The sequence below is a fragment of the Strongylocentrotus purpuratus genome, unplaced genomic scaffold (assembly GCF_000002235.5).
Source record: "Strongylocentrotus purpuratus isolate Spur 01 unplaced genomic scaffold, Spur_5.0 spur5_scaffold_3, whole genome shotgun sequence".
In the NCBI taxonomy this organism is placed as follows: domain Eukaryota; kingdom Metazoa; phylum Echinodermata; class Echinoidea; order Camarodonta; family Strongylocentrotidae; genus Strongylocentrotus; species Strongylocentrotus purpuratus.
Genome location: NW_022145609.1, coordinates 36,918,198 through 36,979,145, shown reverse-complemented (window position 1 = coordinate 36,979,145; position 60,948 = coordinate 36,918,198). Strand labels below are relative to the sequence as shown.

At 37.4% G+C, this 60,948-nt stretch overlaps 4 protein-coding genes and 1 long non-coding RNA gene across 5 annotated transcripts in view; 4 read left to right on the top strand and 1 right to left on the bottom strand.

Annotated features, from left to right (window-relative positions):
• Positions 1-18,206: 18,206 nt before the first annotated feature.
• Positions 18,207-19,854, top strand: LOC115928577 (E-selectin-like). Its single transcript, XM_030995923.1, has 4 exons — positions 18,207-18,486; positions 18,727-18,921; positions 19,162-19,356; positions 19,604-19,854. Exons 1-4 carry the CDS (start codon positions 18,261-18,263, stop codon positions 19,852-19,854), a joined length of 867 nt encoding a protein of 288 aa, XP_030851783.1. The 5' UTR covers positions 18,207-18,260.
• Positions 19,855-21,893: 2,039 nt separating this feature from the next.
• Positions 21,894-23,141, bottom strand: LOC115928576. Its single transcript, XM_030995922.1, has one exon. The coding sequence runs from the start codon at positions 23,139-23,141 to the stop codon at positions 21,894-21,896; it is 1,248 nt and encodes a 415-aa protein (XP_030851782.1).
• A 1,055-nt stretch (positions 23,142-24,196) lies between these two features.
• Positions 24,197-25,254, top strand: LOC115928847. Its single transcript, XR_004066250.1, has 3 exons — positions 24,197-24,386; positions 24,628-24,822; positions 25,066-25,254. It is a non-coding gene; the product is annotated as an uncharacterized LOC115928847 (long non-coding RNA).
• Positions 25,255-25,537: 283 nt separating this feature from the next.
• Positions 25,538-42,722, top strand: LOC105443150 (P-selectin-like). The gene is made up of 16 exons (XM_030995921.1): positions 25,538-25,727; positions 26,511-26,705; positions 26,928-27,122; positions 31,945-32,139; positions 32,716-32,910; positions 33,272-33,454; positions 33,941-34,123; positions 34,747-34,848; positions 35,190-35,309; positions 36,269-36,396; positions 37,081-37,318; positions 37,880-38,038; positions 40,069-40,092; positions 41,106-41,284; positions 41,825-42,252; positions 42,612-42,722. The coding sequence occupies exons 1-16, from the start codon at positions 25,538-25,540 to the stop codon at positions 42,628-42,630; spliced, it is 2,733 nt and encodes a 910-aa protein (XP_030851781.1). The 3' UTR covers positions 42,631-42,722.
• An 18,219-nt stretch (positions 42,723-60,941) lies between these two features.
• Positions 60,942-60,948, top strand: part of LOC115928575 (protein fem-1 homolog A-like) — a 1,626-nt gene continuing 1,619 nt past the window's right edge. Inside the window, exon 1 of the mRNA XM_030995920.1 lies at positions 60,942-60,948. This exon is cut by the window's right edge and continues 111 nt beyond it. Within this exon, the coding sequence (XP_030851780.1) occupies positions 60,942-60,948 (7 nt within the window).

Sequence of the window (60,948 nt, the reverse complement as noted above, 5' to 3'; positions counted from 1 at the left end):
AACGGCTTTAACATGGCTGCATTTATGGTGCTCTACCTGGTTATGGTGCTCCTCTGAGTCGAGTTTGGCAAACGTAGATTAATGTCTTGCCAAAGGACGTTGGTCCAGTGGCAGGGATCTGTACCCAGTAGCGCGGCGACATATCCACTGCACCGCAACGCCTCTACAAATTGAATTGCATTTGAATTGCATCTTCCAGGTGTGTGGATTTATGAGGGACGCCATATATTTTTTCTGTACATCAGATATTGTCTGCCAATTTTTATTACCAAACTCTGATTTCAGTTACATTCTAGAACACAAAACATTCTATACAAATCAAACAAATATTGATGGCTTCTCAATGACAGTTACGTAAATCTTTACATCTGCATGATATATTTTTTAAATCTACGGTAAATCACAGTTAGAAACAGACTTCCTGACGTTCTATGAAACAACAACCTGTTTGATAGCAGTTATTGAATTACCATAAAGCTGGTTGATAAGGCAAGGACATCATCCGTTGGTTGGTGAGAATTAAAACTCCCAAAAATTTACAATTTTTACAATGTCTACACAAAATTTGAAGTTATGATATATTTACTGATGACAATGATATATTTATCTGATCGCGCATGGTTGAATTAATTTGTTTTTACAACGATTTTCCCCCTTTTTGGCAGTAGGAAGTGCTTTCATTAAATTCACATGTACCATATGATAGATTAACTTGGTTAATATAAAGGACTCAAAGTTTAAGAAGTCTTTATTTATTTCAATTTTATTTATGCATTTATGTATATTCACATTTTCACAATTCATTGGAGTTAACATCATATGAAAAACAAACTATAATATAACAAATAATTTTCAATCTTACAATCTATTTGTATTGACTCACATGAAAAAGAGTATAGCAGTTTTGTTATTAAAGACAAGATGCAACTAGTATACCGTTTGAAAAATGAACACACACGGTTGATAAAACATAAGCATAGAGCTTTCAACACCTTTCAAATATATAATATATGACAAATAAACTATTAGCACCATTTACAAAGAAGAAGAAAAAAAAGAAACTCATACATTTTATGATATTTATAGATTATTAGAGAATTAAATCTATGTTTAATATAATGAGAACTGATGTATAGATTTATATATATTTAAATAATATTTTACATCTGTGAAATGATAATACATTTGAGTGCTCTTTTAAAGGAGTTTGGTAATTTTATATTGCGAATATTGTAAGGTAGAGAATTCCATACATCTGAACCCCTATGTCTGATTGATTTCTGGGCTAATGTAGTGTGAGGATTGACCACATGTAAATTTGAAGACTGCCTTGTTGAATATGAGTGAATCATGTTATTAGGAAGATAATGAAGTAGGTAACAATTTGATGTTGAAACGGAACAAAAATATGGCAATTTGGAAGAAGTTAATATCAACCTTTAAGCACTTTGGTTTAACAAATAGTGGGGTAGCATGGTCACGATAACCAGCTCGGGTACATACACGTACAGCTTTCTTTTGCAGCAGAAGAATATTATTTGCCACACACTTGGATGTTGCCCACAAAATATAACAATAGGAGATATGTGTTAAAATTAGACTATATATATAGCATAAGTAATATTCTATCAGAAACAAAAAGATTTTATTTAAAACACTACGCCAATATTTCTGTTGATTGACATACACAGTGTATACAAAATTATATCTAACTTTAGTGGCTTACAATTATTTAGTCATAATTAGCGTTACCTTGAAACCTATTTCATTGTAAAAAGTAACGTGTTTCCTATATAACGATACCCTCTTCATTTCTTTTCTGCTATGGATGTCTGAGCACTAAATCTTTAAAAGAATACCGTCAAAATCTCCTTGTGCCAAATTTAGGCTGATGCACAGAATGAGGGTCATGCCACATTATGCATTATGCATGCGTTATTTTGGTCTTAAATCCTTTTACAAGTTAAATTCTGCTTCGTGCTTCACCGTTTAAAGGAATGCAATGTATGGAAGCTTCCCCAGGTGTTTTTTCAATCCACAGAATAACCTTGAGTAAGTTTAATCACCCTTCTAACCTTTTGTTTCATGTTATTTAAAATCTCACTTCTTAAGCTATGGTCACAAATCTGAGCAGCGACCGACCGATCAGTAGCCTGCTCGGTCGCTGCTGGAATTTAGGCATCGCCCAGCAATTAGGTCGGTGCCCGGGCGGCGACCGCCCAGGCACCGAGCGTATTTTGGGCGGCGAGTGAAAAGTGAGCAGGCGCCGCCCAAATTTTAACTCCGCGCTAAAACTTCGGCGGCGACCGAGCGATCCCCTAAAAACGAGCGATGCCTGGACGGCCGCCGCTCGGTGGCCGGGCAGCCGCCGGGCAGAATTGGTTAAAAACTCGCCGCTCGGCCGCCGAGCAGGCTACTTTTGGGTAATGTGACCATAGCATTACTTCGATATCTAGCTGCCTCTCGTATCAAAGCGTTAAAACTGCTCTTTTGCGAGTATAACGAATTAAGTCCTTTTATCTCTTGATGCTATGGTCACATTACCCAAAAGTTGCCTGCTCGGCGGCCGAGCGGCGAGTTTTTAACCAATTCTGCCCGGCGGCTGCTCGGCCACCGAGCGGCGGCCGCCCAGGCATCGCTCGGTCGCCGCTGAAGTTTTAGCGCGGAGTTAAAATTTGGGCGGCGCCTGCTCACTTTTCACTCGCCGCCCAAAATACGCTCGGTGCCTGGGCGGTCGCCGGCCGGCACCGACCTAATTGCTGGGCGATGCCTAAATTCCAGCAGCGACCGAGCAGGATACTGATCGGTCGGTCGCTGCTCAGATTTGTGACCATAGCATAAGGAGAGAAATTATGACAACTTGTTGCACCGCTTGAGACTGCGTTTTGTAATTGGCAGTCAAGCAATTGGGTGGATAGATTCTTACTTATCCCGACACACTCACACTGTAGTGATTGGAAACGAGCAGTCATCCAGACATACCTTTACTCAAGGAGTTTCCTCATGGGTCCGTACTTGGCCCAATCTTTTGTTTACTCTCTATATATCTCCTTTAAATAGTATATTGCATCGTTTCGCATGCTTAAGGTGTGTACGGTGAATAAGGTATTTGTCCCAAACAGCAGATGCAAACTTGGTGGTTTACTAACCCCTAAGATTAAGTAAATGCAAACAAATCATATTGATAACTACCAAAGATATTGATAGAAGACTTCCAATGACCGGGGTCATAGTATATTTCTAAAGCGCTTAGAGACATTTGTAATAAGCGCTATATACAAATTAAATACTATTATTATTATTAATACAAGTAAACTTTGCCCATTTTGAAAGACTCAACGACAAAGCTCACATTAAACAAGGAATACAAAAGAAGCCAAGATTGTGCAATCACAACAAAGGGAATATCAAAATTTGCTTGCAAATTAGCTTTTTCTTCAGTCTGAATTGCAAATATTTATCTTTACGATTTTAACCTACGATATTTAATGCAGTTATGTCAGCAACTGTTTTCGGACTGACTGAAATAACAATACGTAAGGGCTTTTAACCTGGATTCATTGCTTCAGCCAAAACTTAGTACAAGAGGATTTTCACACTAGTTTTGTTGTTGTAAAGGCTACTGCCCAGTCATCTATGGCAGCTATGAATAATGGAATGAGTTATGAATAAGGCATCAAGAGACAGAATATCCGCTACTCTTGAAAAATGAAATATAGTTCAAGGTCACACAGGTTACTATTTAAAATAGGCATCTGGCAAAGTTGGGTGTACTTTTTCATACGTACTTTACAACGTATAGAAATAGCATACAAATATACACTGCCTTGAGAGGTTCTGGTTAAAACTATGCGCAAGAGGTGACCGAGGCCCATAGTTTAACCAGTACCTCGAATGGAAGGCATGGTATTGTTACGAATTTAGATATGTTTGTATCATGTGCATAGTTAGAACAATTTAGAACAAAAAAAATGTCAATTTTTATCTAAAAAGATTTAAAATATTTTGTTTTAATAAAATTAATATTTGAAGAAAAAAATTGATTCAATTAAAAAAAAAATTCACAATTTTTTTTCAACTCCCAAATAGTAAACCAAAATAGTACTCTCATATAGTACTTTCTAAAACTAGGTCAAATATTTCTGGTCATGTGACGAGCTCTCAACCAATCAAAAGCCAACAAATTTTTGATGCAGGATATAATAAGGTATAACTTAGAGTAGATATTTTTCGTTTTAGTGCTGCTTGCTCAGGTATCACCAGTAAAGCCTTGAAAATAATTACTTAAAGATAACGATGTCCGTATTGGTAAAGAATATTTGCAATTTCAATCATTCTTTTGATATCCTTGTAAACAAAGACAAATAAGTTATACTTGCGTATAGATAAACCAACAATTGTACAGGAATTGAATTTAGTGAAATGACGACATTTTTAATTAAATAACGGAAATGTATGATCCTTATAGTTGTAATGAGGTTGGTTTGGTTTAGTTACAACTTTAAGGATTTTGCATTTCCGTAATTTAATTGACAATACATTTCATCCCTTCTATCACCCCACTCCGCAGATCGTTCTGGTTTACGTTCATCACATAATGTTAGGCTTAAAGAAATACGTCCCAAAAGAAATTGGGGGGGGGGGGGTAGAGCATTTGCATCAACAGCTCCTTCTCTGTGGAATAAGTTACCTTTCTCTATTTAGACGGCCACCACTCTTTCTACTTTTAAAATTGGGCTTAAACTCACCTGATGCTTAATGTATAGTGTTAAATTTCAATGTTCTCTTTAAACAACGCATACCATAATAATCACCCTGTGCCCTATCGTATGTACCATGGCAGCTTGAAGCTGTATCATCTATAACATTTTATTAAGATGCCATGATGAATTTACATGTAAGTTAACATTTTATATTTCTATAATCTTAAGTATGTTGAATTCCTGAAATAAATTTAAATTATTTGTATGCACCTTAAGCACCTCTAGAGATAGATATGTTGCGCTTTATAAATATTGTTATTATTATTATCCGTATAAAAAGATAATACATATGAACATTAGCACACACTAACACACACACACACACACACACACACACACACACATATATATATATATATATATATATATATATATATATAAGATTTAATTTAAAAAAGAGGATATGGGCGGGTTGCTCTGAATTCACAACCATTAATACGATGAGTGTTATGAATCTCTTTCGGTGTCAGACAAAATGACAACTTTTCATAACAAAACTTGAATATTTCTTTACAAATTGACGTCATAATAAGGAAAATGAACTCATCTTTAAAACTGAATAAAAGGAAATTCATGGTCTAATTGTTTCGATGGTAATGTTGTAATCCGAAATTCCTTTCGGTCGCACTATTCACTCATCACAATGAGTTAAGTCATTCAATTTGAGGCAAACAACAAATATATTTGAAGTAATGAGCTTCATCGGGAGACATTTTGATTGTATGATTGTATGATAATTTCCCCCTGCATTTTCATCATAATAGAAAGTAATAAACAACTAGGTACATATATATCACAAACAAAAGTTAAAATACATATATAATCATGTCTTGATATCAATCAATTAAATAATTATACCTTTAATGAAAAAAAAAATGACCAACATAGAAGACAAATCATTTTCAAAAATGCAAAATGCAGGAGACCGCAATCTCAAGTTAGAGCTTGAACGAATTTGATCCTGCAGAGTGCAGACGATATTCTTACAATTGATATTCGTAATTAGGTTCAAGAGGTCGAAAGGAAAGAGATAATAAAATCCAAACGACGTATTCCACCTAATCTACTCCAGACAATGAAGTAAGTAAGAATTATAATACTTTGTGGTATTACGTTCACAATAGCCACATACTGTTATAACTACGTCATATCATACATTGTGATCACGGTTATAATTATATAAATAATTCGTAAAGTAATAAACATTTCATCAACCTTTCCATGGAAGGATAAAGCAATATTATATATATATATATATATATATATATATATATATATATATAACAATCAATAGCGTGAAAACATCCGTTTATGGGGTAGGATAAAGAGTTCATCAGCTCAACAATAATTAAAGTGAAAAGTAAAACTAACAAAACTATAAAAAAAAAGTGGTAGTACACGAGTCTATTTTCTATGGTAGCTTGCCTTTTCGATTTGCAATATACATTGTAAGGCAATCTTTAGTTGACGGATTTGAATACATTCGTAGAGAAAAATGGAATAGTTTACATCCCCTTTGATGAGTTCATATGCAATATGATGATTCTGTAAAATACTAAGTGACCGCACAGTGATTTATTTTGTGGCGTCCCTTTTCATAGACCAGCCACGGCCCATGTGCATCCGGTGTTGTCTGGTTAGCCAAGTTCGTAGGCACGTTTCATGATGAATAAATGCCTTGGAGTGGAGTTGTTCGGATACAGATAAATTCCGGTCATGCAATCGCATTCTGATATAAACTGTCGGGAGGTAATTGGAAAAGCTCGACAATGAAGCACATAAGCATAGGTGCATACTGCATGTTTTGGAATCATTACAATTATAAGAAATTGACGCAGTCCTGCTGAAAGTCACATGCACTTTTAAAAGATATTTCACCTTTAAAAGAAATTTGTTACATTTTGTATGAATGTCTGGTCCAAACCGGAATTTTTTTTAATGTCATACTTCGAATAGTAAAGCACAATCCTTTTTAAGATACATTTTCTCTTACGATTTCATCCACATTATTATTTTATAAAGAAAAGGTTAACAAATTATTTACATTTTCCCCATGACTCTACCTTCTCTTTAATCGATTTAAATCATATCATTTGTGTAGCTCCCGGCCCCCACTCAGTGTTATTTAGGGTACGCATATGCTCGTTCCCTCTTTTTTTAAAGCACCCCCTATCTGAGGACTGCCAACATTTCCGAACCCCCCTTTCGCGGGCTTTTTGCGGGCTTTTCCTGCCCTTGAGACCCCCCTAAATCATAAAAAATGCTCAATGTACCCTCCTAAATTCGGAATAATTACTCAGGAGTCCAAAGAGATGAGAGGAAAAAAAAGAAAAAACACCCCCTTTTTAAAGAAATCTCCGGGTGAAAAGTAAATACACCCCTTTTTTTTACCATTCTCGGGCCGGACTTTGTCGCACGAAAAGTACCCCTTTACCGGACATTTTGGTAACACGCATGGGGTCATTCCGACCCCGGAGTGGGGGGGGGGGGGGGGGGGCGGGGGAGGCCGGGTGTAGCTGAAATTCTTTCTTAGGATCATAAGATTTATCAGTAAATTCAATTTCAATCTAATTCTTCCTACGTCCGATGAAAATTAAAAAGAATCAACATGAATTACATTTAAAATATACAGACAGTCAACATCAAGAAGAGGTACAGTACCTATTTGCATTTGCTTACTATACAATAAAACAAACTTATCAATATGTGGGGGACAAACAAAAGCAAAAGGCCTACGGGTCGAATGGTTTACATATTTGAAAGGAGACAAAGAGTTCAAAAGTAACGGTGGGATTGCGTGGGAGTGGAGGAGGGGGCGGTGAGATGGTTTAAGTCACACAGGAATTAAAAAAAGAAAAGAAAGATTACTCATGACAATAACCATTTGGATCTAGGATGTGAAATTTGTAAGTGGGAATATTTTTCGAATTACACAAAATGGACTGTATAGCATAAGACTTCCATATTCCCTTCTTTTAATGCAGCAATTACTGTCAAAATGTTATGAGTGTGTGTGTGTGTGCGAATGCGCGTGCCTGCCTGTGTTTATTAAAGCACAGCAGCATGGGTGTCGATCCCGGGTGGGGGGGGGGATGGGGGGGATATATCCCCCCAATATTTCAGGTGGGGGGGGGGATGGCCCGTACAATCATCACTCCAATAATTCACCATCAACAAAAAATGAAGAGAAAAATAATGATGAGAGCCCGATGAGAGTAGTTAATGGTTATTACTCGCAAGATGACCATCAATGTACACATTTTGCTATCTTATTTTCATAATACATACATACATATATATATATATATATACGAAGTAAATGAGACAACCGTATATGAGACAAGAATAAATTGAATTCTCGCTCAAACGGCTTCATCAGGACTTGATGAATTTATTCAATTTGTTCAATCAACAGCATCATAGAAATGCAGTGCGCCTAATGCAAAGCCGCAGGGTTAAAAAGCACCGAGCTAAATGGTAAGCGCGAAGCGCAAAAGTAGCAATCTGCAATGCACATCAAACAATCCTGGACAGTGTAAACATAGATAAACTCTGTGACGAATTCGTGAAGAAATCGGTGACAAGGAGAATATTTTTGGACATTAGTATGACTTATAAGATAGTTCAATAGTTGCTATGCTGTTTCCGTTCACCCTTTTAAAATTCACGTCATTGTATCTTTATTTTTATTTTTTTCACTCATTTTATTTCCTGAAACATTTTTCATTTTTGGAGAAAGATTATTATGTCACATCTTATTTTTGTTTTATTGAAAAGCTGATGTAGGCCTATGTCACTGGCGTACTGATGGGGGGGGGGGGGGGGGGGGGGCTTGGGGGCGCTAGCCCTCCCCCCAATAAAATCCAACCATGACTTATTTTCAATTTCATACAAGTGATTTATATATGTTCGTGATATCACATGATTTTCAACAAAATTCGTGTTTCTCCATTTTTGTTGCAAACTGACACATTCCCAAATAGCCGAGAAGAGCATATATTTTGTATAGACACTAATGGGCTTATTAGTGGCCGATAACACTAACAGTAGTATAAAATTTCTTTCCAGAAGCTATTGCGACAAGCACTGCCGGGAGATAACATGATACCCACCACTCGGGCTGTGCATGCAAAGATTTGCGAACGAACGTTCCATACGTACATCATGTGGGGAAACTGAATTCAGACAAGGATTAATATAGAGAACGGTACAACAAATCGTCTTCTTTCTCTAATAATTTAAGGAAACGTGAAAGCTACTCGCGGGATGGGCGAAAATGATTTCAGACGTGGATTAAGAGTAATAATTAGATGAAACGTCAAAGCTTCCGCGCTTCGCGCGGTAGGGGGGGGGGGGGGGGGAGGGGAACTGAATTCAGACGAGGATTAAGAGTCGAGAATGGTACATCGAATCGTCTTCTTTCTCTAATAATTTAATGAAACGTCAAAGCTTCCGCGCTTCGCGGGGGAGGGTGGAACTCTCTGCACCCAACCTCCTATGGAGCGCGCTCCGTAAGTGATTCGCACGCTTCGCGTGCTCACTACCGCCCCCCTAAAATGAAATCCTGGCTATGCGCTTGGGGAGGGGTTGCAACCATCCACACGCTTCTACCTCTTGGTTGCTTTGATCCATTGTCGAAAATATTTTGGCACCTATCATCCCCCAACCACGGATACAAATCGATACCCTTGCACAGCAGTGTAAGCAAATAAAATTTGATGTCAAAAGAAGGGAGAAAAAGAGACACAGACATGAAATAGACAGAAACGTACAGACGGACAAAATAGGATAATTAAATAAAACAAACCCAGAGAGGGACAGAAGCTCTGACAATAATGAGAAAAGTCGAGTCGTGGTAAGAAAAAATTGAGTTCCAACTTCAATATTGCAAAAATTCAGTGGATTTCATAGCTGTTGTCATGTTCTTGTTTTTCTTTTAAAATAAAAACTTTTACAATGGTCGCCGTAACCCTAACATGATGGTCGAACAAATGTAACGTTTTATATGAACCTGCTTAATAGACGGTTACAATCGTAGGAGTTCGAAAAAAAAGTATGATAAGCTGGACAACTCATATGTTTAATAAGCTACAGATGAGTTTCAGAGAACCAATTTGTATTATTACACACTCTTTTACTCCCCAAGATTCAACGATGACTTCGGGAAGTGCAAAGCTCTTGGGCGTGGTTATTCTCATCATCGTGTTTATCGATTTAACATGGACATCGTCTGAGCTGCAGTCGGTCTGTGAAGTCAATATCACGTGAGCATGTAGAATATTGATATGATTTCATTTGACAGGCCGGCAATATTTACCTTATAAATACCTTAGTCACACATACGAGACCGAAAACAGACAGAAAAATACATTAAACCGATAAGCAAAGAATTGGTAGATTTGGAGTCGGTGTGGAGTTTGTATGGCGCTGTGGCTGAGTTATTAAATATGAAACATTTGAAGAGGAAAATTAAGATAATTTGATGAATGTAAAAATGTTTGCAGGACCCTTTGACCAGATGTAGAAGTAATTTTTTTCTTTCGGGACACTTATTGCATTCTGTTTTAGGAATTAATTTAATAATTTCGAATATAATGTAAGTCAATAGTACAATAATATTAACACTAAAAATAATGATAATGATAATAATAATAGTAATAATAATAATAATAATAATCATACAGTAAAACGTTTTTTATACCGCATAACACATAGGTATACTTATATGCGCTTTACAGAATAAAATACAGAAGGAGTAGAAATGGTACTCTTGGTTCATAATTGTTAAACTTTACAAATTTTTAAATAAATATGTTTTCAAATTACTTCAGAAATTTTCATACGTTTCTATATTTGTAAAATATTTCGGCAAATTATTCCATGAAACAGTTGCTGCATACGAAAATGACCTAACCCCATGAAATTTTGTCATAGTTTGTGGGCCTTAATATATATATATATTTTTTTTTTTACTGGAACACAGTGTTCTTTCTAGTTTATACTGTATTAACAATTCAATGAGATTACGATTGAGAAAACTGATGGAAACATTGATAAGTTAATAAAAGTAGTTTAAACTGGATTAGTAGCTAATTTGCATTTCATAAGATTGTGGATATTGATTCATATTGGTGTTTTTTTTTATATATCCTTTCCTATACCGTATTTTCATATTATTTATATATATATAAATGCGTTTGTCATTCATTTGGCAGAGCGGTGGTGAATGTGTCTATGACGAGAAGAGTATCATCTATTGAGATAGTTGTTGGAGGCACGAGGTAAGCAATAACAATACTCGGATTAGATCTGTATAATTTTTTAAAGTAAAAAAAATGGATTTACGAGATTGTGGTGTTGCCATGACTACTAATTTATTTTCTAAACATACTAAATTGTTTTTGTTTTCAATGAAAATGCATGTACCTGAATCTTTGTTCAGTTAATATTGTAGGCAAAGTTATTGGTCTGTATTGCGTTATTGCACGCTCTCATTCTAGGCTATTAGTTTGGTGAGCCTTAAAAAAGTTATCGTCACATTAAGCCCAAGGATTTGACACACATTGGAGTGTTGACACACTATATAGAATAAAATACACAATAGGCCCATAGATGAAATATGGAACTTTCATGTTTTTGGGGGTAAATATTACCCAATATTGGTTGAAAGCTCAGCCATCAGTGGACTCATTCATTATGTTAAAATGACACTTTTAAAAATCCTAAGGTTACCTCTTACACAGAATTTTTTCGACTTTTAGATGCAGTAAAGAAAGAAATGTTTCTAAAACTTCAAGTAACAAATTTTCCACTGATCATATATCGAAGTTTTCTTGATTTCTTGTGTTTTTACGAGGACGTTAAAGGTAATACAAAGTTTTGGTATGGGGTCATGAATCTGGTTCAAATGAACGCATTTGAAGCATATGCAGTCTTACAATATTTAATGATCGTTCTCGCTGTTGAAATCGAGTCTAAAGTGATGAAATTGTAAATATTAAACTCTTTATGTTGCATAGCGGCCTTTCAAGACTGATATTACTTTAGCTTCAAAACAATGTTTCTTGACTACAATCGACCGATTTGCTATTACTGTTTGAAAACTATATATCACAACCGCATATTCTGAGATTTGTATGGTCGCAGCTACCATGGAATGGCCTTAGGCGCTATTTGAAATATTTGAAGAAATTTTTTTTTTTACCTGGAGCACCGGTTAATTTTTGATTATTCAATTTCTCGAAAGTAGAAGTGTTTTAGGGGCTAACATTTGTAGTGCGTATAATACATCCACAGAGGCATCCAAATATATCAACATTTTAAAGAATTACTATCCATCCAATTTACAAAATTTACCCAAACCTTGCATTACCTTTAAACAAATTGCTTGTTCTCTTGATCGGCCACTCACATTATTCTGAATTCCTTTTTATCAATGATACAAATACAAATACATAACATGGTAATTGCATTATGACGTAATGTCCATATGGGCTTCCGAAAAAAAATGTATCACATCCCTCTGGCTCTAGTTCCCGTTATTAGCGCACAAGAATGTTTTTGCCAAGTTTCTATTTATCTCTGTTGGGGTGGATGTGGGAAATGTAGATCAATATCCTCTGGTCCTTAGAATATAGATTCCCTTGATACACTTCTGAAGTATTTAAAATCTTTATCTTCTTTTTTTTTGCCAATAGGATAAAGAGGGAAACTGTGACTTTCTACGTGTTGCGTAATACCACCGTACTCCAAGAAGTATGCTGCCTTGGTTTTACACAAGTTGGAACCGAATGTCTGAGTATGTTTGAACCCCAAATTTACGTGATTTTATTTCGTCATAGTCATAGTACTGCAACCTTACATATATATGGTTATAAGTATTCCGATTACTTTATTTTACTGGTATTATAATGCACAATCTCCACTCCATTTGTAAGCATTCCGATCAGTCAGTCGCCTTGTGCAGGCGAGAAATGCTTTTCAAACACGCACGAACACACACACACACACACACACACACACACTTTTTTCTTCTTTTTTTCTCTCCAGTTTTGTTTAATTGATTCTAAAACAATACAGATCATTCTTCGAAATACAATTGTGTTAATTTTGTTGTAATTAGTTGAGTTGTAACGTAGAACAAATAACCACACCCAACCAAACACACCACTACCCCCGCAACCCGCCCCCCCACACACAAACACCCCCACCGCTCGATCACACTTCCGCGTACATACCAGAATAATAACAATACACAAATGAATACAAAATTAAAACGGGGCTATAATAATCTAGTGTTAAAAGTTCATGAAAACTTCACTTGTTCCCACTTTTGTAAATGTAAGTCTAATTTACAACCCCCTAACTTCCAACAGTTCTTTTTAGAAAATCACCCAAAGACAATATTCTGGCATTTATATATCCCACATTTCATTGCAAAAATAATGATATTAAATGTCTTTACTCGTGGGAATCGACAGACCTTTATTCCCTAAGCTCAAATTTAGCTATAACATTCTACCATAACCTTTGAACATGTACACACTCCCAGAACAAGTGTAACTATGTTTCAATCTTTTGCTTAAAAAATGAGCACAAGTTATCTTTAAATAAAAGCCGAATCTCAATAAATGTTCTCTAGTATATATTACTCCATGAAGCAGTTTATATTGTTTGTTAACAAGAGTAACTTTCCTATGCCTACTAAATATCTCCCTATATACCTCATTTGAAAAATCAGAAAATCCCCGTCCATCGTGAATCTTCAAAACAAATACATTTTGTAACTTCTCTATAATCAAATTCATTAACCTTCCTCGATAATAAATATATAAACGGCTTCACAGAACTATTAAACTGTATTAAAATAGCATACTCTTTTATATCCACTAATTTCCAGTTTTCCTTTTTCCCGCTTCTTAAAATAGCTCCCCCAATATTCCATACATCAACAATTTTGTTTCCTTGTTTTTACCCCGTCATGTTGAAAATGAAATATTGAACGCACGCCATTTGTAGCAAGATATCTTGAACTGAAATTATATTGCGTGTAAACAAATCCTCATCAAAAATCATTTTCGTGTTTAATAAGAATCTTTTATTGACATGAGTATTTGGCTTTTCCTTTTCTTCAACAATCCTACAACCTCTATAAACTCGTCCCATGCTTTTATCATTTCAAAATAAAACTTAGATACTTTGAAACTTAATAACTTGGAATCAAAGTAACACAAGAAAATAAATCTGCCTCCTACCATCTTGAAGAAGAAATCAAAGTATAGCCTCCATCTCATTGATTTTTCTCCATACAATAATCTTTCAACCCATATTACACGTTGGGCTTTTACAACCATGTCAACATTAGCCATCCGTAATCTCCCTTCATTATAAACTTCTTCGTTATAACCTTGATACAATACAGTGCGTCCCCCAAAAAAACTATACACTTTTGAAATGGCTGCCAAATAAAAAATATATGGTTCTGGGGGAAAAGTGTTATATGTATGAAAAGCTCATAAACTCAACTTTCATATGACACCAAAAAGTCCAAATACAATTCATGCCTGGGCAAGCACTGCTACCTTTTGTAAAGGGTATGACAATTAGGTTGCGCAGGAATTAGCCTTCCAATTTGTGAGAGGTTAATCTTTTGGAGCTTACACAATTGAGGGTGATATGATACATTCATGATTTGCTGAGTGAATTTCTTGGTTTATTAAACCAAATTTTTATGCAAGAGTGAATAGGAATTGCATTTTTTATTGTAGCATTGTAACTTTCCCTGGTAGACTTAGTGTTGTGTTCATGGAAGTCAGGATGGGGTGATGGTACATGTTGTAATTTCCATGTTACAAACTTTTTTGTTGTGTTTGTTTACATCTGTGACTTTGAATAAAAACCACATTTCAGTTACAATTTACCTGAAGAATAAGTATAATAAACCGACATCTTGGACATTCCTTTTTTTTTTCAACAAACCGTATTTGAATATTCAATTTACATAATCCCTACCTGGGTGTTAAGTAAATCAATGAGATGTTTAACTAATCTTACAATAATTGATATGTGAGGTGAAGGTTTTTATTCAAAGACACAGCTGTAAAAAATAACAGTTTGTAACATGGAAATTACAACATGTACCATCACCCCATCCTGACTCCCATGAACACACCACTGAGTCTACCAGGGAAAGTTACAATGCTACAATAAAAAAAAACAATGCAATTCCTGTTCACTCATGCATAACAATTTGGTTTAATAAACCATGAAATCATGAATGTATCATATCACCCTCAATGTTGTAAGCTCCAAAAGATTAACCTCTCACAAATTGGAAGGCTAATTCATGTGGCGTCTTTTTCCTAAACGTGTACTGCTTGAAAATCCGGATTATTTTCGTCTATACGTCATACAACTCTAATTTCCTCACATACATTTCTAAATTATTTACAAAGGTTGGTCTAACTACTCTTGTAGCTCTCATGTAATTTTCAATTGTTTCATCAAAAATAACAATAAAATCTACCCCTAGAATAATCGAAATTTTTAATAAATTTTACTTTTCGTTTTCGACGATCTCGTTTTAAAGCTGTCACATGTTCTGTTCCACATGTCCTCCCATCTCATATCAGCTCACTTCCACTGCAGATACATGCCGGCATGGATCCTCCATAGAGTACAACACTACTTGCTGTTTTGCCTGTGACATTGGGCATATCATTGCAGCTTTTTACATTCGTATATCTATCAGATCATACAAAGATATTAAAGATTGCAATAATATTCTGCATAATGTGGAATCTACTGAGTTTGTGTTACATGTATTTCCACGTTTATTTGTTCGTGTCAACTAACTAGTCAATATCGACCGTTCATTTCCAAAATTTGTTTTCCTTTCGTGTAGTTGTGAATTGTTCCATTCCCGATGTCTTCCCATCACATGTGAGCCCAATTAACAATGAGTGTGCATCTGGATCTACTGTGGAATATAATTCGACGTGTTCCTTTGCCTGTGATACTGGATACAACACTTCAGATTCCACGTCGATATCTTGTACAGAAAGTGGAACGTTGTCGACAGACCTTCCAAAATGCACAGGTAATTACATATTTGTTACCAATTGATAATCACATTCACCAAACAAAGATTAACCATGACCAAAACACTTTCTTCTGCTATCAGATACGATTTCTCCAGAGGTCTTCTGTCATCAAATGGAGCAGTGACGTGATGTAAAACATGACGTTTCGGACATCGTGTCAATATTCAGTTCTTCTCTTGATTACGATGACTGTGCTCGCACAATAATTATGCTTTGTATTTGTCATTCTTGTTTCATAGTTGTGACGTGTTCCATTCCTGATTCCTTCCCGCCATATGTGAGCCCAATTAACAATGACTGTACATCCGGTTCTACAATAGAATATGATTCGACATGTTCCTTTGCCTGTGATATTGGATACAACACTTCAGATTCTACGTCGATATCTTGTACAGAAAGTGGATCGTTGTCGACGGACCTTCCAAATTGCACAGGTAATTACATTTTCGCTACGAGTTTCATTAATCACAAAACAAAGGATTCACCGTGACCAAAAAGCTTTCCTCTGCTTTATGATACGCTTTCTCCAGGGGTCTTCCGTTATCGTATGGGGCAGTGACGTGATGCGAAACATGACGTTTTGGACATCATGTCAATATTTAGTTCTTCTCTTGATTACGATGACTGTGCTCACACAATATTGATGCTTTAATTTGTTCACGCTTGTTCCATAGTTGTGACGTGCTCCATTCCTGATGCCTTCCCGCCACATATGAGCCCAATTAACAATGACTGTGCATCTGGATCTACAATAGACTATAATTCGACGTGTTCCTTTACCTGTGATACTGGATACAACACCTTAGACTCTACGTCGATATCTTGTACAGAAAGTGGAGCGTTGTCGACAGACCTTCCAAATTGCACAGGTAATTACATATTTGTTACGAGTTTTAACAACCACATTAACCAAACAAAAGGTTCGCCTTGACCATAAAGCTTTTTTCTGCTATATGATATGCTTTCTCCAAAAATCTAATGTCCTCAGCTTCAGCAGTGACGTGATGTCAAACATGAAGTTTCGGACATCATGTTAATATTCAGTTATCAATTTAAGTAAAATGACTGTGCTCACACAATAATTATGCTTCTTATATTTCATTCTTGTTTCATAGTTGTAACATGTTCCATTCCTGATGCCTTGCCGTCGCATCTCAGTTCACAGAATAATAACTGTACATCCGGTTCTACAATAGAATATGATTCGACGTGTTCCTTTGACTGTGAAACTGGATACAACATTTCAGATTCTACGTCGATATCTTGTACAGAAAGTGGAGCGTTGTCAACAGACCTTCCAAATTGCACAGGTAATTACATATTCTTTTCCAGTTTAGATATTCACAAAACTATAGATTCAACGTGACCAAATAGCTTCCTTCTGCCTTGTGATATGCTTTCTCCAAAGGTCTACTGTTTTCAGATTAGGCAGTGACGTGATGTAAAACATCTAGTTCCAGACACCATGTTCGAATTCGGTTCTTTTTTAAGTAAGAGGACTGTCCACTCACAATAATTATGCTTTAATTTTTTTCACGCTTGTTCCATAGTTGTGACGTGTTCCATTCCTGACGCCTTCCCGCCATATGTGAGCCCAATTAACAATGACTGTGCATCTGGATCTACAATAGACTATAATTCGACATGTTTCTTTACTTGTGATACTGGATACAACACTTCAGATTCTACGTCGATATCTTGTACAGAAAGTGGAACGTTGTCGACAGACCTTCCAAATTGCACAGGTAATCACATTTTCGCTACGAGTTTCATTAATCACAAAACAAAGGATTCACCGTGACCAAAAAGCTTTCCTCTGCTTTATGATACGCTTTCTCCAGGGGTCGTCCGTTATCGTATGGGGCAGTGACGTGATGCGAAACATGACGTTTTGGACATCATGTCAATATTCAGTTCTTCTCTTGATTACGATGACTGTGCTCACACAATATTGATGCTTTAATTTGTTCACGCTTGTTCCATAGTTGTGACGTGCTCCATTCCTGACGCCTTCCCGCTACATATGAGCCCAATTAACAATGACTGTGCACCTGGATCTACAATAGACTATAATTCGACGTGTTCCTTTACCTGTGATACTGGATACAACACCTTAGACTCTACATCGATATCTTGTACAGAAAGTGGAGCGTTGTCGACAGACCTTCCAAATTGCACAGGTAATTACATATTTGTTACGAGTTTTAACAACCACATTAACCAAACAAAAGGTTCGCCTTGACCATGAAGCTTTTTTCTGCTATATGATATGCTTTCTCCAAAAATCTACTGTCCTCAGCTTCAGCAGTGACGTGATGTCAAACATGAAGTTTCGGACATCATGTTAATATTCAGTTATCAATTTAAGTAAAATGACTGTGCTCACACAATAATTATGCTTCTAATATTTCATTCTTGTTTCATAGTTGTAACATGTTCCATTCCTGATGCCTTGCCGTCGCATCTCAGTTCACAGAATAATAACTGTACATCCGGTTCTACAATAGAATATGATTCGACGTGTTCCTTTGACTGTGAAACTGGATACAACATTTCAGATTCTACGTCGATATCTTGTACAGAAAGTGGAGCGTTGTCAACAGACCTTCCAAATTGCACAGGTAATTACATATTCTTTTCCAGTTTAGATATTCACAAAACTATAGATTCAACGTGACCAAATAGCTTCCTTCTGCCTTGTGATATGCTTTCTCCAAAGGTCTACTGTTTTCAGATTAGGCAGTGACGTGATGTAAAACATCTAGTTCCAGACACCATGTTCAAATTCGGTTCTTTTTTAAGTAAGAGGACTGTCCAATCACAATAATTATGCTTTAATTTTTTTCACGCTTGTTCCATAGTTGTGACGTGTTCCATTCCTGACGCCTTCCCGCCATATGTGAGCCCAATTAACAATGACTGTGCATCTGGATCTACAATAGACTATAATTCGACATGTTTCTTTACTTGTGATACTGGATACAACACTTCAGATTCTACGTCGATATCTTGTACAGAAAGTGGAACGTTGTCGACAGACCTTCCAAATTGCACAGGTAATCACATTTTCGCTACGAGTTTCATTAATCACAAAACAAAGGATTCACCGTGACCAAAAAGGTTTCCTCTGCTTTATGATACGCTTTCTCCAGGGGTCGTCCGTTATCGTATGGGGCAGTGACATGATGCGAAACATGACGTTTTGGACATCATGTCAATATTCAGTTCTTGTCTTGATTACGATGACTGTGCTCACACAATATTGATGCTTTAATTTGTTCACGCTTGTTCCATAGTTGTGACGTGCTCCTTTCCTGACGCCTTCCCGCTACATGTGAGCCCAATTAACAATGACTGTGCACCTGAATCTACCATGGAATATAATTCAACTTGTTCCTTTTCCTGTGATACTGGATACAACACCTTAGATTCTACATCGATATCTTGTACAGAAAGTGGAGCGTTGTCAACAGGTATTCCAAATTGCACAGGTAATTACATCTTTGTTACGAGTTTTGATAATCACATTCATCAAACAAAAGAATCGCCGTGACCATGAAGTTTTTTTTCTGCTATATGATATGCTTTCTTCAAAAATCTACTGTCCTCAGCTTCAGCAGTGACGTGATGTTAAACATGAAGTTTCGGACATCATGTTAATATTCAGTTTTCAATTTAAGTAAAATGACTGTGCTCACACAATAATTATGCTTCTAATATTTCATTCTTGTTTCATAGTTGTAACATGTTCCATTCCTGATGCCTTGCCGTCGCATCTCAGTTCACAGAACAAAAACTGTACATCCGGTTCTACAATAGAATATAATTCGACATGTTCCTTTGCCTGTGAAACTGGATACAACATTTCAAATTCTACGTCGATATCTTGTACAGAAAGTGGAGCGTTGTCAACAGACCTTCCAAATTGCACAGGTAATTACATATTCTTTTCCAGTTTAGATATTCACAAAACTATAGATTCAACGTGACCAAATAGCTTCCCTCTGCCTTGTGATATGCTTTCTCCAAAGGTCTACTGTTTTCAGATTAGGCAGTGACGTGATGTAAAACATCTAGTTCCAGACACCATGTTCAAATTCGTTCTTTTTTCAAGTAAGAGGAATGTCCTCTCACAATAATTATGCTTCAATTTTTTCACGCTTGTTCCGTAGTTGTGACGTGTTCCGTTCCTGACGCCTTCCCGCCATATGTGAGCCCAATTAACAATGACTGTGCATCTGGATCTACAATAGACTATAATTCGACATGTTTCTTTAATAATAATAATAATAATAAAGACATTTTTATAGCGCGACATATCCACCCAGAGGGTGCTCAAGGCGCTTACAATGATCGAGCTACATAATATACTTAAATACAATTTTACTTACAATACATTACACATTACACATAAAAAAGGAAGAAGATGATATTAGTTAAAGTTGGCCATTAGATAAGTTTTCAGGCTGGCCTTGAAACTATCTACTGATTTACAGTCCTTAAGTGTGTTAGGGAGACTGTTCCACAATCGGGGAGCTGCTGAGGCAAATGCTCGATCTCCCCATGATCGTCTGGTCTTAGGGATGATCAGAGTTGATGTATTGGCAGAACGCAGACCAGAACGACCAGGCTTGCGAAAGTTAAGTAGAGAAGAGATGTACTGTGGCGAGGAGAACTTCAAGGCACGGTATGTGATCAGAATGATTTTGTAGGTGAGACGATGTTCAACAGGAAGCCAATGCAGGGATTTAAGGACTGGAGTGATGTGGGCGAACTTGCGTGTATATGTCACGAGACGGGCAGCAGCATTCTGAACAACCTGGAGCCGCTTAACTTGAGACATAGGGATGCCATAGAGTAAAGAGTTACAACAATCGATGCGGGATGTAACAAATGCATGCACAAGCTGCTCAGCCGCCTTTGTGGTGAGATACTTGCGAATAGCACGAAGATTGCGGAGACTGTGGATCGCAAGTTTAACACTTGATGATACTTGTGACTCCATGGTCATATTGGAGTCAAAAATAACTCCAAGATTTCGAACTTTCTTCACTGGAGTAATTGATGACGAACCAATATTCAGATAGGGGGTCACCGACTTGGCGAGTTGCTGCTTGGAACCCAGCATAACAAACTGAGATTTGTCGTCATTGAGCTTCAAGTAATTCTCCTTCATCCCATTCCTAATGTCACTTATGCAGGCTTCAACACGAGCAATCCAGGCATCAACTTCCCCTTGTGTGGGAGAACACGAAAAGTATATCTGCGTGTCATCAGCATACATATGGTGCTTGAGATTATGCCTCTTGATGATATCATGAAGGGGAAGAGTGTAAATGTTGAAGAGTTGTGGCCCAAGTACCGATCCCTGGGGCACAGAGAAGCCAAGATGAACTGTCTTAGAGACAGCACTGCGTACACAAACCCTCTGCGATCTGTTTGAGAGATAAGATGTTAACCACTGGTGAGCCTGTCCACCAATGCCCATAGACTGAATTCTCTCTAGGAGTATAACATGGTCGACCGTGTCAAATGCACTACTCAGATCGAGCAGAATTAGCCCAGTTACTTTTCCACTATCCATTTCGGTGAGGATATCATTTTGCACTCGTAAGAGGGCAGTTTCAACACTGTGTTTTTCTCTGTAGGCTGATTGGAAGTTGTCTTGAAGGTTATTGTCATTCAAGAAGGACTGAAGACGAGCGGATACTATACGTTCGATAACCTTCGATAGGAAGCTTAGATTGCCACAGGTCGATAACTTGCAAAGTCTTGTCTGTCAAGATTCGGTTTTTTCAAGAGAGGCTTCACGAGAGCCTGTTGCATTGAGGCTGGAAAGCTTGCACATCGAAGAGACTTATTAACAAAGTCTGTAATATATGGTGCAAAGTCGTCAATGCATTCTTTTAGAAGAGCAGTAGGAATTGGATCTAACTCACATGATGATGTTGGAGAATTCATGACAACCCTCTTGATCTCACTAATAGAAGTTTTAGCGAAATCTGTCAAAACTGGAACAGATGATAACTCACAATGCTGTACACTGTCCTGACGAAAGCTCGGCATCAATGTCATCACGGATCTTAGTGACCTTGTTGAAGAAATAATGACAAAAGTTATCAGCCAGTATTTGGTCAGAAGAAGCATCCGGAAGAACAGTTTCCTTCTTTCGGTGCAGCAGAGCGTCTACAACAGTGAAGAGACGTCTTTGGTTTCCTTCGCATTCTGCAACACACTCTGAATAGTATTCAGTTTTTGCCTTTTCAATTTCTTGGGAAACAACCTGACGCTGTGTCACATATGATTTGCGGTCTTCTTCACTTCTAGTACGCCTCCACTTGCGCTCAAGGCGTCTTCTAAGGCACTTAGCAGCATGGATTTTCTCAGTCATCCATGGACTCGAAGGTTTGATGATAACACTTCTAGTCTTTTTAGGTGCTAGCTTATCAAGAAGACTAGTGAGAGAGAGATCATATCTTTCGACAGACGAAGAGATGCTGCTATCCTCAATGTCAATTTCTGACAAAGATTCATGGACTCCAGATCGGAATTGTTCTCTGTTCATTGATCGTAGAGGGCGAGTTGTGACAGTCCTGCGAGAAGTAGACGGCTTTCTTAAATCAAGGTTACACTGGACAGCGTGGTGATCAGATACTCCAAGGATAACAGATACATCAGAAACAAGAGTGGCTGAATCCCGAGTAATAAGCAAATCAAGTGTATGGCCATGTAGATGAGTCCCTTCTCGTACAAGCTGCTTCATTCCGTAGGATGAAAGTATGTTCATAAACTGCCTTGCCCGTACGTCATTGAAATCGTCGACCCATACATTGAAGTCCCCTGTCAGGACAACTTCGGAGGGATCAAGAACAAATGAGTCAAGTAGGGTAGCAAACTCTTCAAGGAACAGACTATAAGGTATTCGCTGGCCTTGCTCTTCCACTATATCTGGGCGATAAATGACAAGGAGAATAAGTGAACGGGATTGGCATGAAACTCGGGCTTGATAAGCTTCAAATGACATGAAATGTTGTACAGCTTCTGACTTGACCGACAGTGAAGATTTGAACAACAGTCCGACACCACCTCCTCCTTTTCCTTGTCGATCCTTATGATTAAAGGTATATCCCTCAGGTATACAGTTTCCCAAATAAACATCATCGTCATCCTTCAACCATGTCTCGGTCAACGCGAGGATGTCAAAATCATTATCAAGTACAAATTCAACGATATCGGTAGTCTTATTCCTTACTGATCTAGCGTTCAATGTACACATCTTTGCCGAGAGTTTAGTAGGTACTACTGATATTAAGTTTCTAAAGTCAGAAACACGACATGAAGAATGATGTACACGATGTCCACGATGAGTTGGTTGCACTGAACATATGCCATAGTCCTGTAGTATGTGATAGGTATTCAGTGGTATCCTGAGATCAGCACACTTGGGTTGAAAAGACAAAAGGTCTTCTCTGGTGTAGGTGATTGTAGGCATTATCACAATAGAAGCTAATAGGATCAGGAGACTCACAACAATAGTCACCATGTTTTTCTTTACCTGTGATACTGGATACAACACTTCAGATTCTACGTCGATATCTTGTACAGAAAGTGGAACGTTGTCGACAGACCTTCCAAATTGCACAGGTAATCACATTTTCGCTACGAGTTTCATTAATCACAAAACAAAGGATTCACCGTGACCAAAAAGCTTTCCTCTGCTTTATGATACGCTTTCTCCAGGGGTCGTCCGTTATCGTATGGGGCAGTGACGTGATGCGAAACATGACGTTTTGGACATCATGTCAATATTCAGTTCTTGTCTTGATTACGATGACTGTGCTCACACAATATTGATGCTTTAATTTGTTCACGCTTGTTCCATAGTTGTGACGTGCTCCTTTCCTGACGCCTTCCCGCTACATGTGAGCCCGATTAACAATGACTGTGCAGCTGAATCTACCATGGAATATAATTCAACTTGTTCCTTTTCCTGTGATACTGGATACAACACCTTAGATTCTACATCGATATCTTGTACAGAAAGTGGAGCGTTGTCAACAGGTCTTCCAAATTGCACAGGTAATTACATCTTTGTTACGAGTTTTGATAATCACATTCATCAAACAAAAGAATCGCCGTGACCATGAAGTTTTTTTTCTGCTATATGATATGCTTTCTTCAAAAATCTACTGTCCTCAGCTTCAGCAGTGACGTGATGTTAAACATGAAGTTTCGGACATCATGTTAATATTCAGTTCTCAATTTAAGTAAAATGACTATGCTCACACAATAATTATGCTTTTAATATTTCATTCTTGTTTCATAGTTGTAACATGTTCCATTCCTGATGCCTTGCCGTCGCATCTCAGTTCACAGAACAAAAACTGTACATCCGGTTCTACAATAGAATATAATTCGACATGTTCCTTTGCCTGTGAAACTGGATACAACATTTCAGATTCTACGTCGATATCTTGTACAGAAAGTGGAGCGTTGTCAACAGACCTTCCAAATTGCACAGGTGATTACATATTCTTTTCCAGTTTAGATATTCACAAAACTATAGATTCAACGTGACCAAATAGCTTCCCTCTGCCTTGTGATATGCTTTCTCCAAAGGTCTACTGTTTTCAGATTAAGCAGTGACGTGATGTAAAACATCTAGTTCCAGACACCATGATCAAATTCGGTTTTTTTTTACAAGTAAGAGGACTGTCCTCTCACATTAATTATGCTTTAATTTTTTCACGCTTGTTCCGTAGTTGTGACGTGTTCCATTCCTGACGACTTCCCGCCACATGTGATCCCGATGAACAATGAATGTTCGTCTGGATCTATCGTGGAATATAATACAATATGTTCCTTTGCCTGTGATACTGGATACAGAAGTTCAGATTCTACGTCGATATCTTGTACAGAAAATGGAGCGTTGTCAACAGACCTTCCAAATTGCACAGGTAATTACATATTTGTTACTAGTTGATAATCACATTCCCCAAACAAGGATTCGCCCTGACCAAAACACTTTCTTCTGCTATATGATATGCTTTCCCTAAAGGTCTACTTTCATCAAATGGAGCAGTGACGTGATGTAAAACATGACGTTTCGGACATCGTGTCAATATTCAGTTTTTCTCTTGATTACGATGACTGTGCTCGCACAATGATTATGCTTTTTATTTGTCATTCTTGTTTCATAGTTGTGACGTGTTCCATTCCTGATTCCTTCCCACCATATGTGAGCCCAATTAACAATGACTGTACATCCGGTTCTACAATAGAATATGATTCGATATGTTCCTTTGCCTGTGATACTGGATACAGAAGTTCAGATTCTATGTCGATATCTTGTACAGAAAGCGGAGCTCTATCCGCTGATCTCCCTAACTGTGCAGGTAACTACATATCCATTTTTTAGAAATACGTTCGTCGGTTCTAGAGATAAATGTATTGGCTCGACCAAAACAAGATATTCTAAATCTTTCTTTCTGCACTCGGATTCAAGAATGACGTAATGGCAATCAAGTTTCAAACATCATGTTAATTTAATGTCTCAGTCACATTCGCTGCGGTGGCCTTGGGTCTAAAACTAAGATTCTTCTTTTCCTTGGATGAAAGTGGTTACATCCAATATTTGTTTTAATATTTTTAAACCTTTGTTTTATAGTTGTGATGTGTTCCATTCCTGATGCCTTTCCGTCTCATCTCAATTCAATGAACAATGACTGTGCTTCTCGATCTACCATTGTGTACGGTACGACATGTTCCTTTGTCTGTGATACTGGATACACTATTTCAGATTCTACGTCGATATCTTGTACAGAAAGTGGAGCTCTATCCGCCGATCTCCCTAACTGTGCAGGTAATTTATATATTCGTTACGTGTCTTGATAATTACATTCACACAAAAAAATATTCGCTGTGACCTAATAGATTTTTCTGCTTTAAGATATGCTTTCCCCAGAGGTCTTTTGTCTACAGATTGGGCAGTGACGTGATGAAAAACATGATGTTTCGGACATCGTGTCAATATTCAGTTCTTCTTTAAAGGTACTATGTCCCATTTGCAGGCCAAAAAAACCGAAAAGGTAAAATCCAAACGGCATTTGAAAGATAATACTAATTTAGAACTTTCTTTAAAAAAAAGGGGGCTTGAAAATTTCTTTAAGTGGGAAAATAACGACTATTAGTTGTCGAATCGACTTATGAGCTATAGAGCCAGTAAGTAATAGTCTTATTTTCAGACCATTGTACCGAATGGTCGTACGTTTTATGCTACGCAAAGATTCAATCAGTTTAATTTTGGCCATTACAAGAAGTGGGTTATTGACGTAGACAAATGCTCATGTACCCTTAACAGTTCATTTTATGTATGTTATTACCAAAGAAGAAAAAAAGCAAGTCACTCACTCACTAGTGTCTGACAGTGAAGTCTAACATGTAAACGCGTTTCCTTGTATAATTTGAATATTAGGACACTGATAACGTTTAACTTTCACAGATAGGACTTACATGACATATTCATAATTCCTGCAAAGTTCTACAGAATTGGAAGTTGGCTGCAAAAGGGACATTGTATATTTAAAGTAAGATTATTGTCCTCGCACAATATTTATGGTTTTGATTTGTCATTCTTGTTTCATAGTTGTGACGTGTTCCATTCCTGACGCCTTCCCGCCACATGTGATCCCGATGAACAATGAATGTTCGTCTGGATCTATCGTGGAATATAATACAATATGTTCCTTTGCCTGTGATACTGGATACAGAAGTTCAGATTCTATGTCGATGTCTTGTACGGAAAGTGGAGCTCTATCCGCCGATCTGCCAAATTGTGAAGGTAAGTACATAACCATTTCTTAGAAATATGTTAAAAAAGATTAGAGATAAAAATTTAGCCTCGACCAAAACAAGATTTTTTAAAACCTGTGCTCGGATTCAACAATGACGTGATGGCAAACATGTTTCAAGTGTCAAACATCATTTAGGTTCCTTAGTTACCAAAGATGAATGTGGTTACATCCAATACTAATGCTTTTACTCTGTCATTCTCGTTTTATAGTTGTGACGTGTTCCATTCCGGATGCCTTGCCGTCACATCTCAGTTCACTGAACAATGGCTGTACATCCAGTTCTACAATAGAATATGGTACAACATGTTCCTTTGCCTGTGATACTGGATACAGTACTTCCGATTCTACGTCGATATCTTGTACAGAAAGTGGAGCTCTATCCGATGATCTCCCTAACTGTGAAGGTAATAACATAACCTTCTCTTAGAAATATGAAAATTGATTTTAGAGACAAAAGTTTTGTCTCGACCTAAACAACAATTTTTAAATTTGTCTTTCTGTACTTGGATTCAGGAATGACGTAATGGTTATCAAGTTTCAAACATCATGTTAAGTTAATGAAAAAGGGAAAAGATTATGTCTTCTATAATTAATGGGCTATTTCATACGGTTACGATCGCAGAAATTAACTCTCTGTTTGGAAGCTAAAATTTCACATTATCGGAAACGTTATCTTGGAAAAACAGTTCTTCATCATTAGGATGGATATACAAATGGGAAAACCAGCGGACGTTGAAAGTCAGGTGAGAAGCGATGGAAGAGATAGGGATGGATTAGGGAAGGAGGTGAATAACACGTATGCTGAGAAAACGACGGCCGACATACAAGCCCGGAGAGACCCCGGTTCGAAGCCCGTGTTCATGCGTCAGTCAGACATCCCAAATGCGGAGCGGAACCAGCCTACAGGGGAGGAGATTTATCTCACACTATCTAAGGTAGTATCTCCTAATACCATCATTGGCATGCGTTGAAAATGCGGAGAGCGACAAAGATAAGAAGTGTAAAGATCGACAAGAAAGAAAAAGGAGAAGAAAGGGTTCAAACAAAAAATAGTTCAGGTAACTATACTCATCAGAAGAAAATCGAAGAAACGAAGGAGAAGCCTGGTTACAAATCAGTTTATAACAACTTTGAGATATTATATCAATGATCGAAGGTGTTAATTGTTTAAATCTCTTTTCTCTGAATGTGAGAGGGCTAAGAAATAAGCAAAAAAGAAATATGTTGTTTCAATTTCTTGTTAGACAAAAGTCAAATGTAATTTTATTACAGGAAACATTTTTGACAGAAGAAATAAAAAAAAAAATTGATGAAGAATGGGGAGGTAAAACTTTTCACTCGTTTGGAACGAAGCATAGCAGGGGTGTTGTAATCCTCATAAAGAAGAACGTGTCATTTCATACCAGATTAATTCACCTATCAAATGACGGTAGAGTTATAGTGGTTGAAATAGAAGCAGGAGAGAGAAAAATGTTGTTGATTAATGTCTATGCACCAACTGAAAAAAAGAACAAAGATGTGTTTTATGAACGTCTATCTAGATGTATAAGAAATGTTGACAAATTAGATTCCTATGCATTGATTATTGGTGGTGACTTTAATTGTGTTGACGATGCGTCGTTTGATACTATCGGATGTAGAACAGTTTACAAACAACCTAAAGAATATATAAAGTTACTGAAAAAATATGGTATGATTGATATTTGGAGAAAAATGCATAGAGATATAAAACAATTTACATATCGAAATACTCATTTAAAAATGGCGTCGAGAATTGTGTTTTGGATAATGCAAAGTACCTTTAAGGAATTTGTACAGCGCACATGTATAAAACCTATATCTATGTGTCCAGATCATTGTGCTATTACCATAGAGATTATGATATCTGGCGTCTCCAGAGGACCATCGTATTGGAAGTTTAACAACTCCCTGTTAAAGAATGAGGAATATAAAATTGGTGTTAGAAATGTTATCCGGAACGTGACATTTTAACATAGGACAGAGTCTGACACTAGTTCGCAGTTTGTGTGGGACATGTGTAAATTAAAGATTCGTGTTTATACTATTATGTTTGCAAAAAAAATTAAATTAAATGAAAGGAAAGTTTTATTTGAGTTAGAAAATAAATTTGAAAGATTGCACGATCAAGTATGCAACGGAAGAAAACGAGAAGAAGAGTTGACTAGTGTAAAAATAGAGTTAAATGCGTATTACAAATATTTATGTGATGATGCTAGAGTTAGAGCAAGGGTAACTCTGTTTGTAGAAGGGGAAAGTAATTCCAAATATTTTTTAGGCTTAGAAACAAGAAACGGTGCAAAACGATCAATCTCTTGTTTGAGGATTGGGGGAAAGTTGGAGTACGACAAGGACAAAATCTTAAAGTTTATTGAGAATTTTTACTCAAGAATCTATAGGTCAAATGAGTGTAATGAAGAATTAATAGATTCATACATGACAGAAGTAGAAATACCACGTCTAAATAGACACGAAGCAGATGCATGCGAAGGGCTCGTTACAATGGAAGAGATTACTGAAGCGATAACAAGTATGAAACCTGATAAAGCACCAGGGTTCGACGGTTTAAGCGTAGAATTTTATAAAGAATTTTGGTCAGAAGTAAACGATCTGGTTCTTCATAGTTTGAACGAGTCTTTTGAGAAAGGACACTTAAGTTATTCACAAAGGAAAGGCGTTATTACTTTATTGTTTAAAGGTGGAGATAAACAGGAACCTGAAAATTGGAGACCAATAACCCTTTTAAATATAGACTACAAGATATTAGCGATGGTTTTGACCAAAAGATTACAAAATGTGTTAGCAGACATATTAATGAAGATCAAGTAGGCTATTTAAAGGGTAGAAGCGGTATTTATAATGCTAGACTAGTTCAAGACGTGGTTAACTACCATCATTTAACGGCTAAAGATGGGGCAATTATTTTCACAGATTTTAGAAAAGCTTTCGACTCGTTGGAATGGATATACATTGACAAGTGTTTGCAGTTATATGGTTTTAGGCAATCTTTCGGCAATGGATTGCATTGTTATATTCAAATCCAAGCTTATCAGTTACAGTAAATGGATGGTTTACTGGCAATATTAAACCATCTAGAGGCATAAGGCAAGGTTGTCCCCTGTCTGCCCTACTTTTTATCCTGAGTGTCGAAGTTTTAAGCAACAAAATAAGACAGAATGTAAATATTAAAGGTATTACTATTGGAAGACACAAAACAGAAATTAAGGTAGCTCAACTGGCTGATGATATGACAATTTTTGTACAAGACGTTAAATCCGGAAGGAAGGTAATAAATGTGATTGCAATTTTTGAAAGGGTATCAGGAATACATTTAAATACGAATACAACTAAAGCAATATGGTTGGGCAAAACTTCTCCTTCAGAGACAATAAAAAATATCAGTTGGTGTGATACTTATGTTAAATCTCTGGGTATATACTTCAGTAAGAATAAATCTTTGAGTGTGAATATGAATTGGTCTCAAGAAAGATTCATTAAAATACAACAGCTTTTAAATTCTTGGAAACGGAGGAACTTGACATTTAAAGGGAAAGTAATTATCTTAAAAAGCCTTGTTATTTCAAAATTGATTTATACAGCTCAAGTTTTATCATGCCCTATGGAATGGATAAAAGCGTATGAAAAGTTATTTTATAATTTTTTATGGGGTAATAGAGCAAAAGTGAAAAAGGAAAACATGATAAATACTCTTCAAAATGGAGGCATGAATATGGTTGACATGTGTACGCAATTTATGTCTTTACGAACTTTAAGAACTCCAAGAAAAGAAAGAGAAGTGGATAATTTTTTTTGACTATTGGATTGAAAAACTGGGAGGGATTGATATTATTATGAACTGTAAATGTTTACCAAAATATGTGACTTTTTACAGAGGGAAAATACCTGATTTTTATTGTGACTTACTTTGTACATGGTTTACGGTAAAGCAAGTTAATTATGTAAAAGATATACACCACACCTATCGAAGTGTTACAAAAGAAATGATTTGGTTAAATTGTGATATCAAATTTAAAGGAAAAGCACTGTTGTATAAAAATTTGATAAAATCGGGTATATTATTTTTAGGGGATATAGTGATAGGAAATAGATTTTTGACAGTCAAAGAACTGAAAGATAAACTTATCTATTATGATGGTAGATGGTTGAGTGGATATGCCAAAATAAGAACCGCAATACAACAAAGATGGAGGCCAATCATACAATATGGCGAACAAGTTTATGATTTCAACGATTACAAACGTAAATCAGTTATATACTCTAATTTGAACTTGAATAGTTTTGAATTTTCAATGCACTCTATTACTGTGAAAAAAAAATATACGGAACTCATAAAATTAATCCAAAAACCATCTAGGGCGGTAGACTTCCGGAACAAAACCTTACAGACAAATTTTACTATTAAGTGGGATTCTTTATGGTTATTTAAATTAAAATATGCTCGTGATAATTATTTGATACAATTCAAATTTAAATTTATGTATAATATTTTACCAACACCTGTTAATTTATTCGAATGGAAAATCAAAGAAAACAATTTGTGTTATTACTGTTATAAACCTGGTACTATTATACATGTATTTTTTGAATGCGAAAATATTTACCGATTTTAGAACGTTATTGAAATATTATTATGTAACTCCTTCTGTAAAGATTTCAAATTCTCACCCATTTGTGTTGTATATGGTTTTCATGACGCAAAAGAAAATGTTACAGATATTGATTTAATACTTCATTATGCTTTATTTGCAATCTATAAAGCGAGTGTAGGAAATCAATTTAATAAAAATGTAGTAACGAGAATAATAAGCAAATATTTTTTGTTTATGTTGAAATACAAAATAGAAGTAGAGGAAAACAAAACTAAGACAACGAATTTGAATATTATTAAGTGGAAGAAGACAATTACTAATTTAAAATTTGCTATCAAGTAAATAGAGATATAATTTGATTTGACCTCATTTAGACATGTGATTAAGTGCTTTGTTATGAATATTTATGTATTACGATGTTATCCATGATTTTATCTGAATAAAGATTTATTTGAAAAAAAAAAAAAAGTTAAGTTAATGTCTCAGTCACCTTCGCTGAGGCTGCCTTGGGGTCTAACATTAAGTTTTCTTCTTTACCTAAGATGGAAGTGGTTACATCCAATATTTATGTTTTTATTTTTAAATTCTTGTTTCATAGTTGTAACGTGTTCCATTCCTGATGCCTTGCCGTCACATCTCAGTTCACTGAACAATGACTGTACATCTGGATCTACAATAGAATATGATTCGACATGTTCGTTTGCCTGTGATATTGGATACAACACTTCAGATTCTACGTCGATATCTTGTACAGAAAATGGAGCGTTGTCGACGGACCTTCCAAATTGCACAGGTAATTACAATTTCGCTAAAAGTTTTGATGAACGGATGCACAAAACAAAAGAGTTGCCGTGTTCAAATCAAATAGCTTTCTTCTGCAAGTTGATTATAAGTGATAATTAAATCTAGTATTGCCAGAGCTACTGACACATCTAAAGGATGTATTTGCTGAGGCATCAGCGTTCTAAGCCACAGACCCGGGTTTGAGTCCCGGTTGAGAAATTTGTTCAACCTTTGCAACAATTTCCAAAAATAGAGGATAGCAGCGGGGTACTTTAATATGGCTGCGCAAATACTATTGTCTCTTTTATTCTTGCATTGTTTATATTTCCCCAAGAGTTACCAAAGACCCTGTTAACACGATGCATTGAATTCATTTAGTCTAGTCTTTTGAGTCTAGTTGGAATATTTCTCCGTTCACACAATATCTATTCACAACATATGCAGTTTTCATTAGAGTTTCAAATGATGTTTGGATTCATGTATATATATCTTCATACATCTTTGTATATGTATATTTATTATTGTACACCTATTCATTTATATGTGTATTTAAACATGATTTGTGTATATCTTTGCCTTATCGCAGTTGTTACATGTTCCCTACCTACCGACTTCCCGTCACATCTTCGTTCAGTTGAAGACCACTGTGCTGCGGGATCCGCCACAGACTACAGCACCACTTGTTCTTTCGCCTGTGATACTGGGTATAATCTATTTGGATCCACCTCGTTGTCTTGCACAGAAAATGGAGCTTTATCCACCGATTTGCCAAATTGTACAAGTATGTTTGGTTGATTTTGCTATGTGAAAATTTGTATTCGTATTTTGTATTTGCCACTAGGGGTTTGGATTTATATATTAAAGACTGAAATATATGGATCAACAATCAAACAAAATGTTATAACGTTATATAATACCTGATGAAACAGTAGGACAGTTTCTGAAAAAAACACTTCTGTGCTATTTAGATCTTACAAAGAACCAACGAAGGGGTATTTGAACTTGTAACTGGAATAAATCTCATGAAGACATCTTCTTATCATGTTTGCCAATTGTTTTGTAAAGTGATTAAGTATTGATCACCAACAAATTTTGGAGTGGAAGGTACACGATTTCTTAAAACACTATGATCACTTTTGTAGGTGTGATGTGCGAGGTTCCAACGACTGCCGTTTCGGTAAATACAACCTGTAGAGAGGGGTCAAGAGTCACATACAGCACTTCCTGTGAATTCTCATGTACTTCTGGGGTACCGGAAAGTGGGAATACAGCACGCTTTTGCCGCGCTGATGGAACTTTTTCTGGCAGGGACCTTACTTGTGGAGGTAGAATATATCCGACATAAATTTGAAAGTTACATAAGTAACGATTGAAAATATCATCGTTCTGGCTATTAAGCATGGTTATCACATTTTAATGATTGAGTAACATATTGCAGTAGCAGAAGTAGCATACATAAAACCTATTAAATCAACGGATAGAGCTTTGCTCGTTGTGTAAATTTGAATAAAAGTCGCCTGTATGAACAAAAATGTAAAATGGGAGTTTTATTGCTACGACATTGAAGAAAATCTCACCCCATATAATAAGTATAGGTATTTCTTGGGGTGTATCATACACACCTTACAATCCTAATAATCTTACACAAAGACAGGATCATCACTGAACCGAAAGGTTGCTTTCCTTTCCCCCATCGAAACATTTACGATAATAAAGGTTAAATGCTTTTAAATGTTACATACCCATCCTATGTTAAAAAAAGAGTTCGAATAACATTTTGCGAATTTCAACTTACCATCTCACCACGACAGAAGTGATGTGCAGCATTCCAGTCTATTCGAGTATGCTCTCATCATCACAGTGTCCTTCGGGAGGTCGCGTGGCTGTGGATACACTGTGCCAGTTTGAGTGTGAAAGCGGCGAGGTGACCCAACCGGCAATTATCAGCTGTACCAGTTCAGGGCAACTGGAGGCTGGTGTTCCTCAGTGCCGAGGTAAAAATCAGTCTGGAATGGATGTTTGTGATTTAAGAGGTGTTGATAATCTAGCTCATTTGGCAAAATCTCTAACAAGAACAGCAATGTTGGGCCCTCAATTATATTTTATATATACCAGCTCTGGGCAACAAGAAGGTGATGTTTCTCAGTGCCTAGGTAACAATGATTTTGTTAATTAAGGCTTTGATTTTTACCTTGAGATGTTGATAATCTCACATTGGCAAGATTTCAAGGAAGAACATCAATGAGAGGCCAAACCCATGATATTTTGATAAGGGAATTATCAAAAGCTAATGAAAAATAATTGCCCTAGAGATGATGATGATGAACAACATCCGGTTACATGGGAAAAAAATAATTTAAGAATTAATTTGCTTGAAATTCTCTCTGTGTATTTGTGAATGCACTCGGTGAAAAAAGTTACCGCAAATTATACCTGAAAAAAGAGTTTTAGTTCTGGGTTACCAAATCTTTCAAACAATGCATGGGTTCTTTCACAATAGCCCACACAGTAGTAGTGGGATTAAGAATGGAAATATCGTTATCCTCTAGTATGTTTGATATAAGTAATCTGATGATGAAAATGTAATAGCTGCATCCACAGTACTTTCCTTTCATAGAGACGTGTGGTTCCCAGGTCTGTGGCGAGGGCGAGTATTGCGGAGCTAATGTGACGTGCCTCTGTGTCATGGGTACTCGTACAACACAAGGGATCTGCTCGGGTACGTTTTATGTTAAAAGCGGATCTTAATTCACCTCAATTGACCAGTTCATAGTAAAACACAAGGTAAAAGTGACCCCAAATATCCACAGATCTTGTAAACATGGAGGAGTCTAACTTTGAGCATTTGAGAATAATCACAGCCAAAGTGATGGAGGTGCTTCCTGAATACCTCTTGTTTGCCCTCTTGAGAAGAATACTTCCAACTGTGTATCATTGAATGTCCAGTCGGTGATTAAATGAATAATGAATGCGTAATTGTTATGGGGCGGGGTTGTTAAACTTATAATTAAAATTGAAGAGCCCTCGGTTGATATACAATTCATATTTTGTTATTTTTAGATCCATGTGGAGGTAGCTGTGCTACTACTGAAAAATGTACTATCGAAACCGAAAGCGGAATATCCACCTGTAACTGCGCCCCAGGAAAGGCTAGAGATACCGACACTAATCAGTGCCTTGGTAGGTACGATATTATGAAAAATGATGGCGGGGGGGGGGGGGGACGCAGGCAAGTGGCAGTAAGATTGCGATTAAAAAGCGTCCATATTGAACTTCAAACGATTCGGAAGCTGCCATAATGAGTTGCAATAAATTCCATAAGAGACTTGACTTTTTGACACCATTCCACCTAAAGACTATGGAAAACGTAAAAGTGAATTTGTCACAATCAAATTTTGCATGAAAAATAAACGTTCTTTGATGGGCTAAAGTGCTTAACAAGTGTATAATAATAAAAGCGAAAGTACAAATTTCCTAATATCACATAAAAATATAAAAATCTTGGATGAACTTGATGAAAAAAATAAACGTATCATTGCGATCAAATCTACCCTTCCTAATAATGTTAATATTTCCGGAGTCTCCTCCCCTCTACATTAAATTAAAGATACGGACGATAAATATGATTTTTGTAATATATTTAATCTCTCTTAAACCACCCAACTTGATAATTAGAATACATTTGCTTTTATAGCCAAGTCTATACATGGCATGGCTTGGATCCACACATTAAGGGGCACCCGTCTTAATCGGTAGATGTCACTAGTTAGGGGGGGGGGGGATATGGGAAATGTTTGGGGGTTGGGTGGGATCTGCGCCCCATAGCTACGCCAATAGCCACGTTAGTGGCTACATCTCTGTGTCTCTCTAAAACAGAACTACATCTATAATACCATATCTGTTTTTCTTGAAAAAATGTAATATAGTAGCCCCAAATTGTGCACATACTGATAGATTTCATATCATCTATGGCATAGTGATTACAGAAGGGAGACACAGAGGGAGTGAGAGAGCAAGAGAGAGAGAGAGAGAGAGAGAGGGAGAGAAAGAGGGGGAAAAAAAGGGGGGGGGGGAGAAAATAGCTTTCCATATTTGGTCTATATTCGCTAATTTTCTTGCTGTACCTATTTCTCAATCAGATGCTGTAATTATGGAAGGAACGATTAGAGTATTAAATTTCAACGGTTCCGAGGCCGTTTATTCAGATGCACTGGGAAACACGAGTAGCTCAGAGTTCCAGGAAATTGCTGCACCATTAGTAGAACAGGTAATACCAAGTCATGGAAATGTATACAGAATGGGAAAAATTATACAGTATTATGTTTGATATTAACCGAGCCTTTTACACATTTTTTCAGACGCGCGTTTGACAGTTAAAATAACAATTAGATGAAATGTTATAGATAAAAAAAAACACATTATAGCAAGTGGGAGAAATCAGGGGTTGAAAAGTAGTCTCGTAACTGGGAGGTCTGGGTTAGAAACCACGTCGATGGTTAGACCATGTAGGTCCATGGTTAGACAGTACCAAATCCCTCGGATATGGTGTAAAGCCGTTTGTCCCCTGGTTGCTTACTTACATGCATGCACAAGTTTTCTAAGCAGTGAGCTAAAATAAATTCAAACAAAATCAGTGGCGGATCCAGGATTTTCCAAAAGAGGGGGGGGGGGGGGGGTAAATGTATGGAATTGCTAGCGCGAAGCGCGTAGCCTTTACTGCGTGTGGTCCAAACAATTTTGAATCCTAATGTGCTATATGGTACATTCTGAGGCTGTTCTGAATGCGTAAACTGAGTATTTATGCATTTAGTTTTTTTCCTGCTTTTTTCAAAAAGAAAAAAGGGGGAAGGGGGCGTGCGCTTCCCACGCGCGCCCCTTGATCTGGCCCTGAAATTCCACTGAAAACTCTTACCTGACATCCATTTTTAATTTTCTTTTATACTATTCCTAGATAATGTCTACCTTTTCTATGGCTAACGTCATCCCTGATGACGTCACAATAACCAGTATTAGGAATGGCAGCTTGATATTCACATACGAGCTCCTCGTCGCGACGGATTCTAACCCGGAAGAACTTGCCAATGAGCTGAGCGTATTTATACGGCAGCACTTGGAAAGTAATGGAGGGATATTCGATTCTTCAGGGAGTACCACCTTCTTGGCGGATTCTAATGCAACCCTGTTACAAGGTCTGATCGATTTTCTTTTCATAATGTATATTGATGATTGATTTATTTAACACATTCGGGTCTTTTAGCGGAGGATGCAATCCTATCCAAAACGAAAGTTATTTGATAAAGCGCTCTTCCGTGTACTTATAAAGCGCTGCACACGGTGCTTCATACGTTGGCTATTATGAAAGATAGGAATAGGGATAGAACCCTGGTTTCTAAATACAATAACATCTTTCAGTATGATAATAAGGTTAATGATTCCAGGCCATGGCTGATAGCAGTTTAACGAAATTCCAATCATGAATACAAGATGAAGAGTGAAGCAAGAGATGTTCATTCAAACTTAATAGCATACGTTTAACAGCTTTTTGAAAAGAGTTTGTCGACTTAGATTTCGAATCTCAATAGGGAAAGAGTTCCAGGTATCTGGGCCAGTCTGTCGAATTGTTAAGGGCTAATACGGTTTGACGTATTGCTATTGTTATCAATCTTATTATTATCATTATTTATTTTTGATTGTTATTATTATTATTATTAATATCATCATCACCTTGATTAATATCACATTATTTGCAGTTGTGGTAATGGACGAATGTTCGGATCCCGAGCTAAATGATTGTTCGTCAAACGCAAATTGCATGGACCACAACATGGCAGGTGGATTTACATGTGAATGTTTCTCGGGCTATCGTGACCTCTTCCCCAATGTACTTCCGGGCCGTTTCTGTTTTCCAAGTTAGTAAACAATATAACACGACCCGCAAAGACTTTCGAAATATAAACTGAAAGAAATGTCAACAGCCTTGTCTATCATCATTTGATAGGTACTTACATTACAATAATAATGATGATCCGTTACACAATCCGAATGTTTGCTGTGAATAATGCAATAGGGTATTGAAGTTATCCATGAGTTTATTTCTGGAAAGTAGTTGCAATCGTTTTTTTTTAATGAATTATAAGAGTTGTAGCCCGTGGTTCGTCCACCTCTGCTATATTTGCCCTCTACAAGGCCTTGGTACTGCCAATACTTGAATATGGCATCCCTGCATGGCATCCCAATACCCTAAAACAAACACAACAATTAGAAAGAATCCAACGTATAGCAACGCGCGTTGCTCTTAAACAGAGAAGAGGAGAAATGCCGTATGAAGAAAGGTTAAGGGTTCTCAACTGGTCTACCTTGTCAGCTCGTAGAGATTATCTTTTATGTTCATTTACCTTCAAATGTCTGTACTTTTGTTGTGACTGTGAAACACTAATAGAAAACATAGCCATTAGCAAGAGACGCCTCTTTACACTGTCCTTCATTCATCAGCAATCACGAACACAGGCCCTGTTCCTGTCCGCTTCCCGGAGATTTCCTCGGGTATGGGATGAATTACCGTTAGAGGTTAGGGATGCATCGGTGGTCTCCTCACTTTCATCCTTTCTACTCTCTATGAAGCGGTCCCTTCTCGATTCTAACTAATTTTCAAACTGAGAGGGGCTTCCTCACTGAGAGTGGGGGATTCCTCCTTTTCTTTAATAATCATTGTTTATCAATATCCAAGAACTTATTGAAACACTGGATTCAGAATGTTACTTGTTTAATTTTTTTTCTTCTTTTCTTTCAATGATACAATGATTATATTAATTGAACCTGGAACAATGGTCCACATTGATAGCTTCATATCCACATTATGCCACTCTTCTTAAATGATAACACCATAGGCCCTACTCAATATTTTGTGAATGATTATCAATCCTAATGCTTATTGCACCTTTAATTTCTGCAAAAATTGTACATTATTGTGGTACATGACGTTTTATAATTTCCTTGATTGTATAGCCCAAAACAATATTTACGCTCTATTCATATGTATATTTTTGTTATATACAAGAAATTGCTGGTCAGATTTACCTTGAACAATTACACATCTCTTCTTTTTTCTTTTTAATTAGAATTTCTTTGAATGAGACATCGTTGGATCAATTGAATAATGACGATTTATGTTAATTGTGTTCTGGTTATTTTAAGTTTTAAGTTTTTTCTGCATACAAATCTTAAAGCACTCTATTCATTGCAGCTTCATATCCTCTTAATGCATTTATCGAAATTTAATTTAATCATGATTTTCTGAATGATTGTTTGTAATTATTTTGTATACTTATATAATGTGAACCTTGCAATATATTCTATTATGTCTCGGAATGGCATGTGAGGGTGCACATGCCCCGGGCAACAGGGAAGAATTTCGCTTTTGTGCACCCTGACCCACATGCTATTCCTTCTTTATCTTACTTTGTATTTTTCCTATTTCACTCTGTATACACCTATATACACTGTACATGCTGAATGTGTTTTTATGGTCGAATAAATAATAATAATAATAATAATAATAATTCATGATTTATATCTATTCATTCATGTTGAATGATTGACCAATATGCTGGTGGCTGGATAGAATTTTTAAGCGTTTAATTTGCTAAGAATATTCAAAGAACCAGCATAATGTATGCCCAAAACCATCTGAGAAATAGCTCAGTAATCTGCTTAGTAGTGATTTGATATTTTTCAAGAGCAAGATATATTGAAACAGTTCAAACCTTTAAGAAATTGTACGAATCTTCATAAACCCTTACCGTGCCGTACACGTTGGAACAGAGGGAGGTTTTGATGTTTTGATGTTATATCAAGTTCATGAAGTTTTCAGTGACTTCTATTTATATTTAACAGCTCTAAGTTTACAAGTTCTCTCTCTTTCTCTTTTGAATCCATTAAGATTATTCTGAAGCTGCTAATCCCGGTAAGTCACGTTTTTGCACACTTATTCTTGTTTCATTAAATACCAATGCAAATACGTTAAAACAAGTATCTTGACACATTCGTTATTTATTTGTCCATGGTCTACGGATTTTAGTTTCCATAATAAGGTACTTATTTTTCATAGGGATTCCATCTAATTAAATGTATCCTTTGCCATTCCATTTATTTTCTTTATTTCATGAATAATTTTAACATCTGATGGTTTATAAGAATGAATCCGTAATGAAAAATAAAAAAGATTTCATGAAAACCAAAATCCTTGTCTTAAAGTCATAAATCTGGTTCGTTTTTGTCTACGGGTGTAAGTGTTTGAAAATTAAGAGCTTACAAAAGGACAGAGGCTACATAAATAAATTAGAGATTGTAAGTTTACTTCATTGTTTCCCCTTTACTTTTTTTTCATGGGGGTTTTTCGGTCTTTTTTCGATATTATCATACACTCTTTTTCTCGTTGTTTAAATCCAAGCATTTATTCATACTTTTTGTTACCACATTACTTTAAAATTACCTGCAGATTTTCTTTGGATTCTGCTGCTAAAACTGTATCGTCTGCATAGCGAAGGTTGTTTATATTTTGACCTCCAACCTTAACACCATTGTGATCCTTGATCGATCTCATAATCTTTCACTGTTAATGTTAAAGAGATCTGGGCCCCGTCTTACAAAGAGTTGCGATTGATCAAATTCAATCGTAAGTCCTCCAATCAATCGCAAGTTTGCAATCTCATATCTCTTATGTACATAGTTGCGATTGATATCAACTCTTTGTAATACAGGACCCTGGTGACAACACACAACCTTGTATCACACCTCTCATTATTGGTATGAACTGACTGATATATCAGCTCTTAGCCTGTGTATATGAAACAGGGGAAGGGTACGTGGATTCGAACCCACGATCTTTCGTTCAACAGGCACACGCTTTACCGATCGAGCCAACTCCCCTAAACGGGGAAGCAATACACTGTACTGCGTTTTTTTTCTCTGTTACAGGTGCTGCTTTACCTAGAAACTATGTGTACATTGCTGTCGGGATAGTCTTTGGGATTGTATTCGGGCTCATGATGCTGTGTTTACCTATAGTATGCAAACGGTCCTACGTTAGAACCAAATGGAGGCAGTCATACGAGGAGAAAAGCGTTTACAACTCGACCATTGCCGAATCTCACAATGTAAATATTAACCATTTTCATACACAAGTTCGGTCTAACATGTCTTGGTGGCTATTTTTCTACAAAGGCTGCTGGTCTACAGTGGCCATGCAATTTGTCTCCCTTAAGAAAGAAATATGCGTTGTAGGACCTGTCTAGTCACTTCAGTGGCTTTTTATAGACAGTGTTTGACTGTTTACAAATTTATTTGACATTGATATTTATAACAGTGTAATAACCAGATCTAGAATGACCAATCAATATGAATTGGCCGTACTTCACAGAAGTTTAGTTAAAATTGAAAAAAAAGTTATGTGATTTGACTCATTTCCTATGAATACGATTTACATTATTAAAGGATTCAATAGATATCGCCGTCTGAACATGTATCACAAGTCTATGTACTAGAGTTTACGACAAATACCAAATGTATCAATCTAATGTTGTGGTAATCCAGTAGCTTCGTACACAAGATTTAGACAATGACATTTTCAAATATATTTACACACGGTACACTTCGGTCAAGTCATATTTTTCCTCAAACTTTGCTTTCTTACTTAGAGAGAATACCCGTATCTGAAACGTAACGGAGGCCACTTGTTTGACGAATCGGAGAAAGTCGAGCAACGAAACCATCCCTTGTATCTCAACTACACAAGGACCAGTGGTGAGAATGGTGCAAGTCCCAGGACATCCAGAAGCAAAGGTCCGACTTCCAACTCAGAGGGTCAGACATTTTCGCATGACGTTGCAACCTCTTCTTCGCCTGAAACGAGCAACAGACTTAACAGTTCAAAAGCATCATCCCCCAGATACGGAGGACAACATCTGCATTACCCCTACCACAAACGAATGGTGATGACAGACCAGATGCGGCAAATGAAAAGATTAGATGCCAACGAAGATGCAGGGCGGTATTCGCCAAAAACACCGAGAGAACACATTGAGCGAGGAAACCACCTACCTTTAGATTCGCTACAAAGATCTGTGTAAGCTTCTGGAAACTTTGAGCATATCATGTCCTCCACATGGTTACACATGTACACTGTTACCCTTGCATAGCGATAAAGCGTTATTTCCTTTGGATATGCATGTGTACTATACCATGATGATACATAGACAAAAATCAACACCTGTTAAGAACAAGCAAGTACATAACGAGGGGACAGCATGAGAAGATATTGATAAACATGTGATGAAATGATAACAACAAAGGGAACAAATAACCATCAAGTATCCTTGACATGTCTTCATGTAATGTGGCATTGTGTGATTCATTCTGGTCCTTTAAAAATGATGTCTATTTCATTACTTAATGCAATAACACCGACTTTTCTTCTTCTTTCAGATACGTCACACGATTTTGACACGACAAGCGGAAGTCTAAGTTCAAAGACTGAGGTCCTGCGGGGTATTATTATCAGTCATAGCCGTTCCTGTTGAGAGGGCAACAATTTGGACTTAAATATTCGTCAAGACTTGTAGATTAAGGTTATTCTTGTGGTTAGTCTTGTGGAATACCATAATAAGTTGGGTAAGATCACGGTCTTACCCAACTTGTCAAAGAGCCTACTCGACAAGCGAACACTATTGACTTGATACTTATCAGCAATCCAACCTTGGTTAACTCTGTGAAGGTAGTGCCTGGTATCTCGGATCACAACTGTCCAGTTGCTGATATAGACATGTCACCCCCAGGAAGATACCAGCCAAAGAGGAAAGTTCTTATGTACAAGAAAGCAGACTGGGAGGGCTTTGCAGTACTCATGCAACATGTGGCAGACTACATATGTAGCAAGTCATCCAGTGCATCAGTCCATGACCTGTGGCAACTCTTCAAGAGTGGAATTGAAGGGGGTATTCAAACATTCGTCCCCCACAAGATGCTCAAACAGAAACAAGACTTGCCATGGATTACTAGCGGTACTAGCGGTATCCGTAAACTCATCTTTCTAAACACTCTCCCGAAACTTCTGTGGTAGTTCTCTTTCCTCACTTGCCGGTAATATGTTTATTTTTTTCACTGTTTATGATAGTGTCAAGATTCCTGACAATGACATTTCACTTGCTGTATTTTTCATACTGATTTATATTTGTTATTGTGTACATAGTTGTATTAATCTAATGTATTCTAGTCTTTGTCAATGAGACTTTACTTTTTATTAACTTAAGTAAAATATTTTAATCTTTTTTATAAAGACCTTTTTATAATTCCTTGGTTGTGTGTAATTTTTGTAATTTTTTGTAATTTTTGTAATTTTTTGTAATTTTTTTTTGTTCTTTCTCTTAGCTGTTGAAGATACCGTGGGGTGTTGTTTATTATTGTTGTTGTGATGGTACATGTATCAATCTTGTGTGCCATAACCTATTCTTGTGGTTGGTACATTTTTTAACCATTATTTATATAGCTGTAATATACATGTATAGTGGGTGGTACTTTTTCTAATGCCTTTATCTGATTTCTGCAAAGAGGATAGTACACCATACCTTCTAGAAGATCAATTCAATGAGTTTATGAATGAAGTTGACTCAAAGACTTCATTAACATTTATACATTTTAACTGTCGTAGCCTAAGGAAGAATTATGAAAATATATTTGATTACATAACTTCTCTGTCAGTCACATTTGACGTGATAGGTCTAACTGAAACTTGGATAAATCAGGATGAAAATTTTTCATTATTTGTTCCTCCAAATTATTCTTATGTAAACTGTGGCAGAGTTGAAGGTCGTGGAGGAGGTGTAGGAATTCTGATACACAATAATTAAAAATATTTTCATCGTTCTGATCTTACTGTGGTAAACAAACAATATGAGATGATCTTTATTGAAATTCCAAGAGAGAGTGACAAAAATATTTTAATCGGAGCTATGTATAGACCGCCTAATCAATCGGTTGGAATGTTCATCAATAATATCTATACAGTGTTATCCAACCTCCAAAAAGAAAATAAAGACTGTTATCTTATGGGCGATTACAATATTGATTTAATGAAAATGGATGTGTGCCTTTATGTAAATGACTTTACCGAACTAATGGCATCTCATTGTTTTTTCCCAATTATTTATAATCCGACTAGAATTACTAAGGAAAGTGCAACTCTTATAGATAATATTTTTTCAAATACAGTACATGAAAATTTTTAAAAATTGGTATTCTATTGACTGATATAACAGACCATTTACCTATATTTGCCACTCTCTCTTGGAATAAACCAGTGAATTCCGAAAGAGTATTTTATAAACGCAATATAACTGACTCTGGTTTTCAATTATTTAATAGTAATTTCAGTACCTTGAATTTTCAAAATATGTATAATACATCTGATGTTGATATGAAGTATAATCTATTCATGAATGCTTTTAAAAACATATATGATTCCTGTTTTCCACTTAAAAAGATTACAATTAAGGAAAGGAAAAGTGTTAAACTATGGATTACTAACGAAATTAAAAAACGGTGTAAAAAGAAGAATAGATTGTGTAAAAATATCTTTCCAAACCATCACTAGAGAGAGAACGTAATTTTAAAACATTTCGGAATAAGCTGAATAAAGATATAAGATATGTTAAAAAAGAATATTATTTAAATAAGTTTCAGTCCGTGAGAGGCAATATGCAAAAGACTTGGAAGTACATTAATGAAATAATAATGAGGAAACCCCAGGGTGTCCGTCCTGAATTTATTTTAAATGAAGGTGACAAAATTTATGACAATATAAGAATTACAGAGTTGTTCAATGACTATTTTGTTTCTATTGGAACCTCACTAGGCAATCAATGCTCTTCCATAAATGACTTTAATTGTTTTTTACAAGGTAATTATTCCAATTCTTTTTTTCTTAAAACCTATTACTGAGGGAGAAATTGTCGAGATTGTTCGTAGTTTTAAAGCAAATAAAAGTGCCGGACATGATGATATTGAACCAGAGATTGTTAAGAAAACTATACATGTTTATGCCAAACACCTTTGTCATATTTTTAATGAGTCTTTTATTTCAGGACAACTTCCAGATCAATTAAAGTTAGCAAAAGTAATACCCCTTCATAAGAATCTTTGTAAAGAAAAAATAGAAAATTATCGACCTATTTCTATCTTGCCAATCTTTTCAAAAATATTAGAAAAATTGGTCTACAAACGTCTCATTAACTACTTGAATAAGAATGATATTTTATATGCTAAACAATTTGGATTTCGTGAAAAACACTCAACATCCATGGCTCTAATTGAATTTTTAAATCTTGTTACTCAGGCATTGGAAAATAAGCTAATTCCAGTTGGTATATTCCTTGATTTATCTAAAGCGTTCGACTGTATTAACCATTCTATTTTGTTACAAAAGCTATCATTTTATGGCATACGGGGAACTCCTCTCAAATGGTTCAAAAATTACCTTTTGAATAGGAAACAGTTTGTTAAATTTAATAATGTTTGTTCTCAGTCACAGATCCTTTCAAGATCCTTTCAACAGGAGCACCCCAAGGCAGTGTTCTTGCTCCTTTATTGTTTTTGTTGTTTATAAATGATCTTCACTTTGTGTCTGACAAGCTTAATTTTGTTTTATTTGCTGATGACACCAATATATTATTATCAGGTAAAACTGTGCAAAATTTAAATGAGGTTTTAAACCAAGAACTGAGTAAAGTTTGCAAATGGTTCACTGCTAATAAACTTGTTGTTAATATGAATAAAACTAATTATATTGTATTCAGGAGAAGAAAGGTTGGAGGTGATTTTAATGAATTGAATGTAAAATTTGATAATGTGTTACTCACCAGAGTTAATTCAAATAAATTTTTAGGAGTTTACATAGATGAGTACCTTACTTGGAAAAGTCATGTCAGTTACATATCTTCAAAAATTGCCAGTGTACTGGAAGTTATTTATAGTGTGAATAAACTGCTCCCCAAAAAAATATTAATGAATTTATACAATACATTTTTCATATGCTGTCTTAGCTTGGGGTGGATGTTTAATTACCTTAACGAACCGTTTGCAGATTTTACAGAAAAAGGCTGTTCGTGCAATAACAAACTCTACTTATCTTGCACATACTGCACCCTTGTATAAACGCCTGAATATTTTGAATGTGAAATCTCTATATTATATGCAACTTGCTCAATTTATGTTTCTTTTCAAGAAAAATCAGCTACCATGTATTTTTAATGAGATGTTCATTGTTAATGCTGAAATTCACTCTTATGAAACGAGAAGTTCAAATAAATTTCATTTGCCCTCTGTTAAAACAACTTTTATTCAAAGGAACATTTATTTTAGTGGACCATCACTATGGAATTTACTTCCCAATGATATTTTCAGCTGCTCATCACTTTATTCTTTCAAGTCAAAGTTGAAACAATATTTGATCTCGTATCCAACTCTTAAGATATAGTTTGTACGGTGTTTCTTTCTATTGTTCTCAATGTTTCTTTCTATTGTTCTCAATATTTCTTTCCTGTATATCATTCATTTCCTCTTTATATTGTATTTCTTGGTACCACCAACCCACTACTACTCACCCCACGCATAGATGTGCATGTAATATCTATATATGTTTTTGTACATGTATGTGTTATTGTTTAATTAAAAAAAAACTATTGTATTTTTATATTGTAATTTTAAGCAGGGGATGATCCCCAATAAACCTCTGTGGTTTTTGATCACCCCCTCTGCAGGTTCATCTTTTGTTGTAATGCTTTTATATTTGATTGTAATTTACACTGTCTTTTATGAATCTGTGGAAATAAATGAAATTGAAAAAATTGAAATCTATAAGAGAGATAGGTTACATAAGCAAGCTCAGGAAACAGAACATGCTGGTCCCTTTCCCGCTTGAGACAGAATTGCAGCATTTGAAACACCTCATCCAAGCAGAATCAAGAAAGGCATATTGGAGCCATCTGGAGTCAATCTTCACTGCTGATGGACCCAATGAGTACGAGGGAATGAAGAGGTTCTGGAAGTTTGTGAAGAACAATCGTACTGACCGCTGTGGGATACATACTCTGAAAACTGATGAGCATACTATCACTAACCCCCAGGACAAGGCTGAAGCACTGAACAAACAATTCAAGATGGCTTTCACCAATGAAACTGATGTTCCCGCTGATCTCCTTCCTGAAACATCTCCGTATGACTCCATGCCAGACATCCACATCTCAACCGAAGGCATTGTTAAGATGTTAAAGAAGTTGAAAGTCCGGAAAGCCCCGGGACCAGATGGAATACCAGCATTGGTACTCTACAAGCTTTCAAGAGTGGTAGCTCCATCTCTGCGTGCCATCTTTGAAGTCTCATACAGGACCAGTGAAGTTCCAGATGATTGGCGCCTTGCGAACGTGGTCCCCATCTACAAGAAGGGAGATAAAACAGATCCTGAGAATTATCGCCCAATCTCTCTCACAAGTATCATCTGCAAAATGATGGAGCACATATTTGCAAGTAACATCATGGGTCATGCGCGCAGAAACAGTATCCTCCGCCCACTTCAACATGGTTTTCAAGCTAAGAAGTCGTGTGAACTCCAACTGACTGGCTTTGTCACCGACCTCTTGAACAACATGGAGGACAACAATCAGACGGACATAGTTATCACAGACTTCAGTAAAGCCTTCGACAAGGTTGGTCACCAGAGGCTTCTGAAGAAGATGGAATACTATGGTGTGAGAGGCCACAACATTGACTGGATATCCAGTTTTCTCTCCAACCGTAAGCAGCAAGTTGTTCTGGATGGTCATACGTCATCAACGGCTTAAGACTACTGCATACCAGGCTCTCGTTCGCCCTCTTCTTGAGTATGGGAGTACTGTCTGGGATCCACACACCATCAGATGTGTAAACCAGTCGGAGATGGTCCAGAGACGAGCAGCGAGATATGTTCTCAACCGCTATCATCATACATCTAGCGTCTCTGACATGCTGCGTCAACTTGGATGGACCTCTCTCCAGAAGAGAAGAGAGCATCAACGTCTCACCTTACTGTACAAGATACACTACTCTTTGGTTGACTTTGACATCCGCCACTACATCCAACTGGCAACAGTCGTAAGAACTACAAGATCGTCTCGTCCTTACTGTTATCGTGTCATGCAGTCACGAACAGAGCAACATATTCACTCCTTCTTTCCTCGCACTGTTCGACAGTGGAACGCTCTCCCTCTTGGGGTTGTCCTGGCTCCATCAGTGGAAGCCTTCCAGAGACAACTAAAGACTGGGGGGAAGTAAATTCCGGCAATTTTTTTTACTGGCACTATGTATATATACACCTCTCACCTGCACACCTGGACATCCCCATGTCGCCACACACATGCACTCGCACACATCTGCAAGAATCTTCAGCAGTGAAGGAGGCAGATTATTTTGAAGAAAAAGAAGAGTTTAGCCGTCCTCGTCGAGAAGCAACCGCCTTGCATTTAGGATTTTGAAACATATCGCAGACGTCCATGACTAAATAACGAGGTCCTGTTAAATTACCTTGATGACTCGTAGTCGTCCTGGTTGTACGTGTTAAATGGTGAAAGCGGTTTCGATACCATAGACAGGACTACTTACTTAGTTCTTTGGAACACCATTAATAGTTTTAGCCGTCCTTCTCGCGATAAAGCCTTTGTGCAGTTAGGTGTGACAGGCTATCGACACTACTTGCATATGTCCATGCTTACAGATTGAGGTTAAGTGGAATCTCATGATGACTCCTGAGAGGTGTCGACGTCGACTGGTCTTAGCAATAGACTTTTGAATTTATTTATTTCTGCATTATCCAAAGACAATAACTGAATAACAAAGAAATATAAACTTCATGCCTAAATGTTATTTATATACATGTATACTATAACGAAACTTAATATTTATATAAAATATTATTATGAATTTATGGAATTGAACGAACTTTCTGTGGAGAAAGAGCAGGAGATCGCAAGCGATGCTTGACTAGGACGGCGGCCTCACAATAAATATCTAAGGTGAAATTTAAAATGAAAATGTGTTTATACGTGTATGAGTTTGTGATTGTGTTGTCTTAGTATATTAAAATACAAAAGTCGAGGGTTCGATCCCCGACACGGTACTAATGTCCTCTGGCAAGGCGTTAATCTATCTTTGTCACTCCATACCTAGGAGAGAAATGGGGACATGGGCCCTGTTTCATAAAACTTTGAATCAATAACAAGTTACAATAAATGTAGTCCGAACAGATTATTTTTAATGCATGGCATTATTGTATGACACGAAATTATTCGCTTCTGTTCTCTCTCACATGTACCTAATGTGAGAGTTCAATTTAGTTACACATTCACGTATATGTTTACCTTATTTTGTAGTATGTATGCACCAGCCAATGTGGAGAGCCTTTAGGTGACCCCTCAAAAAGAGTCACACTCAGTCGGTCACACACACAAACAAACACACCCACACACACGAATACTAACATATAATAGAGAAAAAAAAGAAAAAATAGAGAAAGAAGAAAGGGACAGAGAAAGATAAAAAATTGCGGTCTAGATCATCGCGTTTGATCCAGGGGAGGGGCCGAGCGAGCCTTGGCACCCCCCCCCCTCTGTGAAAAAGAGAGAGAGAGAGAGAAGGAAAAGAAGAGAAAAGAAAAGACGAGAAAAAGGGAAAGAAAAAAAAAAGGAAAAGTAAAGAAAAGGGGAACAAATAAGAAGAACGGGGGGGGGGGGCGAAAGCGCCTTGCCTCCCAGGCTGTTGCCTCCATCCCCATCCAAAAATGAGAAAGAAGGAAGTAAAGGGAAGGAAAAAAAGAGGAAAAGAACAGAAAAAATGGGGATATTGGTTGCAGTTTTCCCGCCAATAAGTTGTTGATCGGGGGGGGGGGGGGGCAAAAGGCCCTTTCCTCCTCCCACCCCCCCGCCCCGCCAAAAAAAAAAGAGAAGGAAGGGAAAGGAAAAGAGGAGAGCTAAAAGGGAACAAAAAAGAGGAAGAAGAACAGAAAATGTTGAAAAGAAGGGGAGATCAGTTGCGATTAATCCCGCCCACATCGCGTGGATCGGGGGGGGGGGGGGGCGAAAGGCCCTTGACTTTCCCCAGAAAACTTAAAAGAGAGAGAGAGAGAGAGAGAAGAAAGGAAATAGAGAGGGAAAAGGAGAGAGAGGGAAGGAAGAAAGGTAGGGGAGATCAGTAACGATTTTCCCGCTAACAAGGTGTAGATCGGGGGGGGGGGGGGGGGGGGGGGGGGTAAATTATTCTTTTTTGCGTTTGTTGGAAAATGACAAATTCCTTAATTAACAGTCATACAAGAAAAATGCTTATTTAGAGGTCTACTTGGGCCCAAAGAACGGCGTGGCTCGAGGGGTTCGTGGTCCCCCACTGTTTTTGAAAAAGTGGATTAAAGAGAAATTGGAAAAAAGAGAGAGAGAAAAAAAAAACTCATCTGACCGTGATTAAGTGCCTAAAACCCCTGAGCTTCCGAGTACTCTGCCCCCTGGAAATGACGATACATCGGAAATGTATATTTTCCAGTAAGAGGAAAGGGGTTACAAAGGCTAGAATTTTTCTTCATGTATTTGAAAGGGATTTTAATAATACGGGTAGGGGAGATGAATAGTCAGTATGGTATCGGTCTCATTGGTATGACTGGGAAAAAAGGTGAAAATGCCTGGTTACATATAATACAACAATTAAATCGATCTGCGTAGAATATGTATAGACCGATTCGTAATTAGCACATGGTTCAAATCGCCCCAAACATCCACAGATATTTTAAATTCTGTACAAAATTAACCTTTGTCTGCCTATGTCAATTTGTATGTACAAACTGGAGTACTGGATCCGAGAAAGTCGTTGTTGAAGGTTCATTTGTGGGTTGAAATACTCTTAACATACAATACCTCTAATTCAGTATTCTAAAAATCAGAAGTTTTCAAAATATCACCCCAACATGTATTGCTTGATGGTATGAAATATATATGTTGTAAGTAAATTGCCCCTAGAATGGTCAAAACCTGTGGCGCTGATTTTTAAACATTGCCTAGATTCGGATAATTCTTTTAACAACCAGCAGTTACCTACATGCAACTTTTTTTTCTAACAGCGTATACTGATTAGCGTTCACTTCGTTGCCAAATAGAAACACACATGAAACATGTAATGATCTCAGCAATGTTATTCCCTTTCTGCCAAAATTATTCGTTTATGAAGCCATTGACTGATAAAGCATTGAGAGAAACCTTGAGCATTTTTCGTAAAACGCGAAAATTCAAAATGGCCGCCAAAATGGCCGCCAAATCATGAAAACGCTCATTATATGGCCATTTTAAAGGTTATTTGATATTTTCTTGTCGAATCGAGGGTGCTGAATCCGAATCCGATGAGTGCCAGACGCGAAACTTTGAGCATTTCTCGTAAAATGCGAAAAATTCAAAATGGCCGCCAAAATGGCCGCCAAATCATAAAAAAGCTTATTATATGGCCATTTAAAAGATTATTTGATGTTTTCTTGTCAATTCGAGGGTGCTGAATCCGAATCCGATGAGTGCCAGACGCGAAACCTTGAGCATTTTTCGTAAAACGCGAAAAATTCAAAATGGCCGCCAAAAATGGCCGTCAAAATGGCCGCCAAAATCATGAAAACGCTTATTCTATGTCTATTTAAAAGGTTATTTGATGTTTTCTTGTCAATTCGAGGGTGCTGAGTCCGAATCCGATGAGTGCCATACGCGAAACCTTGAGCATTTTACGCAAAATACGATTATTATTTTTGTAGTCGATACCGGTATAGTGAACCCAGCAGGCTAGCTAGAAAACAACAAAGTTTACTTTGTGTAATGGGAAAGTTATATATACGTATAAATAAAATAATGAATAAATGAGCATATAGATGATATAGATATTCATTGTAAACCATATCTTTGTCCATTATAGACAATCATTTACCATAATAATATTGAAGTCTTTCTAGTCTTACCTCCATAGTAGCAGAGCCGAACGATGTCAAATATTATTAGGTTTCACAACTGCTAATGTCACTGTCACTGTTACTCTCTTCTGATGTCTTGTTCATTGGATTTTGGCAGTGGACATCGCCCTTACAGCGGCAAAATTCCGAGCATGCCAACGACGATTTGGTGCAGCTGCACTGGGCTGTTCTGCAGTCGCTCTTACACCCACACTTAATGATATTGAGGACTTCTCCCGGTGCGACTGGCTGATCATTTCCGAGATAGACTGGTTGAATCATAGAAGACTTCATCCTCCATCCATTCTTCAATGGGTCTAGGGCTGGGGGTACTGGCTTGCCAGCAGCCACCCACAAGGCTACTTGATAATGGGCACGCTGGCAATGTGGCCGAAAAGCGGCCATAGTTGGTGGAAGACTCATTAATTTGGGAGGTACTAGGCGCTTGCCACCAGCCTTCCTTGTGAAAATGTTTCTTCGCATTGTGTCTAGAGAGTCATTTGGTTCTTCTCGGTACAGGGATGCCACGTATCTCAAGCAGGATTATATTACTTCATCGAGAGGCGTTTCAGTATTACCAAGGAGTAGAGAATCAGGATAGGGCTCCAAATTCTTGGGTGCAGACGCCTTTCCTACTCCGTAGAAACAGGAAACAGTATCGCATCCAGTCAATGCATGGGCTCCAAGTAGATTGGGCATGGTCTTCGTGTGTTTCTTGATGACCTCATTGACATCTATGACTTTTCGAGTGCGAGACGTTGATTCCATTACTACCTTTGTTGTGTGTGGTATACCATTGGTTAGGAAATGTAGATGGTGTGCAAGAATGACCAGAACATCTGTGTCATCGCACACAACTTTGATAGGTGAATGACCATTCTTGGCCTCCTTTATCATGTGGTAGACCATTATTACATCTGCCTCTTCGTGTTTCACCTCTTCTTCAAGTGCACCAACACCAACAGCAATTGGATGCGGATCAGGTCCAGTTACGATCAATCGTTTGCCCTCTGGTACTTGCATGGAACACAACTGATCTACGATCATCTTGATGACTTGTTGCTTGTTTGCAGTTACATTTAGGATGACGTTCTGCTTTGGCAGTGGTGACTCACTGTTCAGCTTGTATACACGGCTGCAACCTTTTGCACGTGCTGTTCGGCAACAGGACTTGATGCTGCTCTCGTAGTATCTGTCAAAAAAAACATGAAGAACTGGACAACTGTCTGCATATTTCATGAACGTTGCTACAGCAACATCTACAAAGGTACACACCTTTGCTGGAGACGCAGGCCAAGGAACGGTCCAAAGAAGAGCACATCCATCAAGAATGATAACATCTGGCACCTCTGCACTTCGTTGACTACACTCAACCTTGATCCTTGACTTCAAGACGGACTTACTTGTGGAACGTGCATCACCATTCTTGTCAAACAGTGCGGGTGGATAGGGAGCCAATTCATAGGAGAATAAGGTTTTGGTTGAAATCGCTTCTCTTGATGATGCCATGATCCCGATTACCCGGGCGTAGATCATCTCTGTATTGGTAACTATAGATACCTCACCTCTTGATGACATATCAGAAGCCTTTGCCATTCCTTTGACTCTCCTCTTTATTGTGTCATGGAACCCCTTCGGCAACTTTCTTTCGTATTCGTTCATCTGATCAGTTCCAATCTTGATTGCATCATCGGCATTTACTACTGGATCATCCACAACCTGTCCAGTGTAGATGTTCACCAGGCTTGAAGGAGGATGCTTCTCACTGTCAAATACATCTATACATGTCGATAGCGCCTCTCCAATTCCCTTTCTGTCAGCCGCATCTGATTTGATTCTTTTGAGACTCTCTTCTTTGTGACAAGTGACAACTTTCTGATCTTCCCCTTCTTGCATGGATTCCAAGTCATTCTTCAGTTGTCCAAAGAGGCTGAGAGACAAAGCCCAGATAGCAAGGGTAGACTCGTTCAAAGTGGATCCGATGATGCCAGAAGGTCCCTTTCCATAGCGCTTGTACGTCGTTTCAATGTACATATCCGACCAGATGCCGTTCCAAATGCCATCCTGATGGTGCATCACATGTTCTCCATCTAAGAACTGCTTCAGTAATGCTGGTGGCAAACGTTGCATGGAGCGGAGATAGTACAGCCCATAGCGTGCATAATTGGTATGCCCTGAAGCAAAGAAATAGGGAAGCATTTCTTCGACAGCTTGCAGATGGAGAGACCAGTCACCCTCCCTCTCAGCTCTAACAAAAGCCATACAGATGAGCATGGGCTTTACAAGACAGTTCATCCACAACTTTGTAGTTCGACTCCTTTGCTTGCTGGCTACTTCAATCAACTCGTCAAAGTCAGTGAATTGGTGGTCTTCCAGTACTGATCTTAATATCTCCTCAATGACAAGTCGAAGCGCCCTGAAATTCTGTGGGAACTTCTTCCTAGACAGAAGTTTTGGAACTCCAGCAAATCGTGACTTCAGTATGTCTTCGAGCCCACTTCCCGACATCAAATAGCCGATACTTCCTAGAAAACTCATTATCATGTGCATGCCACCTAGTCTGGGTACAAACTTGGCAAATCTGTCTTGGTTAGCCCAGACTATGTTTACCATCACTTGGTAGAGTTGCTGATCACACGTAAGAATGGTCCATTCTTGACCTGTAAGTGATGTCAGGAACTGTGCCTGTACCATTGCCGTCATCATTGTGTCAGGTTCTGCTGGTGTCATATCCAAGAATGGAGTGTACACTACTGTAGTCTTGGGCCTCGGTTGCTGTCCACTGTCTCGTGCATGCTTAGTATTGAAACCGCTAAATTCTGGGCAATCCTCGTTTCTTGTCACGGCCTGTAGGAAAGCAAGATCTTTTGCTGCTGCTCTGTTCTTGGAGAGTTGCATACTTGCAAGCATAGACAGCTTTGGAACAAATCGTTGGGCAAACTGTCTCGGCATCTCAGCCTTTTTGTTCCCCCGGTTGCGCTGAACTTGTACTTCTCCCAGGGACAACTTGGTTGCTTTTGTCTCCTCCCATTTCAGTCGCTTTATTCTTGGTACTTGTTTGCCGTCATGAGATGAGGTAGGGTTCTTTCTTCCTGTTTGGGTGATCACCATGGCTAAGCCATGAGTAGACTTTTGTCCATTAGGGGAGGAGATCTGGGCATCAAAATTGTCAGCGACAACTTGAACGAGGCCATCTTTACTCTCAAACTCTGTTAATCCCCTATCCTTTGCCATTTCTGCTGCAGCAGATATTCTGAAACGGCGCAATTCATTGCATGAAGATGTTACAAATAGTTATGAAACTGCTCCATTACACTTCTCTGCTTGTTAAGAAGCACACTGAGCCCAAGTTGAAGAGATGTTGCATACCCACTCACAACACCAAGAACAATGTGACTGAACATCACGGCCTGCAGAGTGGAGTCCAGCTTTGGGTCTATTCCAGCAAGCAGAGCAAGTAATGTCTCACTGCATACATCTGCCAAGAAAACGAAATGGAGAAAATTTTGTTCCCATAAATACATGAATAAGATATTTTGGCAAAGTAAATAAAAACAGTAAAGAAAACAGTATAAAGTCATTTTGCTGGAATTCCAGCCCAACACTAATCCCAATCCTAACCACGGTGGGGCATTTCTGTGGCTGGTAATTAATTTTCTGGACACGTATGATAATCATGTAATCCCCGAAACTGTATCGTAACTACCAGGTGAGACAATGCAGAAACTGTCATTGAAATTTGTTATAACATACATCCCAAAAAACGAAACCGTGTGAATATTATAAACAGTGTAATATTTACCTGATACTAAGTGTGTGGTCAGTCTTGTTGGATATGTATAAGGATCAGGTTGATGGTGAAGGCACTCTGCTTTAATCTTCTTGGAAAGTCTTGCGATAGCTCGTCCAAGAAATTCATCCTCACCATCATCTTCAATACGAAGTCGGGATGATGCGTTGTTCTTGAATACAATGATTGAAGAGACACCAGGCGATGTGAGTACCAGGATGTCCGGAAAAAGAGCATCTTTTAGGTAATCAATGAGCGCACGTCGAGATAGGTTCTTTCCCCCCAGGTGCTGATATAAATTATGCAGTTCTCTACTGTTCCAGATGCGAGAGTGGTCGGATGTCATTTCAGTGATTAGTTCGTCCAAAGCTCTTTCCATCAAGCCGTCTGTGTTTGCTGCAGGTTTGTTGCTGAAAAACTTTACCATGCAGTCCTTGTGGTACCGTGCTTCTGCTGCATGGAGATCACTCAATGCACTATTGGTTCTAAATGCAACATCACTACTCCAAGTATCACCTCGTTTTATGGCATGTTCCAGAATATTATCTTTCCAAGCGGTCTTGTCATTGCTATACGCAGTTCGGCACAAGTATGCTTTCCTCCATCGACTTGGATTCTTTCTAGACCGTTCCAATTCACATTCTTCTCCACAGAAAAGACATTGCTTAAGAAAGTTAAATTCTCTTGCCCTTCCCCGCAATCGCTTTGGGGCGTTTGATTGATCTGATGCTTTTTCACCACTGTTCTTCCTCTTCAAGAATCTCTGGATATGGTCTTTAGAGCAGTATGTGCTAATGCAGTTTTTGTGGCATCTGAACGATTCTGCATCGGTTTCAAAAAGATCACTCACGCCATCTCCCCTTAGACGGCTTGCAATGCGGAAACTTTCTACTATTGATGAGAGGATCAGCGATTTTAATCCGCTTGTTTGGCAGATAATGCATACTTCCTCCATTATGTAGATCACTACCTAGGAAAATAATTGTATAAAAAATAAAATGTAATTGTATCTTAATTAATCTATGCAAAACTACAATGTAATAGTAATGTAAAAGGGCAAGTACTTGAAGTGTCACTTTTTCTGTTTTGTCTTTCAACTGAACTTGATTAGGGCTATCAAAATAACAAATAAATTTAACCTTCTTAGCTCTACATTCACTTTATAACATTTATACTCTTTTCACACTGGTTTTGCTTAACCCCGTACTTTGCTTAGCCCCGTACTATCCTTAACCCCGGACTATTTGTTTTGGCTTTTCACACACGATGTTTTTTGTCCCGTACTAGCGCCTATTCCGGAATAAGAAAATTCCCGCTGTTCTCACTGCATTTCGTTAACCCCGGATATCGTTAATGTTATGATTGGACATACTTCGCATCTGGCCAGCTGCGATACGCTCCATTGCGTAGTACTGGACTATTTTTCGTTTCTGTTCTCATTCATTTGCTTAGCACCGCAATTGCGGGGTTAGCAGGAGTTAGCACCACAATTGCGGAGTTAGCCCTGCTATTTTGCAGGGTTAGTTAACCCCGTACTATAGGTGGGGTTAGCCAACTTTAGCCCACTTTGGTAAAAACCAGTCTGAACAGAAAGTGGAATAGGCTTAACCCCGTACTATAGGTGGGGCTAAACCCCCCATTAACCCCACCTATAGTACGGGGTTAAGCAAAATATTGCCAGTGTGAAAACAGTATTATATTATAATCTAGTGTAATAATATACTGGATAACCTTAATATTTCAACTGCATAGAGTCATGATGAAAATAATGTATTCATTTAACATGCCATATGTTGATAAAATACTGCACTTGCAAAGTAATATGTGGGACTGTAGATCTAGAATGACTTTATTAAAACTACCACACAAGCACATCAGGATATGTTCATATCTTAGGTAGATTATACAAGAAATCAAATGTTGTCATACTTGCATATTCTAACAGAACTTTCAAACATAGCTTTTATCTTACCTGTTGTATATATCAATTACATGATGTGGTAGCCAGTTAACCAAGGGTCTAGCTCTCAGATGCTTGTTTCCATGGTGAATGTGAAGGACATGGCACTAGTCATGTGACAAGTCACCTGACTCCAACTAAATTGAAAAGTCTCAAATTTGTGTTTGGGTCATGCATTATACAAATGTGGCAGTGTACTTTATGTGATGTTCGTGCTAGATGTTTGTGTGTTTGTGAGGGGTGGGGTGTGTGTGAGGGGTGGGGTGTGTGTGAGGTGTGGGTGGGTGTGGATGTGGGTGTGTGTCAGGGTGGGGTGGGTGTGTGTGTGCGTGTTTGTATACTTGTTTGCAGGTGATAATTGCACATTTAGAAAAAAAACCTCTGAGGTCTTAAATCGTGCTCATTAATGGTTTTATTAAATGTGTAATTAAATTTATTTAGCGGCCATTTTGGCGGCCATTTTGAATTTTCGCGTTTTACGAAAAATGCTCAAGGTTTCGCGTCTGGCACTCATCGGATTCGGATTCAGCACCCTCGATTTGACAAGAAAACATCAAATAACCTTTTAAATAGCCATATAATAAGCGTTTTCATGATTTGGCGGCCATTTTGAATTTTCGCGTTTTACGAAAAATGCTCAAGGTTTCGCGTCTGGCACTCATCGGATTTGGATTCAGCACCCTCGAATTGACAAGAATCACTCAAAAAACATTGTATATATATAAAAAAAAAAAAACATGGTTCAGTCCCTTTCCTATGGGGCCTAGCCTGGACTATGGGCAGACCTAGGTTACTTTGTACAAAAGTTAAAATATCTGAGGATGTTTGAGGTGATTTGAACCATATGCAAATGACGAACTGGTCTATGCCTATTCTACGCTAACCGATTTATTTGTTGTTGTTTACATGTGACCAGCCCTTTTTCACCTTTTATCTCAGTCATACCAATAAGACAGATACCAGACCGAGTACTTATCATATTAAATCTCCTCCTTTTATAATTTACTCATTTCCCCTATCAGTATTATCCAAATCCTTTTCAAATTTAGGCAAAAACTCTAGCCTTTGTAACCCCTTTCCTCTTACTGGAGAATACACATCTGCAATTTATCATTATCTCTAAACCCTGTAAAATAACTTTCATTAGAAATCTGTAATTATAGAAAGAACCTTCGAATCTAAATGTGAACTAATCAACATAAGAACACCTTTGATGTTTGAAATACCATGAATAAAATAACGACTTCAATCCCACATTGATATCTATGTGTCTTTTATATCAGGAGTACTGTTTGTCTCTTGCAATAAGACATTATCTGCATATTTATCCTTGCACTTAGTATATATCTGATAAATTTTGTTCTCTTCCCTGGTTCCTTTTACATTTAAGAAAATAAAAGTACAAGAAAGTACAAGTTTGTGAAAATCCATCATTATAACAATAATATATTCTGAACACTTTGGAGGAAAGTGACACAACAATAACGAACCATAACCTTGTCTTCTTAATGGAATAAAAGATAAAGGTGATATTTAAGTAGTTGTAGTCCACCGAAGAAGATCCTCGAAGAAAAATTAGAAGTGAACCTTATTCTTGTAATACGTACTACTACAAATCAAATACAAAGAAATCCACACCCAGACCACACCAGAAAATCTATAACATTATCCACGGAGGCCAAAAATAAGTCAGTTTGGACTATTAGGAGTCGATGTGAATGTATTCAATATAAGAATTATAAAAATTGGAAAATTAGCAAATAAGCAAAGGTGTGAATGTATTCAATATGAGAATTGTAAAAATTGGAAAATTAGCAAATAAGCAAAGGGCTCGAGTATGAAGTGCATATGTACATGGAGAGAGACGAATAATTAGCACTCTGTTTCTCTTATAATGCTTAAAGTGACTCGGTATCATTGTTGAAGGTTAAAAAATTGTGTGACTTTGGTATGAAATGTTACTTGTTATCTTTGTTCTACTGTACTAGCCCTCTGACATACACAAAATCCCGATTTTTTTTTCAAACCACAAAGCTATTAAAAAAAATTAAGAAGGCGTCACTGGTCAACACCCTTTAACAGTGATTGACAGTAAATTCTCCCAACCGTTTTCCATGATAATAAGACAAAAATCAGGCTTTTAAAAATCTTTCAACACTTAAATGTCTGGAATGGTATAACGAGCCGATTTTTTTGTTTGATTTTACATTCACCTAAAATGTAATTAAATTGTAATAATATAGTTGGGAGAATTAAGGTATCGATCATATCAGTTTTTCCCAATTTTTATCGTTACTAATGGTCCGTTACCCCTCAAACTTTCAGATTATCTATAATCGTACATCTAGCATTGAGGTCACTACCTTAGCACAATTTTCTCTTATATTTACAATGTTACCAAGTCCCTTTAATTGATGGCGATACACTTTGGTTTAGAGAAATGAAGTGAGTACTCTACATCAGCAGGTTACAACATTACACATGTAGAGTGTTAAAGAAAAGCGATGGTAGAGATCGTTAACATTTATTTTCCTCTGTCCTTTTCGTCTTTCTCTCTTTTTCCTGTATGCTCTCATATTTCTTAGTATTCGATGTGTATGTGTGCGTGGGTAAGGGGGAGCAGATCACCCTAGCACTGGTAATGAATGAGGCGTAATGAAATATTGATCCGACATGTTCTTTTTTCTTTTTCACAGATCTAGAACCAGGTATATCTCAGCCCAAACAAAAAATTACAGAGAAATGGCAAGGCAATACGAATGTAATACGCAGTACAGTAATGTAGGCAGACTTCTAAAGCCGAGTACGGATCTGAATGCAAAGTCCAATTTATGTAATGCTTTCATATAATCACGCTTGATTGTTCCTCCAGAATAGACCAAATATCTTTGCTACTAAAGGGTACGGGCTAATTCACACTGTAGTTCAATGTCACATTACAATAAGTAACATGGTGTTTGGAGAGCACGGAAATATCATAGAGAGAAAAACGTTGTGGTTGTGAATTACCTTAACATGGCGC

Excerpts from the sequence above, each read along its gene's own strand:
- LOC115928577 (XM_030995923.1), top strand. The coding sequence starts at position 18,261 with ATGCTTCTAATATTTCATTCTTGTTTCATAGTTGTAACATGTTCCATT. Across the intron at positions 18,487-18,726 it reads AGACCTTCCAAATTGCACAG|TTGTGACGTGTTCCATTCCT; the intron begins GTAATTACATAT and ends CTTGTTCCATAG. Across the intron at positions 18,922-19,161 it reads AGACCTTCCAAATTGCACAG|TTGTGACGTGCTCCTTTCCT; the intron begins GTAATCACATTT and ends CTTGTTCCATAG.
- LOC115928576 (XM_030995922.1), bottom strand. The coding sequence starts at position 23,141 with ATGTGTACATTGAACGCTAGATCAGTAAGGAATAAGACTACCGATATC.
- LOC105443150 (XM_030995921.1), top strand. The coding sequence starts at position 25,538 with ATGTGTTCCATTCCTGATGCCTTTCCGTCTCATCTCAATTCAATGAAC. Across the intron at positions 25,728-26,510 it reads CGATCTCCCTAACTGTGCAG|TTGTGACGTGTTCCATTCCT; the intron begins GTAATTTATATA and ends CTTGTTTCATAG. Across the intron at positions 26,706-26,927 it reads CGATCTGCCAAATTGTGAAG|TTGTGACGTGTTCCATTCCG; the intron begins GTAAGTACATAA and ends CTCGTTTTATAG.